Source organism: Scomber japonicus, chromosome 7 (assembly GCF_027409825.1).
Source record: "Scomber japonicus isolate fScoJap1 chromosome 7, fScoJap1.pri, whole genome shotgun sequence".
Classification (NCBI taxonomy): domain Eukaryota; kingdom Metazoa; phylum Chordata; class Actinopteri; order Scombriformes; family Scombridae; genus Scomber; species Scomber japonicus.
Genome location: NC_070584.1, coordinates 30,048,106 through 30,118,634, shown reverse-complemented (window position 1 = coordinate 30,118,634; position 70,529 = coordinate 30,048,106). Strand labels below are relative to the sequence as shown.

Below are 70,529 nucleotides of genomic sequence, written 5' to 3'. Positions count from 1 at the left end.
ACTAATGTGAAAGTCCACATTCAAAGCTCTCACAGAGACGCAAATCATGGCGCACTTTTCTTCATCATCCAGTCTCGGATCACCGCCTCTCCTCGAGCAAAGTCACGAGAGAGATGAGTTTGATAAATGTGGCTCTCAAAATAAAAGTATGCTCCGAAATAACCGTACCTCCACCTCCTCCTCGTCCTCCTCCATCTCTTCTTCCTCCTGCAGTAAACTGGCACAACTGGAGCAGCTAGAGGAGCTGGACCTGAGCGGCAACAGACTGAGAGCCGTGCCCACCACCATCCTGAACTGTCAGCGCATGCACACGCTCTCTGCCCACTCCAACTGCATCAACGCCTTCCCCGAGGTCCTGCAGCTGCCCGAAATCAAGGTTAGCCTCGTACACGCTGATGTTTCAAGGCTTTTATTTAGCCGCTGTGTCCTTCCTGAGCTTACAAATATAAATACTTCACTTGCTTTGATCATAGAAGAGCTGTGGAAAGAGACTGCATTACCGGGGGGGGTAACGGAATGAAAAGCAGTGGCCCTGAACTCAACCCTTGAGGAATCCCGCAAGTTATTTTAGAAGTGTTTTGAGGAAATGCTTATATATGGAAATAAAGAACCGAAAAAATAAAAGAGAGGTTTCAGATAGTCCAACGTGTTCCCCTAGGTTTTTTAAAATTATTTTATAAAGACCTAACTGTATCAGATAGCACAAAAACCAAAAGTTTATTAGCATTTAGGTTTAGGACTACTTATTTAGGGATTTGTGTTTTATAATAAACCAGAAAACCAGGATAAAAAACTTTTCTTTTGTTACCGTTACCGCCCTCTTCCGCTTATCCGGTCGGATTGTCAGGGCAGCAGCCTGAGCAGGGAAGCCCAGACTTCCCTCTCCCCAGCCACTTCGTCCAGCTCTTCCTGGGGGATCCCGAGGCGTTCCCAGGCCAGCCGAGAGACATAGTCTCTCCAGTGTCCTGGGTCTTCCCCGGGGTCGCCTACCGGTGGGATGTGTCCTGAACACCTCACCAGGGAGGCGTCTGGGAGGCATCCTAATTAGATGCCTGAGCCACCTCATCTGGCTCCTCTCAATGCGGAGGGGATTGCTCTGGTAGTTCATGGGTGTATGCGACTCTTGGTTTAAGTAGGCTTAACTAGCATTAACTAGACAAAGCACCCAGAGAGTGATTAATAAATGTTATGACCTTCTCAGACACCGGATTAAAAAAAGAAGTAGAGAGGAACTGGGAGCGAAGAGGAGAAGACTTTTTTGAGCACGTCCCTTGAGGAAAATAAAATTAAAAGTAGAAATTGGCATCATTGTAGCACGATGACAACAAAAAAAAAAAACCCAGAGCTCCCTCCCTCCGTCTGACCCTCTTTTATCTCTCTGTCTGTCTCTACCTCTGTGTTCGTTTTATTGGGTTGGGCCACATCAGGAAATCCTTTGTAATCTCCTGGTAACTCCTTAAACTCTGCCTTTCTCTGGGTCTAAATGACGGTTTCATACATATGCGTGTGTGTCTGTCTCTGTGTGTGTGTAGAGTGGAGTCAGTGGGGGGGGTAAGAAACAAGATTTTTCTAATTATACTTTATGAATAAAACATTTGAACAAGTAAACACATTACAAGTCAGTCGCTACAATGTGAAATTTAGGAGAAATTAAACTCACATGAATAATTCACCGAGTAGAAACAGGAAAAGCGAGTGGATCAGAATCGAAGGCGTAATTAAAAGATTGGCAATGCAACTAAGGTGTGAATTAATGTTTCCGCCCTAGAGTTGGAGGACAAACAGCCGGCTGTTACTGAGGAAAGCCTCCAGAAAGAAGAGAAAGCACCAACACTTCTGCTTACTTAGAAAAAAGGGCAAAGTAGTTTTTCTCTGAGTCTGATGCAACATTTATGAGATGTGAGTCTGTGTCTCTGCTGAAACTGCAACATCTGGACTGACATTATGAAAGGAAGTAAAGGAGTAAGGAGGGAGGGAGGAAGGAAGGAAGGCAGGATGGAAGGAGGAGGGAGCAAAGAAAGAAGGGTGGAGGGGAAGAAGGAAGGAAAAATTAAAGAAAGAGGGAAGAAGGAAGGAAAGAAGGAACAGTCAAAAGAGAGATGGGGTTAACCCTCCTGTTGTCCTCAGGTCAAGGAAGGAAGGGAGGGAGGGAGGGAGGGAGGGAGGGAGGAAGGAAGTAAGTAAGGAGAGAAGGAAGGAGGGAAGGAAAGGAGTAAGGAGGGAGGGAAGGAAGGGAGGGAGGAAAGGAGGAAGGAAGGTAGGGAGTAAGGAAAGAAGGAAGGGAGGAAGGAAGGAGGGAGGGAAGGGAGGGAGGGAGGAAGGGAAGAAAGGAGGGAAAGGAGTAAAGAGGGAGGGAGGAAGGAAGGAAAAGAGTAAGGAGGGAGGAAAGGAGGAAGGAAGGAAAGGTGGGTGGAAGGAAGCAAGGAAAGATGGAAGGAAGTGAGGAAGGAAAGGAAGGAAAATGCATCAGAGTTTTTACAAATGTATTGAAATTTCAGTCAAAAACATCTTGTAATCAAATGTCTCTGTGTTTCTCCCTCAGTGTGTCGACCTGAGCTGCAACGAGCTGACCGACATCAATCTGCCGGAGTCGCTCCCTCAGAAGCTTCAGGAGCTGGACCTGACAGGAAATCCCCGTCTCAACCTCGACCACAAGAGCCTGGAGCTTCTCAAGTACTGAAATATTACTGTTGTAGTAATCCCAAAAAAATTATTATTATTATTAAATTTGACCGGCTGACTCATGAAATCTACTCTGTGTCTTGTCTCCTCTCCTCTCTGCAGTAATATCCGATGTTTCAGGGTAGATCCATCGCCGTCTGCTCCGTGTGTGAGCGAGAGTCACGGGGCCCCCGCAGTCTGGAGTCACGGCTACACCGAGGCCTCCGGAGTCAAAAACAAGTTAGTCTCCCCCCCCCCCCCCCAATTAGTCCTCAGAGATTATGGAGTTTTTAAGATCAGAAATACACTATAGCGACTACTTTTCTGAAAGGCCGCTGAGAGACTTAGTAGGCTCTTATCTGTGACACGTCCACAAAATCATAATGAAGTCCAGATTATGTTTTTTTTTTTTAGGGCTGTCAGTGTTAACGCGTTAATCGCGATTAGATTAATGCAATCCATAACGCGTTAATTTTTTTTATTTGCATTTTAATGTTGCAAGGCTTTTTGTCCCTTCCACTCACCCGTAGACGGCTCCTCTAGCTGTAGCGCTATGCTTTGAAGTGGCCTCCTGCAGTAAACCTACCGCGCTGATGGAAAGTAAGAGAGCTACTGGACTTTTGAACGGCTTGTTTAACTTTAAAACACTTCCAGACGGTTCAGTTGACAAGTCAAAAGTAAAATGCAACCTGTGTCAAACGGAGTTTAACTACCACCGGAGTACGTGGAGTTTGAGTTAGCACCTCCACGCTAAACACCCAGGTACAGCCAAGCGAGCCTCAGCTCCACCAAAGGACCATTTTGGAGTGTGGGAGTCGCAGCAGAGCCGTGATTGATTCCCAGTTAAGACATTCATGCTTTACATTATGGGCTTTCCTTATTTATTTCCTTATTTCCTTCCTTCCTTCTTTCCCTCCACCTTTTTAATAATCCGGCCCACATGAGATCAAATTGGTCTGTATGTGGCCCTTGAATGAAAATGAGTTTGACTCCTCTGATCTATATATATTTAAAAAATGCAGTAGTAGAGTAGAGGATGATACTGTTACTATCATGACCTCAGTAATCTGTTTTTACGATCTGGAGTTCATCAGTAGTCTTAAAGGGAGTAAAAACACTCCTTGATAAAGTGTTAGGAGTCAAACAGCCGCAGCGGATTAGAGGGAGGGGAGCAATATTTACACCCACGTCATGCAGGGATTGAGAAAGAACCGGAGTTTGAGCTCCTTGAACGTGGCCTTTCGAAACAGTTATAAACATGTTTTGATTTACACACACACACACACACACACACACAGTTGATCGCAGTTACACACACACACACAGTTGATCACAGTTACACACACACACAGTTGATCGCAGTTACACACACACACACAGTTGATCGCAGTTATACACACAGTTGATCGCAGTTACACACACACACAGTTGATCAGTTACACACACACACAGTTGATCGCAGTTATACACACACACACAGAGCTGATCACAGTTACACACACACACAGTCGATCGCAGTTATACACACACACACACACACACAGAGTTGATCACAGTTACACACACACACACAGAGCTGATCACAGAGACACACACAAACACACAATTGATCGCAGTTACACACACACACACACACAGTTGATCACAGAGACACACACAAACACACAATTGATCGCAGTTACACACACACACAGTTGATCACAGACACACACACACACACACACACACACACGTAGAGCTGATCACAGACACACACACACACAGTTGATTGCAGTTACACACACACACACAGAGCTAATCACAGACACACACACACACAGTTGATCACAGACACACACACACACACACACACACATTTGATTCCTGATGTGTTCATAGAACCGGTCCTGAGTGAGAACATCTGGAGCTCTTACAGATGTGCAGTCACTGAACTATCCAGACTATGTAAATGATGGATCTTGTTGTGTGTTGGTCTCAGGCTGTGTGTGGCGGCTCTGGCTCTGGACAGCTTCTGTGGAATTCGGGAGGCGCTGTACGGCGTGTTCGACGGAGACAGGAACGTAGAGGTGCCTTACCTGCTGCAGTGCACCATGGGAGACGTGCTAGCGGAGGAGCTGCACAGGGGCCAAAGGGAGGAAGACTACATGACCAACACCTTCCTCACTATGCAGAGGTACACACACACACAGCTGATCACAGTTACACACACACACACACACACACAGCTGATCACAGTTATACACACACACACAGCTGATCACAGTTACACACACACACACAGAGCTGATCACAGTTACACACACACACACAGCTGATCACAGTTACACACACACACACATACAGCTGATCACAGTTATACACACACACACAGCTGATCACAGTTACACACACACACACACACACACACACACACACACACACACAGAGCTGATCACAGTTACACACACGCAAACACATAGAGCTGATCACAGACGCACACATACAGACACACACACACACACACAGCTAATCACAGTCACACAAACACACACTCCTCTGAACACATCTGTGTGTGTCTCTTACAGGAAGTTGGGTACAGCAGGTCAGAGGATGGGCGGCTCGGCGGCGTTGTGTCACATCAGACACGACCCAGTGGCTCCCGGCGAGCACGGCGGCTGTTTCACCCTGAAGGCGGCCAACGTGGGCCGCTGCCAGGCCGTGCTGTGCCGAGACGGGAAAGCTATGCAACTCTCCACCGTCCACACCGTCAAAGAGGAGCCGGAGTACCAGAGGGTCCGACAGCACAACGCCATCATCACCGAGGTAACGACGAACCCCAGTCTGTCATGTGACAATCGATAGTACTTACAGTAATTTATGAAGCCAAAAATACAAAACATTTGCTAGTTCAAGCTTCTTAAATGTTTTCATTTCTTTTATATGAGTGTTAATTAATTATGTTTGGTGTTTTTTTGGTCAAGATGTCACAACTTTGTTCTTCTCTAGTTAGACAATACCAAATAATTTAAAGATGTCTCTTTTTTTTTTAAAGGCATTTTTTTGACATTTTATCCACTAAAACATTAAAAACATTTTTTGGCTTCTGAACCCTAAAATAAAGATGTCTACTTATAAGCCTTGATTACAGGTTTAAGATATTTCAATGTAAAATTTAAAAAAATACAAATTCTTCCCTCTCAGACTGTTTTATTTGAGTAATTTTTGTGGCCTGAAAAAGGTAAAATCATCCAGTAATTAACAAAAAAATGGCCACAAGTCTGAAAACATTGACCCTAAACCAAATAATAAGATTAATATAAAATCAGATTAATTAATTATAATCAATTAATTAAAAAACAACTCAATAGATGAATTGATAACAAAAATAATTACTTGCATCTCTTTTTTAATAAAGACACACCTTTCTTCTTCTTCTCTGCAGGATAACAAAGTCAGCGGTGTAACTGACTCCACCAGAATTATGGGATACTCCTTCCTGTGCCCCTCGGTGACCCCGCGACCCCACGTCTCCACGGTGACGCTCACCCCGCAGGACGAGTTCTTCCTCCTGGGCAGCCGGGGCTTGTGGGACATGTTGTCTCCCAGCGAGGCGGTGGAGGCGGTCAGGAACGTCCCGGACGCTCTCGCCGCCGCCAAGAAGCTGGTGACTCTGGCTCAGAGCTACGGCTGCTCCGACAGCCTCAGCGCCGTCGTCGTGCAGCTCAGCATCACCGAGGACTGCTGCTGTTTCTGCGAGCCGCCGCCCCCCCCTCCGAGCCCCGGCCCGGGCGTGCACACCGGCACCCACCCTTACTCGGGGAGCGGCGACGGCATCCCGCTGCCGCCCGCCTCCTCGGGAACCGTGAGCGAGCTGAGCAGTGAGTTCAGCACGTCAGAGATGAGTAGTGAGGTCGGCTCCACGGCGTCCTCGGAGGAGCCGCCGCCCCAAACCGAGCCGATGACATCACACCTGAACCTGCCGGGGCGGGTCGGTGTGCGGAGGGCCGCCTGTGCCGGGGGCAGCTTCCAGAGGCAGTTCTCCGGAGCACTGTCTGACAACGGGCTGGACAGCGAGGACGAGGAGCCCATCGCCGGCGTCTTCTCTAACGGCAGCCGCGTGGAGGTGGAGGCTGACGTCCACTGTCTGCACGGCCGGGACTGCACCGCACCTCAAACACACACCCACACCCCCACACACTCAAACGCAAGCATTCCTCCACCCGTCGCCTCCAATCACGAGCCTCCGCCGCCTCCTCCTCCCGTCTCCTCCCTGTCTCCCGCCGCCCCTCCGTCCTCCCCCTGCCTCGGCGGGGAGTCTCGGTCGGGGACTCTGGGTCGCAGGGCTCGAGCTAACGGCTCCGTAGCCTGCCAAGGACGGAGCCAGGACCTCATAGAGGAGGCGGGCGACGTTCCCGTGAGGAAGCAGGGCGGTTACTTCAACGCTCCCGCTCAGCCGGACCCCGACGATCAGCTCATCATCCCCCCGGAGCTGGAGGAGGAGGTGCGGCAGATCATCCAGCAGCAGCAGCAGCAGCAGGAGCAGCAGATGCAAACACACAACCAGCAAACACACACCTACCAGAAACCTGCAGACTATTTTGTCACACCTCTTTAACTCCTGCCCCCCCCCCTCCTCCTCCCCCTCCTCCTCCTCCTCTTCCTTCATCACATCAGCTGGTGTCAGTTTCTCCTCCTGTGTTTCAGAGTTCGTAGAGCTTCAGGAACGGAGATCTGTGGAATCAGGACCGTCAGTCTCTGCTTTCATTCGTACTGCTTCCTCCAAAACCGAAGAAGAGTGTTGTGAACATGGACCAGAGAGACTGTGTTTTGTTATTCACTTTATTTTGTACTGTTCACTCTATGCGCCCCAAGAAACGCAATGCAATTTTTATAACACTTTATGTTGATTAAATCATCAATTGTTTAATGTAATTGATTTGAAATGATATCATATCTTTAATTTGAAAACAAAAAAAGCATTTTGAATGCTTTTTATTAGACTTTGAGTTAATTCTGTTAAGTGGTACTTTGAGATCTTCTGTTCTTCTTCTGTCGTAGCAGCATTTCCCCCCGTCTGTCATGGTTGTCGGCCTTCGGAGTTAGTGAGCTGTTAAACTAACTCCCAGGAGTTTAATACTTTAAAAGTGACCTAGTCACTGAAGCGTACTAATATTCTCTGAGAGAAAAGATGATTATTCCAGGTTTGTGTTCTTGGGGGGAGGGGGGGGGGGTGCAGAGTTCAGAGTGGTGCTGCAGTGGTGAGTAAAAGCTGAACAGGAGGGATCCTCACAGTTACTACCAGCTCGACCGACGTTCTCAGAACAGTGTTACACTTCTTGACGATGGCAAACCGCACAACAGAGCTACTTTTGCTATATAATAAATTAAAGTTTTCAGATAACCACAACGTCTTGACTCTAATTTCTTTTGATGAGTGATGGAGGGATTGTGATTTTCTTCTTGCTTCAGTTGAATGTTTGAGCTTCACTGTGCAGAATGATGATGATAATGTCTGCTGTCTGTTTTCACATTCATACTGAAGCAGGAGCAGGATTTGTGAAATTACAACTAATTACATTTTTTACCATAAACCAACAAATTATGTTCAAAGCAATTTAAATAGTGTTTTTTAAATCTTAAATGGCCTTAAAACATGTCTGGAGAGCATCTTTAAAGGATCAGTTTGTAAAAACTACAGTAAAAACAATTTATTAAAGGAACAGTTCACCCAAATTATAAAAATGATGGCAAGGCTACAGCCATAACCAAGTACATTTACTCAATACAGTACAAATCTGAAGTGCATGTACTTTACTGACATATTTTCACTTTCTGTTACTTTATACTTACATTCCACTCTACTTCAAAGAGAAATATTGTACTTTATCCACACTACATTTATTTAGTTAAAGTATTACAGTAAAAGTACTGCAGTATTATGAGTGATGTAGTATGCAGTATTACAGTAAAAGTAGTGATATATTATTATATATGACATCATTAAATTATTAATAGTGAAGCATCACAGTGTTAGAGCAGCATGTTACTGTTGTAGCTGCTGGAGGTGGAGTTAGTTTATACTACTTTATATAGTTAGCTAGTTTACACTACTTTATATACAGTTAGCTAGTTTACATTACTTTATATACAGTTAGCTAGTTTACACTACTTTATATACGGTTAGCTAGCTTACTCTACTTTATATACAGTTAGCTAGTTTACACTACTTTATGTACAGTTAGCTAGTTTATACTACTTTATATACAGTTAGCTAGTTTACACTACCTTATGTACAGTTAGCTAGTTTACACTACTTAATACAGTTAGCTAGTTTACATTACTTTATATACAGTTAGCTAGTTTACACTACTTTATGTACAGTTAGCTAGTTTATACTACTTTATATACAGTTAGCTAGTTTACATTACTTTATATACAGTTAGCTAGTTTATATTACTTTATATACAGTTAGCTAGTTTATACTACTTTATATTACTTTATATACAGTTAGCCAGTTTATACTACTTTATATACAGTTAGCTAGTTTATACTACTTTATATACAGTTAGCTAGTTTAGTCCAGTGGTTCCCAACCTAGGGGTGGGGCCCCTCCAAAGGGTCAGCAGATAAATATGAGGGCTGGTGAGATGATTAATGGGAGAGGAAAGAAGAAAACACATAGTTCTGATACACAAATGTGTTTTCAGTTTTTGGACTTTTTCTCTAATGTTTGATTTTTGCTGAAATATTGGATCATTTGAACAGTTATTGAAATGAAACCATGTAAGAAGTTTAGAGGGAAAAATCACTGTTAACAACTCTAACCCTAACTCATAGACATCTGATATATGAGCCTGACTACACACTGCTTTTTAAGACGTCAAAAAGCAGTGTGTCATTTCATTTTTTTATCAATCTATTTCAAAAGCTTGTTATATTATCCATTGTGTCAAATCTTCATCTGAAAAGTAAAGCTGTCAAATAAATGCAGTGGCGTAGAAAGCACAATATTTCCCTCTGAAATGTAGAGTTGAAGCATCAGTATTCGAGTTACTTTGGTGATTTGGGTGAACTGTCCCTTTATAAAATCTTACAAAGCATGAAGAAGGTTAAAACTAATTAGCAGCTCCACAGTCACGCTGTCTTGTTTTTTTTCCTGTGATACAATCACCGCCCTGTGTTCTCTCTGAAAATGGTAAATTTAGAAGTTGGGTAATTACCTCACTCTGGAGAATTTCTTTTGTTGGTAATTATGATATGATTGAATGGCCCAAGAGTTACATCACTGGTGTCCTCTGGTTGTGTGTGTGTGTGTGTGTGTGTGGTCCATTGTGTGACAGCAGAGAGAGGGGGTCACACAGCTGTGATGTCATGCCTGGCAGGAAGCCTCCGAGGGGGGACAAAGAGTCACCAAAACACCAGGGCAGGAGCAGTGAGGAGGTCTGCTGCCCCCTGTAGGACGTAATATATTAAAAATAACAACAATAGAGAAGTCTGAAATAGTATCACATTGATGGAGGTTTATTTAGAGGAGTTGTACAGTTTAGCTGCAATATCAAAAACATTTCATTATAAAGTCAAACTCTGATATATAAAAACATTAATTCCAGTGTACAAGTTTTAAACAATGATAAAAAAATCCCTGTCACAGTGCACAAAGCCACACAATCACATAGTCCAATATAGAAACACTTTAAGATTAATTTTAAAAAAGACTCAAAAAGAGTGCAGGCGACAAGACTTTAAACATCTCAGACTTGCTGAGTTGCTTAAATCAGACTTTCATTACAAGAATATTCCACTTAGAGGTTCAAGACTCTAATAACTGATCGAGTAAGAAGCTGTTGTGGGGCTGCGAGTACCAGATTTTGATGCTTTCAGTTTCAGACACATGCAGCAAAAATGAGATTTACACAAGCCACAAATCAGGTTGTAGTAGAGAAATAGAGTAATATGAATTATAATATAATATGAACATTTATTCTACAGAATGCTGTAAAAAGCAACCCACAGTGTTTGGTAGTAGTTTGTGTTGTGATAAACTTAATTATTGTAGTGAGATTTCCACCCTCCCTGCACAGACCTGCTGCCTCCTGTTTTGGCTACAATGAAAATAAAAAATTAAGAACATGTTTAAAATATTTAAGTAGCTTTAAACTACTCAACTACTGTCTTAAAACAACAGTCAGGAGCCTAAATGATCTCCAACACATTGTTCCTGCTTTAGTAAAAATTCCTCTTGTTCATGCAGCTTTCAATGTAAGTGATGAAAGTTTATTTAAAGATAAAATGAAGCTTCAGCCGTCTGAGGTAATCAGTTGGTATCTTCCAATTGGGCTTCTCCTTTTGTTACCATCCCAACATCATAGAGGGAATTTTGTACAAGATGATACCCACATTATCTGACATGACGCACACTTATGAATCTTCATATTATCTTCAGATAAAGTTTTGGACAATTTTTTGCACAAACCAATGACTGTGGATCTTGTCTCAGTGTTTGTGTCACTTCTAATGTCCAGTGTGAGGAGGAGGGATGATTACAGCAAGAAGAACATGTTTCATAAAGGCAGCTTATTATTTTAAGGCAGACTTTAGAAACTGTAAACTTTTTAGTCTCAGATCTGTTAAAAGGTAAATCATGGTGACAGTCTTGTAGTCCGCACTGTCTCTCAGTCCATCCACCTCAGTCCTGCTCACACAGACGTGGTATCGGCCCTCAGAGGGGCTCTCTGTGGTTGGGATCGGGGCTGGTGTCTCTCCGCCTCTCTCTGTTTCCGCTCCTGCAGGTAGCGCTTCACCCTGCGGATGGTGTTGATGGTGAGGACCGTCCCCACGGCGTACAGGATGGCAGTGATGAGGCCGAACAGAGCCACGGCTGCGTCCGCCCCGCTGACGTCGCAGTTCATCCAGGTGTATCCGTTACGTGCGTACAGACGCTCGCGCCGCTTACACACATCTGTGGCGTTCACCCTGATGACGAAGTGCAGGTAGAGGCCGACGGCAACCACGTACCCCACCGCGCCCACCGCCTGGAACACCAGGGCTCCCACCAGAAGTTTCCGGGACATCCGGTGAGGGGGTTTGTTCCCAGCGACCACGAACAGCAGTGAGATGACCCCAAAGGCCAGGCTAAAGGGAAGACCACCGTACAGGCCCGGTGCTCTCATCTGGCTGTACTGCATGTCCAGGTCTCGTACCTGCTGCAGCTCGGTGCCCTGCAGGTTAAAGTTGGAGTTGATGTTGAAGCCGCCCACCCCGGCCATGGACGACATGCCCGACGTCACCATCTGAGCTGCGACCAAGCAGATGAGGACCAAGCAGTTGGTCAGGACGGAGCAGATCAGAACGATGCCTAACGAGCATATGACACAGAGCAAGAAGAAAACGTCAATTAATCTGAAAAATCAACTAATTATCAATATAAAAATGTATAAAAGAACGAATAATAAGATATATTAATGGTCTGCGCTGTTTAGAGATGCAGCACAGACTTGAGAGGTGCAGTGAGACTTTACTTCAGCTGAGAGGATCAATCGATCAACTGATTGACAGAAAATTGATCAGAAGCCAATTTAAATACATCTGAATAGAGAGACTGTGACTGTAGCAGCAGGATCAGGACTGTACAGAGTTCTGGTGCCTCCTGCTGGTGGTTAATATCTTAACACTACAATATAAAAGAAAATGTATTCAAACCTGAACACGACAAGTGTCAAACAATTATATAAATCCCTAAAATCTTAAAGACTGTGTGCCGACAAAAGTTTAAAAAACCTCCTTCTCACATTGAAGACCTGTTCCTGCTCTAGACTTGGAAGACTAAAGATGTGACAAGTCTTGTGATTTGTATTCCTATATAAAGCTTTATTACAGTTACTGCCACCTTATATTTCATCTCTTTTAACCCTGAAGTCACATGATATTGGTACTCGATCACAGAATAGTTTGCTGCTCTATACTCCATTAGTCAGATGTGAAATAAGAAAAATGTCCCTCTTATAATAAACAATCTGAAAAAAATTAGACACTTTACCCCCACTGCAGCTGTTCAAAGGCCTCATTTCAGACCTTGTTTTCATGTTTTCAACTTTTAAAGGCTAATACTACTACTACTAAAAAAAAATAATAATATTAATAATTATAATTATAATAATTTGACTTGGACCTGCCCTAAAAGGACGTGAGACTTGGACTTGTATCAGCTAACTTGGACATGTTCCACAAGATTTCATAACAGCTCTGGAATTTTTTAGTATCGAGTTAAAGATGAATCATTAACCTCTTAGAAATGTCTTACACATATTCTAAGAACCAAAACTGATATCTTAAAATCACTTGTTTTGTGCAGCCAACACTCCAAAACCCAACATTTTACTCAATATACAAGGATATAAAACACAGAAACTTAAAACCAAAGAAAGTAGTTTGTTATTTTTTTGCTTGATAAATGTTGAACTGATTATCAGTATTAACTACTCTCTTCAGCTCTGTATAAAATTACATGTTATTAACATTTCTAGAGCAATCTAATCATGTGAGATGTCATTCATTTACTAAATACAGGTATCAGGTGATCAGCTTTCCTGTCTAAAAAGAGAGGTCTGTAAACACAAGAAAACCAGTCTGTCCAGTATTTCATAGAAGCAGGAGGAAGCTCTGAGCTGCACTTTAGAGTGAAACTAAAGTCTGCCCTGTGTGATGCAGCAGATTCAGCCTCCTCTAAAAGAGCTTTCAGTTCTTTTTGACACAGATACCTCCACTCTGATCCTGCCTTACCTCTCCTGGAGCATATGTTTGTGCATTTGGAGTCATGGTGCTCCACTCGTGGGACCTCCCGCTCATGTTGGGGAGGGTAGTCGGACTCTCTGGGGTAGTACGGAGGTCGAGAGGAAGACCTGGAAGACAGAAACACAAGAAGATGTGACTGAAATCGCATTTATTCCTGGATATTAGGCACTGATTTAGATTTACTTTTAAACAGGAACACACAAAACCAAATAGGTACAAGCAATATTTTGGTTTAATTGAACATAGCCAATGATATCTCTGACATAAACTATTAGTTCATTATAAAATTGTAATTGTTACCTGTCATATTTATCTAAGAATTAGCACAAGAGCTGTGAATGTTTGCTTATAAACATAACTTTTTAATGATTAATCAGTTATCAAAATTGTTACTGATAAATTTTATGCCAGTTGTTTCAGGTCTACTTGATACAGGTTTATTTGATAATAAGACCGCTGGCAGTGTAAATATTTAACAGCTGGCATCATCTGGCACACTCATGTAGAGGAGAAATGATTAGTTGATTAAAAGGTCGACATTTCGATAATAAATCGGCAACTAAGTTTTCAAAACTGCCAAACATCTACTGGTTTAAACCTCTATAATGTGCTGCTTTTCTTGGTCGTACATTACTGTAAATGTACTATTTGGGGATTTTGGTGGCTGATTCATCAATTCTAAAACAATAACTATGAGTTGTAACCCTACACCCATGCACATGTTATGGCTTTGCCTTGAGGTCTTCAATGTTAAAATGTGCACATTCATTATTGTCTAGCTGTATGTTTATTTGGGAACTACCTCAAAGAGTGTAAAACAAAAGCAGATCAGACAATTACAATGAACCAGAAAATAAGAGAACAATGACAGGTTGAATAACTGAGAAAGCAGCTCTAACAGTGGACAGAGTAATATGCTGATACATAAAGAAATACATTTAGTAGGGAAAAAGCTACAGAAAGGGACATAACGACTACATGGTTTCATTCAGGAAGAGAAATATGGTTATACTTAATACCAGTATTGTTTAGAGCTGCAATGATAAGTCAATTAATCAACTATTAGGTATTTTTTGTTTTTATTTTAATCACATTCACCACCACACCTGTCTGGTGTTGTTCGTCTGTCATCGTCTCGGTGCTGCCGGTGGTCTCCATTTCTCTCCCGGTGTCCCCGGTTTGAACGGGGAGCGTGGCTCATAACTTCACCTGCAGACCGAAAGCAATACGTTTGAGACAAAAATGACCTTTGAACAGCATTAAAAAAACTGTTCAGCTTTACATAACAAGAAATAATACATAATAACACTGACCTAACAATGCATTTTAAGGGTATTTTCTTCCTCCTTTTTTAACGTTAACGACATAAAAACAGGTTTCCCTGGAGATGGTGTCGAGCTGCTGTCAACATTGTCTTACGTTTCAGTTGACGTTAACGTACGCTAATAACTAACGTACCACCAATAAAGACTAATGAAGAATTTTTTTTTTAAACAAACCCAACAGTAACGTTGCTTCAAATTTAACCTTAATAAACGTAAAGTTAAGCAACCCTAGTGCTTGTCTGTAGCTTTAAAAGCGGTGAAAGGAAGAAAAACAACAACCGTCATTAATTTAACTGCTTTAGTTGTTTATTTTTAAATATTATGAAGCGCGCTGTCGCAGACTCAGCTCGACCGTTAATTAACCGTCAAATGTAAACTTACTTTTAAGTCGATATCGATGAAAAGCGCAGTAATATCCAACTATAACGCCATTTTTTTGGTGTTAAATCCCGTCTCCTGTGTGTTTAGAGAGTCCAGGTAGACACAGCTCCACCCTACCTGGAAGAGGAGGAGCAGGAAGAAGAGGAAGAGGCGGAAGAGACACTGGCAAGTTGTTTTATTTTTTTATTTAATTAAAACAAGCTAGGGTGGATTAGGGTAATATGGGACATTGGCTAATGTGGGACCACTAATCTCGAGTACATGTATCTCTTTTTCTATTAAATTATTTTAAAGCTAACTAGTATATGCAAACTGTGTAAATTATATTGTTTAAAATGACACGTGAACATACAGACTGCAAGTTATTTTAAACTTAAAAACTATGGCTACGCACAGTTGAGAAAGTTTTGGCAGATAAGGCTGCTTTCTATAAATCAAAGTATTTCTAAGCCTTAAAACTAGTGTCCCACATTACTAAATCTACAGTAGGGAATATTAATATAAATGCTATGTTCCTTTTGAGTACAATATCCAAAAAGTGTCTTATGATTTAACAAGCAAACATCTCAGGGATTTCATGATATTACATGTTGATATAATGTATAAGATTCATATGTAAATATGGTAAACAAGTTAGAATTGCAAAAAATGTTCCACATACTGCAATCTACCCCAAACACATCTATTTCTGTCACATGAAGTATTTTTCAAAAAATACAATTTGTTTTCATTTCGTTTCACTGTTTTTAATGTCCTTAATTGTGGTGCCATATTGATTTAGTTCTTGAGCAAAGTATCCAAAGTTTGGCTTGGAGTCAGTCCATTTCTTCTTATGTATATTGGAATTTTCCCAGCAACAAAATCAACTGTACAAGATTAACTAAATGTCTTACCAGTTTTTCTTGTTATAAAATGTTGTAGATTTACCCAAAATAAATAAAATAAATGACATATTGTTTCTTCTTCTACACCACAGAAGTCACAAACTTACAAAGTAATGTTGAGGAGCTGCTGTCTGTTCACATGGCTGGAGAGACGATCTTATTTTTTCTGGATGATGTTCAAGCCATTACAAGTGCCGCTTTGTGTGAGGTCAGTCCCATCTGTGGATGATGGATCCCAAAGAAAGCCTCTGTCTGTCTGTTGTAGTGTCTGTTTTAGGGGGGGGGCGGGTTGTTCCCTTAAACAAGCAGTAGTGGAAAATGGGATGTAAAAACTAAAACCCTAGTTATCCCATGTGCAGCTAAGTAAAACATTTCCACAAATCTACTTTTTAAATATTTTGTGTATTTTGGATTTTTTTTGTGTCTCCTCGAAGATACGTTGCCCCTATTAAGGTATAGAAATGGCCATAATGGTCATTAATATCACACATACTAGTTTCTAAACTGAGTTTTATCATTTATATCAAAGTATAAACCAACCAACAAGCTTCAATTCTACCAACCTAGTCCTCCCAATTCAAGGCACAATTGGATAACGACCTGAACTAATCGTGCTCCGAAAAAGGTGTTAAAGAGTCTGTATCTCCTGGTGCACATTGTCTGTTTAAGGGTTAATGTGAGCAGCATGTCAGTCAGTCTGTGTTTGTTGCTGTGCTGCTGTGGAGGAATGTGCTTTTTTTTAATGGCTCCAGTGATTTACATGAAACTCCCTGCTGCCACTGAGGAGCCTGTTGTGTTCACTCAACAATAATAATCTCCATTGGAATTTACTCTCACACAGGCCAACTCATACTGTATGGAGGCTGCTTACACTGATAATGGCTCATGAACTCATATTTTATTTTATTTCACTGGCTAACTGAATGAACCTGTGACGTTCAGCTCAGTCAACCAACTAACTGCAAGGACTAGTGAAATCTCAAACACACATAGCTGTTTATCAGGAATGGGATTTCATTTTCACTCATGTGAACTACTACATGATTAATATTAACCACTTAATACACGCCCCTGTTTTTTATGTTGTTAGCCTAAACGACATGCTCAAGTTGTGAGCAGCACAGATCCCACATAGTTTGAGACTCAGAGATGTGTCTGGTATCATTGGAAAGGAAACACTCTCAGGATTCTTGTAAAAGTGTCTGTGTGATTCTGTGACTTACTGACAAAGAGTGGCAGAGGTTACAATGATGGGGTTGTTTACTCGCCCATAGGTTTGCCTTTACAATGACATGTGTACAGACATTCAGGGACCTCTCAGCAGGATATAGACACAATGAGGCCACAGCCACAGGTCTTGGCTTCATGCAGTCCAAATTTGGAGTCAAAAGACCAAAAGATGAATTTTTCAGAGTTATTTTTCAACAGGTATGTCCATGCGTTTTCCTTAGGTCCTTTTTGGAGACTCCAAATGGACACTTGGTAACCAAAGCTGTATAACCGCAATCAAACACCTATAACTTCACATCCCCTTTGCCTACAATCAAAATCTTGGTCTCTAATGAAAGCTGACGCCATATTATTATTATTATTATTATTATTATTATTATTATTATTATATATAACCATTGTTTTTGTTTGGCCATATCTATCTATTTATCTATTCATCTATCTATCTATCTATCTGACTGACTGACTGACTGACTGACTGACTGACTAACTAACTAACTAACTAACTGTCCATCTGTCTATCTATCTATCTATGTATCTGTTTATTTTGCTATAAGTCATATGTCAGGTCGAAGAAGAACCAACCGTGTACCAAAATGCCGAGTGCGTTTGTTTATGGACAGCCAAACCTAATAGCTTAGTGTCATCAGAGACATTATAATAAGAGCCTTAGAAGGACTTTGGTGTCATACACCGTTGGAAACCTCAGACTATTGGCTAAAAGGTTATCAACTTCATTTCACCGAATATTTCCATAGGCTGGAACAGCTGTCAATCAAAGCCATGTCGTCATTGTCGTCGGTCACATGTCCTCATTGGTTTTGGAGACATGTACTGCCTAATCCTAAACACCGATTGGCTGGTGTGTGGTGTCGTCAGAAGCAGAAGAGGCTCACGGTTGTAAACATCTAGTCACGTGTACTCTGAGATGGACGTGCAGGTCAGGAAATGACGTAAACGGACCGTATGTGTTTTGCTATTTGTGTTATTACGTTACGTGTTGGACTAAAACCATGGACATATTGAGGAAAGTATTTCGGTTAGAAGGAAACGGATTTCATATTTCAGCAGAATGGATATTTGGCGAGCTGTACAGAAAGTGCTGAGTGATAAGATGATCGTTGTGGATAAAGGGAAGACTTTGAAGGTATGTAGCATTATAGCTTTTCTCACTTAGCTGAGGGGCTAGCCGAGGTAATCGCTAATACTATTACGGCTGTGAGCAACCATATAAGTCGTGAGTGGTCTTGAATGAATCAGGAGAATCTAAGCTTTCCAACAATGTACGGCATGAATATATATGTTTAAGGGTTGGTGTTTAAAACATTCAGAAGAACTTGTGGCTACCTCCTAACATCCGTCCCGTCCCGTAGACGGAACAGCGTGCGTTAAGAGGTTAATATATATAATATATATAATATATTATACCAATGATTCCGGACCCAAAGTACTTTGTTAAGATAAGATGATGGTCTCAGTTAAATAATAAAAACATCAACACAGACTTCAAAAACGTACTTTCTTTTTTAATATTAAAACAAAACTCCAATCTTTCCCCATATACAAATTTGTCTTTATTAGCCACAGAAAAGTAATGTAATATAATTTTACATAGATTACAGAAAAGATGCAGGTATCACCATGACAGACAGCAGATGGCGCCATTTTAAGTGTGTCAAGTGCCTACAAACAGTGAACCACTTTCATAACTGCTTCACACTGATTCAGGGCTTCACAGAGCTTTGTTTTCCTCTACAAATACAGACTGAAGCTTTTGTCTAGCCAGGACAACCATCCTAAACATACGGCCGACTACATTAAAATAATTATACATAAAAGTATCTGGACCATGAAAAACAATTTTGAGACTGACTTCATAGACCTCAGTTGTCTCGTTAACAGAGCACAGATATCAAAGTTAGACACTTACTACTCAAGTAGTCTTCACAAATTAAATAGTCTTTTCATTTGCATTGCGAGTACTTATTCTGTTGTGTACATTTACCTCTAAGTAAGTAGCTACTTGTTACTTTCAGAGCAACAACATTGTTTTTGGTTATTTTAAATAACTCTAGTCAGGAAGTTATAATTTGTAAATACACGTATTTGTTACTGTTCATGAATCAGACAGGATTATCATTAGGTAACTTTTTTTTACTAGTATGCTGCAGTTGTGGTTAAAATAATTATTTACCAAGCTAAAACATTCAAACTGTTTAAGACATGCCACTGTAGAAATGAGTGAGATGATGATAGATGTATTTGGCTTATTCACACATACTACACAGCTATTTAGTTAGTTTCTCTTTGTTCTAATAGAAGATAAGGGCAATGAGTCCAAACAGCAAAGTGATCACGTTCAGTTTGACAGACCAGGCTGAGTTACAGAAGCTGCCTTCACAACATTTTGGTGAATGAGAGAATTTAAGATTCAGATCAGGCACAAGCTCCAAGTGAGAAAGCTTTCCACAGGTGTTGGCAGAGACACATCCAAATGTGCGAAATGTTTCACTCCCATGATAATTCACTGTGGATAAAAAAAAAAAAATCGTTATTACACTAAAATAAAAATAAAGATGTGGCAGAGTGGATCATCTACAGGTGACTGGGTGACGAAGGACGATTTTTTTTCCTTTTCTTTTCTTCCCCTCTCTGCCCTGTCCACTGACACCGACTGGACGCGATTAATGATGATATTAGAGCAACTGTCCCCTCTCCTGGAATCATATCTCAATCTGCACTGAAGCCATTGCATCTGCGTTGTGGTTTGGCATGGCCGTATATTTATTTAGTGTTGCCTTTTGTTTGATCTTAATTAATATAATATAATATAATATAATTTAGTATAACTGTTATATTGTGTTTATTTGATAGGGTTTGGTTTAGGATTTGTTTTTCTTTTTGGTGTAATCTCTTAATCATTTTTTGTGTTCCTGTAATTCTTTTTTTTTTAGTTTGATTATTAAGTAGTGTTCACATTAAGATTTGTGTTTGTTTTTTCCCTCATTGTTTTCTTTTTCTTTTTCTTCTGGTTTGCTCAGATTATTGCACTTGCCTGCAATTAATTGTTTGCCTTTTGTGTGAACAGGAGTTGTGGGCCTAAGCAGAGGTGATGAATACCTCCCCCTGGTGGTGGATCTCACTACTTATTTTGGCTGCCTCCCTCGACTGGTTCCCTGCCCCAGCTCAGCTACTGGTGAGTGTTTGACAACTTAACTTTAACAAGGCCTTTGGGATTGTGTAATACTTTTAAATATATTTATAATGTAATTTGAGCTTTTATTATATATATTTTGTTTTTGTTTTTGTTTGTATACATATTTTTGGAATCACGTCTTCGCTCCCTGTGTTTGATTCGTACTTGTGTGACCTTTCTGTTTAACTTCAGGGGTTGTACCTCCTACTGAATATCCTGGGGATGAAATTCCCCTAGGTGACATAGTTGGACATGGGTTAAAAAATAAATGAATATGTAAATAAAAGTCTATCAGCTAAATTTAACCCTCGCCACCTTGCCACAAAATAAATAAAAAATGTAATAGCAGGAATTGGCCACTTTCAAGGCAGCAATAATGTGTTTTGGGGAACAAAAGTGATCATGAGGGCTCACCGGTCCCACTAAGGCAGCGGTCCTGCACTCCCACACACTCTACTGTCTGGTTACACACATCAGAACCAGCACAACCATAACACATCAAGTTGTTTTTCTCCTGAACACCAGGGTCTGAAACAGAACAGGTGACATGACAGAAACTGTATAAGACACAAAGTGACTTATTGTTCTTCACTGTGACCAACATTAGACTGATACTACATATGAGTGTGATTTTGTGTCTTTAAAAAGGGAAACCTTTCTCTTTACTTACAAGGTATGGTTTGATTGTTGCAGTCGTCTGTGTTACACACATGAAGAGATGCAGATATATTCACAAGGCCAAAACTGTATGAGAATGTGTGCTTTCCTTCACTAAAGTGGGAGGATTGCAAACACCAACTCATGGTGTATGGAATGTCACCCCCATTCATACTTACTGTAAAGTGAAACACAAACCAAAAACTGTAACACAGAAATCCCATTTAAAACTGAATAAGTAAGTAACATTAAGGAACAATCAGATTTATTTCTATATTTTTACAGATACCTCGTGCGGCAACAGTTGCACACAGCTCAGTAGAGTTACATGGATGTAACTTTGTTGCATTTCCTGAAATCTGCCAACACTGAAGAGCTTCAGCTACAAGTTATGAAATAAATCAGGGTGATGAAAACAAAAATTAAATGATGATGATGATGATGATGATGATGATGATCTTGAACTTGAACAAAAGTCAGTAGCTGGCAGACAAACAGCAGAGGTAAAAAGTGAGGAGAATGATGAACTAGCTGACATGACAGGTACCTGCAGAAATACTGTTTTAAGAGTGAGTGAGGTTACCTGTGCTGTAGAGAGTCCAGATGAGAGTGAGAGACAGAATCAGCTTCATCATGATGAGGAGATCTGCAGATTACAGGAAACACTTTATACAGTGAACCTGTGTTTTAAAAAGAGGATGTTATGGGACACTCTTGAATATTGAGTATTTTTTTCACTTTCAAAGCATCGAAAATATCAACCTTCTTGTGGTACAGCTGTAATGAACAATACAAACACACTGCACCAAAAAAACTCCACAAGACAACTGGTTAGATTTTGTAATCCAGAGCTACTGAATGGTAAAATATTTCCAAATTGCTTCACAATTTTAAGCTACTTTAATTTAGCACAGTTTGGAAAAAATATGCAAACAAAGCTTCTATAAAAAGTTTAAATAAATGGATCATAAAACGTGGTGGACATTCAGAAGTGAGCATCTACACCTCAGAACTGAGACTACATTATTGACATCAGCAGTTAAGTTGAATAAAATCAAATGTAACTAACATATAAATAAATAAATAATTATCATAAATAATTAAATCATAATAAATAATGAAATAATCAAAATTAAAAATCTGTCTTGAGCGTCTTATCAATAAAATGGCACAATTATTTTAATAAAACTCACCCAGTCAAATTTCAAAACTCCCAGTTCGTCAACAGAAAAAAGAACTTGAGATAAAAGATAAAAATGTGTTGAATTTCTTGTTAAATGTCTCAAAGATAATCTTTACTCTACACCGAAAATGTTCCCAGAAGAAATGTCTCTTCTTTGTCGCTTTCACATACACTGATACCTCCAACAGTCATGTGTCAACCTCTTCACTGTTTTTCCATAGCCCAAAAGCACTGCTTCACTTGGCTACATGATACCAGCAACATATTATGGGTATTGCTGGGCACACCCACTAGTTCACGAGCACAACATGTAAAGTATTGTAAGGTCATTTTAGGTAGAGTGTTAAAAACAGGATGGTTCATGTGAAGTCATTTTGGGTGAGGCGCTAGGAAACAGGAAGGCAGCTCTTGGCAAGCTGGATATCAGCCTCTTTGGAGTGAGGCGAGGAAGATGGTTGTTTGAAAGATAGACCATTGGATACAAAAGCTTTACAATGTCATAAGAATAGGAAATGTTTGTGTTCTGGCGGCTCACGTCTGATTTGTGTATACATATGAGATGTATGATGGATTCCTTGGGTGTCTTGCAGTAAACCACTTCAGTGCTACAAGTTCATGCATTAGTCTGATATTTAATCCCCTTGGGACACAATATAATGGCACGAACAGGATGGAAATAATTAGAGGACGAAGCTGACTGCACCCGGCGACATTCACAACATTGCAGCCACAAAAAAAAGGTAAAGAGAAAGATGTAATTGATCAAGTTAAATTGGATTAATTTGCATGTATTAATTGTTTTTAGAAAAAATATGTACAGTTGTACAATAAGCACAATAAAGAATTACAGAGCTAAGTAGAAGAGACTACATAAAAAGAGTTAAGCTTAAGGAGAAGTGAGCTGTTGCACTGGAGAGGGCACAACCTGAACCACTCCTAGTTAAGTTTGATGTAAAGGAGGGATGAACAGTCGCACTTGGCAGGAAACTTTTCGAACCACTCCTAATTAAGTAGAACTCAACTTATGTGTAACTCAGCAACCAAGCTCAGCAAACACATCTGACCTATTTATTAAGTTGGAAGAGTAGTGAGGAGACAATTAGAGCTGACTAAATTAATTTAACAATCTCAACTGTATCAATTGAACCGATTCCTGTGTCCTCTGCATATGTAAATTAATGCACTTAGATGCATTACAGTTGATGCATTCAAAATCTTAGAGGTGCATCTCAGAATAATCAAAACATTTAAATGTCAATGATTCAGTCTGTGTAAAACTCTCAAAATGCAGGAGTGTGGCGTAGATTATCTCAGTAGTATTTTACTGTTTAAAGTGTTGCTCACTTGTTTGATATGTGTTTTGGTCAATATGGTGGTTAAAGTGTTGATAATCTATCTAAGGTGTGGTTGATATTCTCATAAAACCTATTCTGTGGATGTTAGAAGTTGTTGGCTATGTGCCTTATTGTTGGTTCACTGTCTAAATTCCTGAAGAGCAGAACGGATGCGAGTGTGGCTGTGTCCCAAGCACTAGTGCACCAGACAATAGTTGCAGAGAGGGTGCCTTAACCCTCAAGCCTGTATTACTCTCCAGACTGTACCTGTGTTCTGTTTCTGACTAAGATTTCTGGCTTTATTTTAAATTAGCTGTACATTAGAGACCATTGATCAGGAGTTTTATTAGAGTTTGATTGATCAGTATTGTTGTTAGTCTGCTCTGCGTCACTTAGGTAACCAATTATGCTGTTCAGATCCTTTGCTCTTAATTAAAGATGATAGAAGTTAAAAGTCTAATTAAACCAAGAATTTATAGAAGAAGAAGAACAGAAGGGCTATCACTTATTTAACCTGATACTAAATGTGCACATCTTAGAAGCATTTGGAATTTGACATTTTAATATTGCCATATCTCTGAAGTTATATAGCTATACACACTGCACAGATGAAAGTGACTATTGTGAAATATCCAACACTGAAGAATATACAAGAATATATAAAGTTAATCTGAAAATGGGAAGAATGCATAAAGACTACAAACCAAACAATAACGAGGAAAGGAGAACTAGAAATACTAAAATTATTCCAAAACAAAGACACCAAAGAAAATGCAAAACAGATCTTTGAGAATCTCAAAAAAAAAAAGAAGATAATTACAGATTCACAGTTATTGGATAGCTATGTGGAAAGAAATCAAACTCTCATAGGAAAGGAAGGTCTAAAACGTGAGTTAGAGCGAACTAGGATTCAGGAGATAGAGGAAGAGATTGATCAGGAATTTGGTAAATGTTTTACAGATGGTGCAGTAGGTGAAACACAGTCAGAGGGAAGCAATGGACAGAGACTAGGACAGAGCTTAGAGGCAGAAGGAGGTGTTGAGGGACAGACAGCTTTGGCTGCAGCACAATAGCCAAAGGACTCAAGTCTGTAGGCTACCTGATGTGCATGAGGAGGGTAGCAGGTGGATAAAAGCATTTGAAGAGGAGACTGTGGGTATTGTTTTGGCTCTTGGAGACATTAAGACCTTGTGGGCTGAAATAATGGGCATCCCAGCAACGGAAACTCTTTGTATGAAAGTGGAAGCATCTGGATGATTAACCTTTTAGCAGATGGAAGTGAGTGCAATCCATTTCAAGCCAGCTTGTGGATGGCCTTGTGAAAGGAGTATCCTATCAAAATTGACCCAAAGCTTTAAAAGGGAGCCTCTTTCTGACATTAACCTTATATTTGTGCAAGTTTGAAATATTTTGACTGTATCTCTGCAAGAGAAGTATTTAAAGAGTAGGTTGATACCAGGCTGCAAAGCAGTGTTTCTGCATGGCTAGATAAAAGTTTCTGTGTGTATTTGTGGAGGAAACAAAGCTCTCTGACGCCCTGAATCTGTGTGAAGAAATTATGTTGAAAATGTTAATATGGTGACATCTGCTGGCCAGTTGTTACCATTACATTTAAATTGATGAAGTGGTGAGGAAATCTGAATTCAAGTGTAACTGCTTTCATTATATTAGTATTTTGTTCAATTTTCAGTCATTTTATTTTATGTATTGATTCATTTAAAACCTGTGCAGTAAATGCACAATAAATATGTTGAACCAGATAAAGCACACATTTCCATCTGTTGTCTCTGGTTGCACATACATGCGAATATAACCATATCCACATGATAAATACACCTATCGGACACATCAATATGTATACATTCAAATAGTCATTATCAGACATTATGACTATATAACTGTCTGTCTTTTAAAACTAATGTACTCTAACAACAGTGTTTGCTGCTGCTGCAATTGAAAAAGCAGTTTGAGGAAATGTTGTCAAACAATTCTGATTACTGAACAATACTGAATTGTCTCCACTCATTGATGATTCTGTTTGTCTTATTTCACCATTAACTGTTAGAATACATTGTTTAAGGGGTGGTGGAGCTAAACCATGTGGCATGCAGTATATTGAACAATGGTTATAATCAAAAATAAAATGCAAAGCTCAATAAGTTATATGTTTAAATAATATTGTAATAGTAGGACAACTTTTTCGTCCAATGCTTTAAGAGGTCCTTTAAACATTTTACAAAGTGGTTAGGTTATTGTAGTAGAAGCCTGTGACCAGGTAAAATTAATACAGATGTGATAATATCATAAAGTGCATGTATATCACAGTTGCACCTACATTCAGTGGTGGCAAAGTGCACACATTCTGTACTTAAGTAGAAGTACAGATACTTGTGTAAGAAAATACTGGTAAAAGTAGAAGTACTGATTCAACTCCTTTACTCAAGGAAAAGCTCAGGCTCTGAAATGTACTTAAGTACAAAAGTAAGAAGTGTAAATTTATTTTTACAGGCAATGATACATAATACATCTCCTGATAACTTATAACCTAACCTAACCCTAACTCTGCAAAACAAAAAAAGTTCTCGGCACACAAAACAGGATAGTTTTCCTCTTTTGTTAAAAAACCTGCAGAGAAAAAAAAAGGAAACACAGTCTAGTTTTTCTGCAAGCCAAATTTCAGACAGAATGTATATAAACATATAATATATAATGTAAATATTAGGACTTTCAGCGTTAACCAGGTAATCGCGATGTGATTAACACTATCGCTCTTCAATGACTCAAAACACTGTTAAAATAAGATGATGGTCTTAGTTAAATCATAAAATCAACACAGCCTTGAAAAACGTTACATAGTTTTTCAATATTGAAGTAAAACTCCAGTCTTTCCCCCAAATATAAGTTTGTCTTTATTAGCCACAGAAAAGTCTCCTGTAACATCATTTTACATAGACTACAGAACTAATACAGGTATCACCATGACAGACAGCAGATGGCGCCATTTAACTGTATCAAATACTTCCAAACAGTGAACCATTTTCAGCATAAAGTTTCACATTGACTCAGAACTTCAGAGACTTCACTTCAGAGACTTCACTTTGTTTCCGCCTCAAAAATACAGACCTGTTATTTGCTCAAACTGCTTTTTCAATTGTAGCAGCAAAACAGTGGAATGCTACAAATGTTACAGTGCATTAGTTTCAATCAGTTTAAAAATAGTTGAAAGACAGTCAGTTATATAGTCATTAAGGTCGTATAATGACTCTTTTAATGTATATGTACTGATGTGTCCTATAGGTGTATTCATCTTGTGGAATTATCACTTTTATATGGTTATATATGCATGTATGTGCAACCAGGAATAACAGATGTAAATGTGCATTGTGCTTTATCTGGTTCATTATATTTATTGTATATTGACTGATGTATTTGGCTTATTAAAACTACGCATGTGCTATTATGTTAGTTTCTCTTTGTTCTAATAGAAGATAAGGGTAATGAGTCCAAACAGCAAAGTGTTCACATTCAGTTTGACAGACCAGGCTGAGTTACAGAAGCTGCCATCACAACATTTTGGTGCACGAAAGAATATAAGAGTCAGACCAGGCAGGAGCTCAAAGCCAGAAAAATCTTCACAGAGGTTGGCAGAGACACATCCAAGGATCTGAAATGGATTCCAATAATAATTCGCTGTGGATGACAAAAATCTTTGTTAGACTACCATTTTTTGAAAGGTTTTAAAGAAATTAGAGCAGGAAATGACCACAGTGAAGAAAGCAAGTCTTTTGAGGCACAGAATGATCATGAGGGCTCACCAGTCATACTAAAGCAGCGGTCTTCCACTCCCACACACTGTATTGTCTGGTTACACACAGCAGAATATCGATCATCACAAACAAAACACGTCAGGTTGTTTTTCTCCTGAACATCAGGGTCTGAAACAGAACATCAGACATGACAAGACACAAAGTGACTTATTGTTCTTCACTGTGACCAACATTAGACTGATACTACATGTGAGTGTGATTTTGTGTCTTTAAAAAGGGAAACCTTTCTCTTTACTTACAAGGTATGGTTTGATTGTTGCAGCCGTCTGTGTTACACACATGAACAGATGCAGATATATTTCCAAAACCAACATTGAGTGAAAATATGTGCTCTCCTTCACTGAAATGGGAGGATGGCAAACACAAACTCCTGTTGTACTGAGTGAAATACCCATCCATATTTTCTGTAAAATGAAACACAGACACTGTAACACAGAAATCTTATTTAAAACTGAATAAGTGAATGACACGAAAGAACAATCCGATTTATTTTTCTACTTTTTACGATACCTTGTGCGGCAACAGTTGCACACAGCTCATTAGAGTCATATGAAAGTAAGAAGTATGGAAATGATTCGTTTCCCCATGTGTCAACTTCTAGACCTCGCCAACACTCAAGAGCTTCAGCTGCAAGGTATGAAATAAATCAGGGTGATACAAACAAAAATTATATGATGATGATGAACTTGAACAAAAGTCAGTAGCTTGCAGACAAACAGCAGAGGTAAAAAGTGAGGAGAATGATGAACTAGCTGACATGACAGGTACCTGCAGAAATACTGTTTTAAGAGTGAGGGAGGTTACCTGTGCTGGAGAGAGTCCAGATGAGAGTGAGAGACAGAATCAGCTTCATCATGGTGAGGGAATCTGTAGAGTATAGGAAACACTTTATACAGTGAACCTGTGTTTGAAAGAAGGAAGTTTGAAAATTAACGGTACCTCTTCTCTGTCAAACATCAACCCTCTTGTTGTACAGTTGTAATATACAGTACAAACACACTGTACAAAATTAAATTTAAAAAAACTCAACTGGTTAGATTTTGTAATCCAGAGCTATTGAATGGTAAAATATGTCTATATTGCCTCACAATTATAAGCTACTTTAAGTTTGGAAAAATATGTAAACACATTTTCGATAAAAAGTTTAAATAAGTGGATCATAAAACGTGGTGAACATTCGGAAGTGAGCATCTCATACTGATAACATCTACACCTCAGAACAGAAATGAGACTACATGATTGACATCAGCAGTTAAGTTGAATAACTGAAATGTTTTTAAATAACTATCATAATTATTATGATAATGAAACCATCAATGCCATCAGTCCAACAAAATTAAAATCTGCCTTGAATGTCATATCAAAAAAAAATGTGTTGAATTTCTTGTTAACTACCTCAAAGATAATCGTTAGTCTACACCAAAAATTGTCGGAAAAGAAATGTCTGTTCGTTGCTCATTTATTTTTCTACTTTTCACAGATAACTTGTGCGGCAACAGTAGCACACAGCTCAGTAGAGTTACACGGATGTAAGTAATGTTCCCGTATGTCAACCCCTTCACCTCGCCAACACTCAAGAGCTTCAGCTGCAAGTTATGAAATAAATTAGGGTGATACAAACAAAAATAAATTAAGATGAAGCTGAAATTATGATGATGATGATGAACTTGAACAAAAGTCAGGAGCTGGCAGACAAACAGCAGAGGTAAAAAGTGAGGAGAATGATGAACTAGCTGACATGACAAGTACCTGCAGAAATGCTGTTTTTAAGAGTGAGTGAGGTTACCTGTAATGGAGAGAGTCCAGATGAGAGTGAGAGACAAGATCAGCTTCATCATGATGAGGAAATCTGCACTTTATGCAGTGAACCTGTGTTTAAAAAGAGGAAGTTACTGGACACACTTGAATATCAAATGTATTTTTTCACTTTCAAAGTAGCAAAAGCATCAACTTCCTTGTTGTACAGCTGTAATAAACAGTACAAACACACCGTACTAAAAAAAGACAGCTGGTTTTGTAATCCAGAGCTATTGAATGGTAAAATATGCCCATATTGCTTCACAATTTTAAGCTACTTTAAGTTTGGAAAAATATGTAAACAAACTTTTGGTAAAAAGTTTAGATAAGTGGATCATAAAACATGGTGAACATTCAGAAGTGAGCATCTCATGCTGATAACATCTACACCTCAGAACAGAAATGAGACTACATGATTGACATCAGCAGTTAAGTTGAATAAAATAAAATGCAACTAAAATGTTTTTAAATAACTATCATAATTATTATGATAATGAAACCATCAATGCCATCAGTCCAACAAAATTCTGCCTTGAATGTCATATCAATAGAATTGCACAATTATTTTAATAAAACTCACCCAGTCAATTTTTAACACTTCCAGTTTGTCAACAGAAAAAAATGTGTTGAATTTCTTGTTAACTACCTCAAAGATAATCGTTAGTCTACACCAAAAATTGTCGGAAAAGAAATGTCTGTTCGTTGCCTTCACTTTTATCTCAACCTCTTCACTACTTGTTCAAAGCCTCATGACAGTTTCACCGCAAGATATTATAAGTGTGTCTGATCACATAACTTCCTGAACACATGTTGCTCATGAAGCAATTTCCATCCAGCATGCTTTTGTTGCATGTGTAAGTTGGAGCTTGAATAGTTCATGTTGATGCTGGGAAAAGCTGCATTTAAGCAAGTTGGATCACTCACAACTAGTTTGCATCTTTGGCTCTCAAAAGTATATCTTGAAATGATCTGTCTGCAAGTAAAAATGAAGCTTTCAGAGAGGTTTGTTTTCCCCACAAATACAGACTGAAGCTTTATCCAGCCAGACAGAAACACTGCTTTTCAGCCTGGTATCAACCCAATACTTCTCTTGCAGAATTCCAGTCAAAATATTATATATTTGGACAGTTGAACATTTGTAGTTGTCTGTCAGTTGTCTGAGTAAAATGGGGAGAAAGGAAGGAACAGCTCATGAACCTAATCATACCACCTCATCTGTCAAACATGGTGGTACTTTTGTTACAGCTTGGGCATGTATGGCTGCCAGTGAAACTGTTACACTGGCATTTATTTATGATTTCACTGCTGGCAGAGCAAACAGAATGAATGCAGAAGTATACAGGAGCATGCTGTGTGCTCACATTCAGCCAATGCATCAAAACTCATTGGGCACAGGACACATATAGTTGATTTGTTTCATGATGAAGGATCAGCTTCATCATGGATGAGTACATCTGCAGATTACAGGAAACACTTTATATTGAACCTATATTTAAAAAGAGGAAGTTACTTGACACACTTGAAAACCAATCCTGTTTACTGCTATAAACAGCTTCAATACAGAGTTCAACAAATCATCAACTTCTCATTTTTTCCCACATGAATTTTCATTTATTATTTATTTCATATATTATCATTTATTTTATAATTGTTAAATATATCAATATATCATTATTCTTAATATAACTATAATTTTAAACAATGACAAAAACAATAAGCATAATAAAGAATTAGAGGGTTACATGTAGAAGAGACTACATTCAGCTTAAAGAGAAGATACTGCAGTAAAGGAGAAGTGAGCGTTGAGCAAGCGACACTTGTGAGGGGAAACCCCGAACCACTCCTAGTTAACTTGTGTGTAACGCAGCAACCAATCTCAGTAAACGCATCCAACCTATTTATTAACATGGAGGAGTAATGAGGAGACAATTACAGCAGCTGTTCGAAATTTGACTAAAACCATTTAAACAATCTCAACTGTATCAACTGAACAGACTTCTGTGTCTTCTGCGTATTTAAATTAATGCACTTAGAGGCATTAAAGTTGATGCATTCAAAATCCTAGAGGAGCATCTCAGATTAATCAAAACATTTAAATGTCAATGATTCAGTCTGTGTAAAACGTCTAAATCAACATTAATGAAATATTTTAAGTGTGCTGTTCTGTTAGTTTGTCTTTGTTCTAATAGAAGATACTGGTAATGAGCAGAGGTGGGTAGTAACCATAGACTGTAGGTAGTAACGAGTTGCAGTGTTTTGTCACACACACACACACACACACACACACACACACACACACACACACACACACACACACACACACACACACACACACACAGAGTTTATGAGCCTGCAGAGCCTGGTGAAAAAGTAGAAAGGTTTGGAAATTTGTGTTACTTGTGCTTAATTTTTAAGCTATTTTGTAATTAATTAATTAATTTTATTATTTTATTGATTGGATGAACTCTTTTTTGCCTGTATTTTTGGCTGTCTGATTGAATGCTTGTGTTAACAAATAAATCAGACATTACTCAACAGAGTAGTTTTTTCACCGAGCACTTTTTTACTTTTACTCAAGTAATTATTTGGATGACTACTTGTTACTTTTACTTGAGTCATATTATTCTGAAGTAACAGTACTTTTACTTGAGTACAATTTTTGGTTAGGCCTACTCAACCCACCTCTGGTAATGAGTTCAGACAGCAAAGTGATCACATTCAGTTTGACAGACCAGGCTGAGTTACAGAAGCTGCTTCCACAACATTTTGGTGGATGAAGCAGTTTAGGATGATTAGGAACAAACACTGAGAGATCCTTAGGGTTGTGAAAACCTTCAGGCCAACTCCAAATGTTCAACTGTCCCAAATAGTATCTGGACTACATTTATGTTGTATTTTGGTTATATATTTGTGCAATTTTTTAAGTATTTTGACTGTAATTCTGCAAGAGAAGTACTTAACACGTTTAAAAGTAATGTTTCTGCCTGACTAGATAAAAGTTTCAGTCTATATGTGTAGAGGAAACAAAGCTGCCTGAGGCTCTGAATCAATGTGAAGCAACTGTGTTAAAAATCATTCACTGGAAGTATTTGATAGGTAATATGGCGCCATCTGCTGGGCAGTTGTTGCCATTACATTTGTATGGATGGATTAAATCTGATACCATGATTAGGAAATCTAATTTCAAATCCAGCTGCTTTCATTATTCTTATAATTATTTGTGTTGAATTTTCATTAATTCCATTTCATTAATTGATTATATTATTATTAAAACAGGAGCAGTCGATGCACAATACATTTAATGAACCAGATAAAACACAAAGAAAATGTCCATCTGTTTTCTCTGGTTGCACATACATGCAAATATAACCATATCAAATAATAATTCATAATTCCACATGATAAATACACCTATAGAACCTATAAGAACATATACATTAAAGGAGTCATTATCAGAGCTTAATGACTGTATAACATATATATGTCTGTCTTTCAAACATTTTTAACTCATAGACTAGTCTTACTTTATGTAAGATGTTAAAAAGCAGTGTGTAGTTTTATTTTTTATCAATGTGTTGTATCTTAGCTTGTTATATTATCCATTGTGTCAAATCTTCGTCTGAAAAGTAACTAAAGTTGTTAAATAAATGTAGTGGAGAAAAAAGTACAATATTTCCCTCTGAGATGTGGAGTGAAAGCATAAAGTAGCATCAATATTTGAGTTACTTTCCACCACTTCAAAGTTTTCTAAAATCTTACAAAACATGAAGAAGGTTAAAATTAATGAGCAGCTCCACAGTCACGCTGTCTTGTTTTTGTTCTTGTGATACAATCACCGCTCTGTGTTCTCTCTGAAAATGGTAAATTTAGAAGTTGGGTAATTACCTCACTCTGGAGAATTTCTTTTGTTGGTAATTATGATTTGATTGAATGGCCCAAGAGTTACATCACTGGTGTGATGTCATGCCTGGCAGGAAGCCACCGAGGAGGTCTGCTGCCCCCTGTAGGACGTAATATATATATTTTTAAAAAACAATAGAGAAGTCTGAAATAGTATCACATTGATGGAGGTTTATTTAGAGGAGTTGTACAGTTTAGCTGCAATATCAAAATATTTCATTATAAAGTCAAACTCTGATATATAAAAACATTAATTCCAGTGTACAAGTTTTAAACAATGATAAAAATCCCTGTCACAGTGCACAAAGTCACACAATCACATAGTCCAACATAGAAACACTTTAAAATTGACAACAGAAAAAAGACTCAAAAATAGTGCAGACGACAAGATTGTTTGTACCGAACAAAAGAGCAGATGTAAAAATGGCAAAGATGAGATTTACATGAGCCGCAAATAAGGTTGTGGCAGAGAAACAGAAGAGAAGAATAATATGAATTAAACATTTATTCTACAGAATGATAGAACAGCGGGTGCACACCACATAAATATCTATAGAGCAGCATAGTTGGCTGACTGTAAAAAGCAACCCAGGGTGTTTGGTAGTAGTCTATGTTGTGATGAACTTAATTATGACTGAATTATTTATTATTGAAGTGAGATAAAACAAAACAAAAAGCAAAATTGAGATTTACATGAGCCACAAATCAGATTACGGTGGAGAAAAGACTAGAATGACATTGGACGGAGAGAGTGAGAGAGAGAGAGAGACTGTCATTATGAGGTATGTGCTTGTCTATCAATACCCTGTGTGTCCTTAAGAACTGACATTTTTCTTGCTTTAGTAATAATTCCTCTTGTTCATGCAGCACGTCTGAGGTAATCAGTTGGTGTCTTCCAATTGGGCTTCTCCTTTTGTTACCATCCCAACATCACAGAGGGAATTTTGTACCAGAAAAGACAATTTTTGGATTATACCCACTTTATCTGACTGACGCACACTTCATCTTCATATTATCTTCAGATAAAGTTTTGGACATTTTTTTTTGCACAAACCAATGACTGTGGATCTTGTCTCAGTGTTTGTGTCACTTCAAATGTCCAGTGTGAGGAGGAGGGATGATTACAGCAAGAAGAACATGTTTCATAAAGGCAGCTTATTATTTTAAGGCAGACTTTAGAAACTGTAAACTTTTTAGTCTCAGACCTCTACATTTATCTGTTAAAAGGTAAATCATGGTGACATGGCATGTAGTCCGCACTGTCTCTCAGTCCATCCACCTCAGTCCTGCTGACGTGCTGTCGGCCCTCAAAGGGGCTCTCTGTGGTTGGGATCGGAGCTGCTGTCTCTCCGCCTCTCTGTGTTTCCGCTCCTGCAGGTAGCGCTTCACCCTGCGGATGGTGTTGATGGTGAGGACCGTCCCCACAGCGTACAGGATGGCCGTAATGAGGCCAAACAGAGCCACGGCTGCGTCCGCCCCGCTGACGTTGCAGTTTATCCAGGTGTAGCCGTTACGTGCGTACAGACACTCGCGCCGCTTACACACATCTGTGGCGTTCACCCTGATGACGAAGTGCAGGTAGAGGCCGACGGCAACCACGTACCCCACCGCGCCCACCGCCTGGAACACCAGCGCTCCCACCAGAAGTTTCCGGGACATCCGGTGAGGGGGTTTGTTCCCGGCGACCACGAACAGCAGTGAGATGACCCCGAAGATAAGGCATAAGGAAATGCCGCCGTACAGGCTCGGTGCTCTCATCTGGCTGTACTGCATGTCCAGGTCTCGTACCTGCTGCAGCTCGGTGCCCTGCAGGTTAAAGTTGGAGTTGATGGTGAAGGCGCCCATCCCGGTCGTGGCAGACATGCCAGACGTCACCATCTGAGCTGCGACCAAGCAGATGAGGACCAAGCAGTTGGTCAGGACGGAGCAAATCAGAACGATGCCTAACGAGCATATGACACAGAGCAAGAAGAAAACGTCAATTAATCTGACAAATCAATTATCAATTATCAATATAAAAATGTATAAAAGAACGAATAATAAGATAAAATGTTAACGTTCTGCACTGTTTAGAGATGCAGCACAGACTTGAGAGGTGCAGTGAGACTTTACTTCAGCTGAGAGGATCAATCGATCAACTGTTGAAAAGCTACTTTAAATACATCTGAATAGAGACAGACTGGGACTGTAGCAGCAGGATCAGGACTGTACAGAGTTCTGGTGCCTCCTGCTGGTGGTTTTATGTCATTGCACGAATTAGTTGAAATATCTTAACACTACATTATAAAAGAATATTTATTCAAACCTGAACACAAGTGTCAAACAATGATATAAATCCTTAAAATCTTAAAGACCATGTGCCGACTACAAAAGTTTAAAAACGTTGGAATTGTGCTCCTGCTCACATTGAAGACCTTGTTTTAATGTTTTCAACTTTACCTTAATCTTATCTGTTTACTTCTATTTATTCATTGTTTTATTTTATTTTACTTAATATTTTCTCTTCTTTTTTTCTTCTTCTTCTATTTGACCTAATATTCCATTTAATTTATTTACTATTTTACCTGATATTTAATTGAATTTCTTTTCTTTTCTTCTATGTCTTTTATTTAATTTTATTTATTATTTTTTTTAAAGATTTTGTTGGCATAGATGCCTTTATTTATCAGTAGATAGACAGGAAACATGGGAGAGAGAGAGGGGGGTGTGACATGCAGCAAAGGACCTCCGATCGGGATTCGAACCAGAGTCGGCTGCGTATATGGTATGCGCTCTAACCACTCGACCACCTGCGCGCCCTATTTATTTATTTTTTATCTATTTGAGCTTATTGTTTATGCGTGTTGTTGTTCCTTGACACCGTTGTAAGTTAGGATTCCCTCTCAATGGTCTTTCGAGTTAAAACAAAGGCTAATACTACAAATAATAATAATAATAATAGTAATTTTACCTGGACCTGCCCTAAAAGGATGTGAGACTTGGACTTGTATCAGCTAACTTGGACGTGCTCCACAAGATTTCATAACAGCTCTGGAATTTTTTAGTATCGAGTTAAAGATGAATCTCTTAAAAATGTCTTACACATGTTCTAAGAACCCAAACTGAGATCTTAAAATCACTTGTTTTGTGCAACCAACACTCCAAAACCCCAAATTACTCAATATACAAGGATATAAAACACAGAAACTTAAAACCAAAGAAAGTAGTTTGTTATTTTTTTGCTTGATAAATGTTGAACTGATTATCAGTATTAACTACTCTCTTCAGCTCTGTATAAAATGACATGTTATTAACATTTCTAGAGCAATCTAATCATGTGAGATATCATTCATTTACTAAACTCAGGTATCAGGTGATCAGCTGTCCAGTTTAAAAAGAGAGGTCTGTAAACACAAGAAAACCAGTCTGTCCAGTATTTCATAGAAGCAGGAGGAAGCTCTGAGCTGCACTTTAGAGTGAAACTAAAGTCTGCCCTGTGTGATGCAGCAGATTCAGCCTCCTCTAAAAGAGCTTTCAGTTCTTTTTGACACAGATACCTCCACTCTGATCCTGCCTTACCTCTCCTGGAGCATATGTTTGTGCATTTGGAGTCATGGTGCTCCACTCGTGGGACCTCCCGCTCTTGTTGGGGAGGGTGGTCAGACTCTATGGGGTAGTACTGAGGTCGAGAGGAAGACCTGGAAGACAGAAACACAAGAAGATGTGACTGAAATTGCATTTATTCCTGGATATTAGGCACTGATTTAGATTTTTTTTAGCTGGCATGGCTGTGGTGAGGCTGTCATCCGCAAACTCCATGCCCTCTCTGTTGCCCCCCCCCCTTCTGTCACTACAGTACACCAGCATCATTCAACCCATCCTCCTATACTGCTCACCATGTTTCTACAACATGCTGTCCACCACTAACAGAAACAAACTGACAAAAATAACACACACCGCATCCAAGATCATTAACCATCTCACACCCAACCTCACTGAGCTTAACCACAGAGCAGTCACACGCCTCACACAAGCAATAACTAACAACCCGTCCCAGACCACCCTCTCTACCCTCACTTCACACTGCTGCCGTCTGGTCGCAGATACAGGACTCTGAGATGGAGACGGGCACGTTTCAGCAAGAGCTTGGTCTCGTCTGCCATCTCAGCACTCATTAATCTCCCCCAATAACCCCATATGTACCCAGCCCTCCTGAGTGAGATATGTGTCGGTTGTTCAATGTCTGGTGGTGTTGTGCAATCTGTGTGTATTTATATGTTGCTCATGTTTAGTGGTGTTTGTACAGTGTGTGAGTATTCACATATTTCGCAATGTTTGGTGGTGTTTGTACAGTGTGTGTGTGTGTGTGTGTGTATATTGTTCAATGTTTGGTGTTTCTGACAGATTGTGAAAATGAATTTCTTCTTGGGACAATAAAGGCCATCTATCTAAAAGGTCGACATTTCAATAATGAATCGGCAACTAAGTCTTCAAAACTGCCAAACATCTACTGGTTTAAACCTTTATAATGTGTTACTTTTCTTGGCTGTACATTACTGTAAATGTACTATTTGGGGATTTTGGCATTGTGATGGGTGTTTTTTCTCATATTTTATTGACCAAATGATTAATGGAATAATTGTGAAAGTAACCAGCTGATTCATCAATTCTAAAACAATAACTATAAGTTGTAACCCTACACCCATGCACATGTTATGGCTTTGCCTTGAGGTCTTCAATGTTAAAATGTGCACATTCATTATTGTCTAGCTGTATGTTTATTTGGGAACTACCTCAAAGAGTGTAAAACAAAAGCAGATCAGACAATTACAATGAACCAGAAAATAAGAGAACAATGACAGGTTGAATAACTGAGAAAGCAGCTCTAACAGTGGACAGAGTAATATGCTGATACATAAAGAAATATATTTAGTAGGGAAAAGCTGCAGAAAGGGACATAACGACTACATGGTTTCATTCAGGAAGAGAAATGTGGTTATACTTAATACCAATTGTATGTATTGTGTAAAGCTGCAATGATAAGTCAATTCATCAATTAGTGGAACGACAAAATTAATTGGCTACTATTTTGATAATCAAATAATCTTTGTTTTAGTGATTCTTTCCAAACAAAAACAGCAAATGAATCGATAATTAAAATAGTTTCAGCCATGTTGATGGTCAGGGTTTGTCTGTGGAAACACTGCAACCTACCATAAATCTATCTAAAAAAAGAAAACTATTAGGTGTTTTTTGTTTTTCTTTCATCACATTCACCACCACACACCTGTCTGATGTTGTCCGTCTGTCATCGTCTCGGTACTGTCGGTGGTCTCCATTTCTCTCTCGGTGTCCCCGGTTTGAACCGGGAGCGTGGCTCATAACTTCACCTGCAGACCGAAAGCAATACGTTTGAGACAAAAATGACCTGACCAAAAATGATGAAAAAGACATAATAACACTGACCTAACAATGCATTTTAAGGATATTTTCTTCCTCCTTTTTTAACGTTAATGACATAAAAACAGGTTTCCCTGGAGATGGTGTCGAGCTGCTGTCAACATTCTCTTACGTTTAAATTGACGTTAACGTACGCTAATAACTAACGTACCACCTGATGACGCGCAAAATTCAGCTGGAGGGCAGGAAATAAACAGCACTTATGACAGAGATTGCGAAAGTTTTGGTCCTATTTCCAAGGAAAGGTATCGGGAGAAGACCATTAAATATGTTGGACGCGACCAGTATATGATGCGACCAGTATATGATGAAGAAGAGCGATTTTTCATCACTAATGACCTCTTCAGACTTCATTTTATTCAGAAGAACAAATGAAAGCCTACAAAAGTATGAAGGGGTATAGCTTTCTTGTCAGCGGGTGGGTCCACGACCTCGGCTCCAAAGTGCTCCACGATGATAATGGTTTGGTTCACCAATGCTCAGCAAATATGAAAATTGTGATATTAAAAAAAAATAAACATCAATATTTTGCCCTTTTCTTGTGTTTGTCATTAGACAAACTTAGTGTGAGCTGAAACATTTTGGATATCACCTGTAGATGTTTGCCTTCTCCCCAGCAAATACCTTAGGGCGCACTCACACTAGGGCCAGTTGTTCCACAGTCCTGAAGCACGAATGACCCCCCCCCCCCGCACCCCCTCCCCCGCTGGCCCGCACTCACATTACTTCAAACACAAGTGTTCCCAAGCACGAATGCTTGCGGGTTTAATCCCGGGAAAGGGAATTCCCAAGAAATTCAATGACGGGAAAAGTATTATTATTTATGAATAAAAAAACACAGTGAAATATATTCACTAAAACAGGCAGACAGTTTACTCTCATAAAACATGCACAGGTCAATTAACACATCGCACTATTAAAACGTGCAAACATGTTGTTCTGAGTCATGCCTGTGTAGTATGCAGAGGTGGCAAAAGAACTGCGGGTACTTGTGTAAAAAAGACTAGTAAAAGCAGACACACTGATTCAACTCTTTACTCCAGTAAAAGTAAGAAAGGTTGATCACTTCGAGTGATCATTCACGCTGGCAGGAATAGACGTAGTTTAACTGAATGACTTAGAAGTCGCCAAATGACTTACTTTAACGAATTTCGTTAGTTTATATAATGCAGATTTGTAAAATATCACTTCCATGAGGGTCACAGTCACAGACAATAAACTTAGTATTTCATCATTGTGGTAGCAGCCGTGCAGCAGATGTAATGAAGTCCACGCTGCAGGCTGGATGCAAACTAATAAGCCTAAAAGACACAAGTCACATGTTGCTCCCAGTGCTAAAAAAATACACTTTTCAAAATGTTTTGATACATTTTGATAAAAAAAATAAATGATTAGTGCCATTTAGTCCTGTTAGACAGACATATGCCACTCACAACAAAACAGTATGGATAATCAGTACAAATAAGTGATTGCATAAATATTTACTGCCTTCGAGTCATTATCCGGTGGTTCTCAACCTTTTTCTCGAGGGACCCATATTTTTAGCATTGTAAACTTTGGGAATTTCACGTTTTCTACATGTGAAATTTGCGTGGATTTTCTGTAAGGGTAGGAAATCTTGTTGAGAAATAGTTTTGTTATCTGTTTAAATTGTCTTACATTACCATAAAAACTGAGAGGTGCCCTGAAAGAAAAAGAGACAAAATTCCAGTATCTCCGGCTTTAGATATGAGTATAATAAGATAACCAATCATTTGATTCAGTCCACATTGAATGATTGGTTGATGACTGACATTGGACCTGTTAATCAAAGGAGGGGGTTGGATTTTTTTCTCACATTCAAAATGTAGCTTTCTGTTTCTAGTTTTCCAAAACTGCCTGTCATAGCTTTGAAGACATCCTTTGTCATGTGAACAAATATCTTCTCTCTAACTTCTCTCTAATGTGTTGTATTTTGGAGAAAGGTAGGGAGTCAGATTTACAGTATCTGCAAAAAGCCCTAGGGAAACCAAGACAAACCACTGTAAGCTAGATAGATAGCTAACATTAGTGTGAGGCAGTTAGCTAGCACTGAAGAAACTTAAATAAACAAGTGGCAGTGAGCTAACTAACCAGAGGCCAGGGCCCTGTTTCAGAAAGCAGGTTTAGTGAAAACTCTGAGGAAGTTGACCCAGAGTTCAAGGAAACTCCGGTTTTTCGGTTTCACAAAGGACAACCCTCGGTCAGGCTGTCAGAAATGCAATATTTGAAGGGTATTGATAGACAAGCGCATACCTCATAATGACAGTCTCTCTATCTCTCTCTCTCTCTCTCTCTCTCTCTCTCTCTCTCTCTCTCTCTCTCTCTCTCTCTCTAATGAGGTAGGGCAGGCTAAACAACATCACAGCTGCTTGTAATGAAATTATACCTTACTTGTTTGAGTTATATTTTTAAATTTCATATTCAGTTGCTGCCTGTTGGGGTCTGCATGAATATTAAATGTGCTGCACACACACATACACAGAATATAAATGTTGAATAAGTGGAACACTCGAGACAAAACGTTTCTTTTTTTTCATTAATACTCACACATTGACTGTCAGTAATTTTCTGCCATGTCAGCTCATGTTCTTTTGCTGCTGCTACTGTATTGCTTGTTTTGTCATCTGCATGCAGATGATGAGGCCCCTGTACTACGAAGCTGAATTAACATACCCGGGATATCTCTCCGTTACCTGAGTTGATTTACCCAGACATTCGCCATGATGGCGAATGCCTGCGCTTATATAATGCTACAAAGCTGGTTATCAATTTGGTAATTTAACCCAGGGTTTTCCAATCTTGATCACTGCGCGCTCACATAAAGGGGTGGTGTTTGCAGCGAACATGGAGAAACCCTGCAGAGCAACCATGGAGGAGCAGATTTTCTTCAAAAATATGAAGAATTCAATCACATCATCCAGGCCAAAAGCAACACTGTTGCCGCAGCAAAAGCCAGGAAGGAATACTGGCAGAAAATTACCGACATTAAGTTTAATATTAAACATTCATTTGAAAATACAAACCTATTATGCGCTTAAACTATTTGAGTGAATGATGTCAAACCAACTGTAGGCCTATATCATACAGACTAATATCCCTCATGTGCCACAAGGATTCTTTTTTTAAATATATATTTTGGTAAATTTTTACAATTAAAATATATGAATACAATTCTGCTTTTCTGCACTTTTGCAGCGATTATTCTCAAGATGTTCTTATTGAGACTTTTTGTCAGGTTTCCTGACACAAGCTCTGAAACTGAAGTGGTGGTAAGGTTATTTATCCTATATGTAAAAAATTGACATCTCTCACGATCCGCGCACCAATGTCGACAGCATCTTCTAATGGGCAGGCCATTTTCCAACTGATTTGTCAGGAGGTGGTGCTTTCATGCTCCTTGATCTCTTTTCCAGAACATAACCTGCTCCGGAGCAGGTTAGCCGTTCAGCGTAAGTTACCATGGTGATTTACCCCGGCAAGAAGTGAACCAGCGTCGTAGGACGGAAAACCCAGAGTTAACCCTGAAGTTACCTCGATAAGAGAAAATCCAGCTTCGTAGTACAGGCCTTTCAAGTCGATATCGATGAAAAGCGCAGCAATATCCAACTATAACGCCATTTTGTTGGTGTTAAATCCCGTCTCCTGTGTGTTTAGACAGTCCAGGTAGAAACAGCTCCACCCTACCTAGAAGAGGAGGAGCAGGAAGAAGAGGAAGACTTTCTTAACAGAAATATGGTAAACAAGTTAGAATTGCAAAAAATGTCCCACATTACTGTAATCTACCCCAAACACATCTGTTTCTGTCAGGGAAACAATCACATGAAGTATTTTTCAAAAAATACAATTTGTTTTCATTGCCTTACTGTTTTTAATGTCCTTAATTGTGGTGCCATATTGATTTAGTTCTTGAGCACTTTGTTAAGATAAGATGATGGTCTAAAATTAAACAATAAAAACATCAACACAGACTTCAAAAACGTGCTTTCTTTTTTAATATTAAAACAAAACTCCAATCTATCCCCAAACATAAATTTGTTTTTATTAGCCACAGAAAAGTCTCATATAATATGATTTTACATAGATTACAGAAATGATGCAGGTATCACCATGACAGACAGCAGATGGCGCCATTTTAACTGTATCAAATGCTTCCAAACAACCACTTTCAACATAACTGCTTCACACTGATTCAGGGCTTCACAGAGCTTTGTTTTCCTCTACAAATACAGACTGAAGCTGTTATCTAGCCAGGACAACCATCCTAAACATACGGCCGGCTACATTAAAACAATTATACATTAAATTATCTGGACCATGAAAAATAATTTTGAGAAATATCTGAGACATAAATTGTTTTATTGCACTAAAGCAGTTTTGGATTGTGTCTGACTTAATAGCTGTTGTCTCATTAGCAGAGCACCGATATCAAAGTTAGACACTCATTACTCAAGTAGTCTTCACAAATTAAATAGTCTTTTCATCTGCATTGCGAGTACTTATTCTGATGTGTACATTTACCTCTAAGTAAGTAGCTACTTGTTACTTACAGAGCAACAACATTGTTTTTGGTTATTTTAAATAACTCCAGTCAGGAAGTTATAATTTGTAAATACACGTATTTGTTACTGTTCATGAATCAGACAGGATTATCATTAGGTAACTTTTTTTACTAAGCAGAAATAATGTGATTTGGGGCACAAAATGATCATGAGGGCTCACCAGTCCCACTAATGCAGCGGTCCTCCACTCCCACACACTGTACTGTCTGGTTACATTCAGCAGAATGTCGATCATCACAGGTGCAACACTGCAGGCCGTTTTTCTTCTCAACATCAGGGTCTGAAACAGAACAGGAGACATGACAGAAACTGTACAAGACACAAAGTGACTTATTGTTCTTCACTGTGACCAACATTAGACTGATACTACATGTGAGTGTGATTTTGTGTCTTTAAAAAGGAAACCTTTCACTTTACTTACAAGGTATGGTTTGATTGTTGCAGCCGTCTGTGTTACACACATGAACAGATGCAGCCATGTTTACAGTACCAATACTGTATGAAAATGTGTGCTTCCCTTCACTGACAAGGAGGGATGGCAAACACACAAATTCCTATTGAACTGAGTGACATTCCCATTTACTGTAAAATGAAACACAGACCAAAGTTAAGACTGTAACATATAAATCATATTTAAAACTGAATAAGTGAATGACATTAAAGAACAATCAGATTAATTTTTATACTTTTTACAGATACCTTGTGCGGCAACAGTAGCACACAGCTCAGTAGAGTCACATGAAAGTAAGACATTTTCCCTTATGTCAAACCCTTCACCATGCCAACACTGAAGCTGCAATTCATGAAATAAATCAGGGTGATGAAAACAAAAATTAAATGATGATGATGAACCTGAACTTGAACAAAAGTCAGCAGCTGGCAGACAAACAGTAGAGGTAAAAAGTGAGGGGAATGATGAACTAGCTGATGTGACACGTACCTGCAGAAATGCTGTTTTAAGAGTGAGTGAGGTTACCTGTGCTGGAGAGAGTCCAGATGAGAGTGAGAGACAGGATCAGCTTCATCATGGTGAGGGAATCTGCAGATTACAGGAAACACTTTATACAGTGAACCTGTGTTTTAAAAAAGGAAGTGACTGAACGCACTTGAATATTAAGGGTATTTCTTCAATTTCAAAGTCTCAAAAACATCACCCTTCTTGTTGTACAGCTGTAATAAATCCTAACCCTGTACAAAAAAAAACAAGACAGCTGGTACACAAGTTTAAGCTACTTTAAGTTAGCATTTACCATTTAGCATTTTATATAATGTTAGGAAAGATATGTCAAAAAACTTTCTAAAAAGAGTTTAAATAAATATTGGATCATAAAACGTGGTGGACATTCAGAAGTGAGCTTCTGATACTGATGACACCCACACCGCAGTTAAGTTGAATAACATCAAATGCAACTAAAATATTATTAAATAGCTATCATAAATGATTATAATGAAAACATCAATGCCATCAGTGCAACAAAATTGAAATCTGCCTTAAATGTCATATCAATAGAATTGCACAATTATTTTAATAAAACTCACCCAGTCAAATTTTAACACTCCCAGTTTGTCAACAGAAAAAGGAACACTTATAAAAACCTGTTGAATTTCTTGTTAAATGTCTCAAAGATAATAAATCTACACCGACAATTGTCCCAGAAGAAATGAAACACAATTGTCACAGCATAACCACACTTTGCATGTTTCCATGTTAGTTTGTTCAGTTTGTCAGAAAGCCATGCTGATAAAATCTCTCATTAAGCTCAAAAATCTTACATCTACCAATGTTCAGATACAACCACTCTCTTTTCCTGTCACAGAGTCCCACAAACTAAGCAAATGATCACTCGTTGCTTAAAATCAGAGTTTCATCCACAGTTCTTTATTTCTCTTTTCCCGGTGTATTAACTTTTTACAAGTATTTGCACTTTGTTTCCAGAAAAGAGATAATGAAATAAACATGTACAGCATAGATTGTGTTTGAGGGTAATGTCTGCAGTTATGATTAAAATGATAATTTACCAAACTGAAACATTCAAAATGTTTAAGGAATGTCACTGTGTAAATCAATGAAAAGATGATCAATGTATTTGGCCGACTTACACACATTACACAGCTGCTTTTGCTATTATAGTCGTTTCTATTAGTTCTAATATAAGGTAAGGGTAAAGAGTCCCAACAGCAAAGACACCACACTGAGTTTGACAGACCAAGCAGAGTTACAGAAGTTTCTTTCACAGTATTTTGGTTTATGGCGGAATTTAATTTTCATGAAGAACTCCAAGCGTCGAGTATCTTCACAGATGTTTGCAGAGACACATCCAAAGATATGTAGTGTTGCATTCTTGTTACGTCCATCTTCCGCTGTGGATGACAAAATCATCATCAAAAATCATTGTGAGACAACTGTTTAAAAAGTTGTTTTTTTTGGGTTTTTTTCAAATCTGCAGGAAATGGACACTTTGAAACTGCAGTAATGTGTTTGGAGGCACTACATGATTATCAAGGCTCACCAGTCCCATTAATGCAGCGGTCCTGCACTCCCACACACTCTACTGTCTTGTTACACACAGGAGAATGTGGATCATTACAGGTGAAACACTTCAGGCCGTTTTTCTCCTGAACACCAGGGTCTGAAACAGAACAGGAGACATGACACAAAGTGACTTCTTGTTCTTCACTGTGACCAACATTAGACTGATACTACATGTGAATGTGATTTTGTGTCTTTAAAAAGGGAAACCTTTCTCTTTACTTACAAGGTATGGTTTGACTGTTGCAGCCATCTGTGTCGCACACATGAACGGATGTTGTGATATTTATAACACCAACATTGAGTGAAACTGTGTGGTTTCCTTCACTGAGATGGGAAGATGGCAAACACAACCAACTGGGGAACTGAATGGAACGCCAATCCTTATTTGGTGTTAAGTCAAACACTGTAACATAGAAATCCCATTTAAAACTGAATAAGTAAATGACATTAAGTAACAATCAGATTTATTTTTATACTTTTTACAGATACCTTGTTGGGCAGTAGTCGCACACAGCTCAGTAGATTTACATGGAAGTAACTCTGTTGCATTTCCTGAAATCTGCCAACACTGAAGAGCTTCAGCTGCAAGTTATGAAATAAATCAGGGTGATGAAAACAAAAATTAAATGATGATGATGAATCTGAACTTGAGCAAAAGTCAGCAGCTGGCAGACAAACAGTAGAGGTAAAAAGTGAGCGGAATGATGAACTAGCTGATATGACAGGTACCTGCAGAAATGCTGTTTTAAGAGTGAGTGAGGTTACCTGTGCTGGAGAGAGTCCAGATGAGAGTGAGAGACAAGATCAGCTTCATCATGATGAGTAAATCTGCAGATTATAGGAAACATTTTATACAGTGAACAAATGTTTAAAAAACTGGACACATTTGAATATTAAGGGTATTTCTTCACTTTCAAAGTAGCATCAACCTTCTGTAAAAGAATATATGAATAAGACAACTGGTTAGAATTTGTAATCCAGAGCTATTGAATGGTAAGATATGTCCAAATTGCTTCACAATTTTAAGCTACTTTAAGTTGGCACAGCAAATTGTATAATTGTTACGAAAAATATGTCAACAGAGCTTTTATATTAAAAAGAAAGGATCATAAAACATGGTGGACATTCAGAAGTGAGCGTCTGATACTGATAACATCTACACTTCAGAACAGAAATGAGACAACATGATCATCAGTAGTTAAGTTGAATAAAACTAAAATATTATTAAATAACTATCATAAATGATTACAATGAAATCATCAAAATTAAAATATGCCTTGAGCGTCTTATCAATAAACTTGCACAATAATTTTAATAAAACTCACCCAGCCAAATTTCAACCCTCCCAGCTCGTCAACAGAAACAGGAACACTGATAAAGATGTGTTGAATTTGTTGTTAAATGTTTCGGAGATAATCTTTGCTCTACACTGAAAATTGTCGCAGAAGGACTCTCTCTTCTTTGTCTTCGCTTTTACAAACTTATACATCAACCAGTCATGCGTCAACCTCTTCACTGTTTATTCAAAGCCCAAAAGCACTGCTTTCCTCGGCTACATGATACCAGGAACATATTATCTGTGTTCCTTGTAACACCCACTACTTCGCCAAAACAGGATGGGTGAGGCGCAAGGAAACAGGAAGCCTGAATCAGACTGGATATCATCCTGTGAGGAGCCAGAGGAGAAAGATGATTATGTGATAGATAGACCATTGCATGCAAAATGTCTGTGTTGTGGCTGATGACATCTGATATGTGCATAAATATGGGATGTACAATAGATTTCTGGGGTTACCATTTCAATTCTACAAGTCGATGCATTAGTCTGATCTTTACACCCCACCCAGCACTTTGTTTCCAGTAAAGAAAGAATGAAATCGGTCTAATCAGCGGCAACACAGAGTCAGTCACACAAACACACAAACACACACACACACGCTGCCACTCTCTAGTGCGCACTCTTGCTCGTTCACTCCAGATTCCAGGAGACTATGTCTCATTTGCGGGTGTCATGGTGACACCATCAATATGCAGGAGACTCCTGGGGCCTGTTTCATGAAGCAGGTTCAACTAACTCTGAGTTAAAACCTTAACTCTAGGTTGACCAACTCTGAGCTGTCAAACTCATAGTTTTTGGTTTCGGTTTCATTGTGTACAGTAAGTTCAATCAACTCGGAGTCAGTCAAAAACAGGTTTTATGGACTCATGATGATGATAAAAAGAATAAAATGGGGAGACTGAAAGGAACAGCTCATGACCCTAAGCATACCACTTCATCTGTCAAACATGGTGGTGCAACACACACACACACACACACACACACACACACACACACACACACACACACACACACACACACACACACACACACACTACACGTATGCTATTATGTTAGTGTGTCTTTGTTCTAATAGAAGATAAGGGTAATGAGTCCAAACAGCAAAGTGATCACATTCGGTTTGACAGACCAGGCTGAGTTACAGAAGCTGCTTCCACACCATCAGTTTAGGATAAACAGATTTCCATCTGTTGTCTCTGGTTGCACAGCAGTTTGAGGACATTTTGTTGAGCAATTCTGATGTAATAGTCCCCACTCATTGATGATTTGGTTTATCTTATTTCACCATTAACTGTTAGAATATATTGTTTAAGGGGCGGTGGAGTTAAACGATGCGGCATGCAGTATCTTTTAAAGTAATCTAACAACGGTTCAGTCAACTTAATGAATCAACATCTTTCAAGGAGCTATGAAGTTGCGAAAGTTCAGTGTCAACATATTTCTTTTTTTTTTCTCAGCAGGACAACCATCCTAAATATATACAACCAACTACATTTACATAATTATATAATATCTGGACCAAAAAATAAATAAATTGATGTCGATAAGTGGTAGAAATATTTAAGACTTTAATTGTTTTAGTGCAATAAAGCAAAGCAACGATATCAAAGTTAGAAACTTACTCATTATTCATTAATCAAGTAGTTCACTAATTCAATATCTTTTTCATCTGCACTGTGAGTACTTATTCTGATGTGTACATTTACCTCTAAGTAAGTAGCTACTTGTAAACAGCTTTTAATCGGGATTGGATCCATTTAAACATAGTGGAAGCCAAGCTGCTCTCATCCAACATCCAACTCACTACAGACTCTTCCGTGGGAGCCAACCACCTTTATGCTCCTTATTCCCAACAACTATTATAATTTAAGTCCGAGCCTCCAAGCTAATCAGATCTTATAGTCTATGAGAACTTCCCTCCAGCCCAGTCTGGGTCAGTTGTTAATGTCATATTAGTCCATGTCCAACCCTACACAATATTGCTATTAATAGGCCATGGCACACTTAGCACAGAAAGAAACATCTTTTATGGAGCTTTCAAGTTACAGAAAGTTCAGTGTCAAAATGTATTTATATTTAAAAATAAATACATTGTAAAATCTATTTATTTAATATTGTTTTTCAGACAATACTCACTCATGCCAACTCAACATGATTCATATTTTTATAGTGCCATGATTATAGTTATGTTTTGGGACTCAAAGCACTTTGTTAAAATAAGATGATGGTCTTAGTTAAATAATAAAAACATCAACACAGACTTGAAAAACATTGTTTATTTTTTTAATATTAAAACAAAACTCCAATCTTTCCTCTAACATAAGTTTGTCTTTATTAGTCAATGAAAAGTCTTATGTAACATCATTTTACATGGATTACAGAGATAATGCAGGTATCACCATGACAGACAGCAGATGGCGCCAATTGTTAGAATATATTGTTGAAGGGTTGGTGGAGTTAACCCATGCAGTATGCAGTATCTCTTAAACAATGATTATTAACATAAACAAAAAAGCAAAGCTCAATAAGTTGTATTTTTGATAATATTGCAATAGCAGTACAACTTCTATTTTTTTAGGCCATTTCAACAGTGGTTAGGATATTGTAGTAGAAGCCTGTGACTTGCACCTTTTATTTATATACTTCTTTATTGACTTGATAAACATCCATCTAAGTTCACACAAGCACATAGATATTATTTAGGGGTTAAGAATCAAGAATCTATCTCATCTATTTGATTGACAGTGGCCTAGCAATGTAAGCTCAATGAAAAGGTGTTCGATATATACTTCTGCTATTATGATAGTTTCTATTCGTTCTAATAGAAGGTAAGGGTAAAGAGTCCCAACAGCAAAGAATTCACATTGAGTCTGACAGACCAAGCTGAGTTTCTTCTACATACCATATACCGGTAGACGTTTACATTGTGATTGGAATCACCACCTATTAAGAACAGCAAGCGACGAGTGTCTTCACAAATTTCGATGCTTCGCCATGAAATTTCAAACCCTCATAACTTGACTCCACATGCTCTGAGCTTTTCCAAATTTCATATGCTTGTTCAGCATCCTGGTCTGAACACATGTACAGTCTCATATTTAGTGACAGTCATAGTGCCACCTACTGGCGACAGGAAGTCACTTGCTTCATTCTTTGAATAATTACTCCCATAATCTTCATCCCATCCACTTCAAATTTACACAGAATCATCTTGAGACATTGGAGATGAAAAGTTATCAAAAGCTTTTTCGTCCGTCATTCCTGGTTGCCGTGGTGACGCGGCGAATTTCGATGCTTCGCCATGAAATTTCAAACCCTCATAACTTGACTCCACATGCTCTGAGCTTTTTTACACATGTAATATGCTGGTTCAGCGTCCTGGTCTGAACACATGTACAGTGTCATATTTAGTTGCCCCCTACTGGCAACAGGAAGTCACTTGCTTCATTCGTTCACTAATTACTCCCATATTGGTAAATATTTACACCTGAAATTGACTCAGCTGAGACATTCAGCTGACGTTCATCGCTGCTTGCAGCTTTAATTATTATTATTATTAGAAGTAGTAGTAATATTAATGTTAAGCACACGTGTGCAATCTAATGCAATACAACACAATACCACAGCTCTGCTATAAATTCTACATTTATGAAGCTTAAACAGTTTCAGTTTTTGTTATCATTGTCAGGAAGGTGATTATACTACTTTAGGTTTATTATTGAGGTTGCAGTGGGTGATCATGGTGTATGAGGTTGCATTATGTTGAATGGTGTTCCTAATATTTTGCCCACCCCATTAACATACATGAGAGGGGAGAAATATTAGGAACAATAAACATAAAGCAGAATTATCACCTTTTTGACAACTGGGAAAAAAAGTATAATTTTTGGCAGAGCTGTTGTATTGGATTGAATTAGATTGCACCGGTGTAGCTAATAAAGAGGTTGGTGACTGTAGAAGCACTATAAGTGGTGCAGTATAATATACACACTGTTTCCCTATTGGAGTAAAAGTAAGAAAAAAGTTGCCTTGTTCACTTGGATGAGGACATTTAATCAGCTTGTGACAACCTGCTCTAATGCTCTGTTGTGATTGTCAGGTAGCAACTCTTTCTTCAAAGCGTTAAATGAACTGTAAACACTATGCACGCGCAGCCGCGAGCCTCAAAAAACTGCCGTGACCCGGATTCGAACCGGGGTTGCTGCGGCCACAACGCAGAGTACTAACCACTATACGATCACGGCGAGCTGTCTTTGGGACTGGTGAAGGGGTATGTGGACTTCATTTAGTACTTGCCTCTGTGAAAGAGTGAAACTGAAAGAGGATGAATTTGCCACTGCGTCATATGATGGTCTATTCATCTAATAACATGTTAACTCAAAAATTAGCCAATTTAAATGATGATAGAGATGATTAATCGCCCGCTGTGAGGCATTATTAAACCATATGGAAAGAAAGACTTAATAGGCTTAATTACATCTTAGCTGAGCTTTCTGTCAGTTTTTTATTTTTTGGGGAGTTTTTTTTTTTTTTTTTACAACATTAGCAAGACTGAAAATGTGATTTCAGAGCGGGGAAGGGTTTTTTTTTTTTTTTTTTTAATCGCTCATTCTTTAATTGATGATAACATTATGATGGAAGCATAATATAAGAGTCAGACTCATTCATTAGTGTAGCTGTAGGCCTAATGTTCGACTTAAAATCTAATGTGAAAAACCTTAAATATAAAAACTGGTATAACTTTATTGTTCTATCAGCATTATCTAAGGTGCATTAGGTGGTTAATAAGGAGATGAAAATGAATTTAGTGTTAATGAGAAAATTATAATTAATATAATATGATTAAACTAGTTTCAAAGCAAATCTAGTATCAGAATATCACTGTGTGTGTATGTATGTGTGTGTGTGTGTGTGTCACTTGATCTGTATTAGCAACCTCAGCTGTGTGCTGGCACTAAAATAGAAACCAGTTCAGGTTACAGGATGAATATTATCAACACTTGGGGAAAATAGTCTTGCTGATATGTTTAATCAGTGTCATGTGACTCAGGTTGATGTTTACCCATCACACCTTCGGTCAAAATGATTGTGCATAAGAGTGGATATGGGACTGTCGGTCGTCTGTAGGGCGGAGCCATAACATTGTGAGTAAGAGGGAAACTTAAAAGGCCCTGCTTAACTTTAAGTCTTCATTTCAAATTAATGACACTAAAGCAAAATTATTGGACATTTTGCCATTTATATTGTGATGGACCTGCAAAACCTGCAGCTGACCAATAAAGAGTGAAAGTTTCATACAGTGTTTAAACTTAAATATCCCAAACTATTGCTAATATTACTACATTTGTTTCAGGTTAAAAGTTTTGACTGTGAAATTAAAACAAATGTAGAATATGATAAACATTTTCTGTGAACTCTTTACCAGTGAATGCCAAATTGGGTCCTTGAGGAGGTTCCAGGGGTCCCTAGCAGAAAGGTGAATAACTTATTTTCACTGTAAAAAATCTCATCAGATGGGGGAACCTGGGACAAAATCTCATCATATGAGGGTCTGGAGTTTAGGGGTCCTTGATATGAAAAGTTTGAGACCTGCTGCTCTACACATATTACTTCTGTCATAATTTGATACCTTAAACTATCTGTCTGACTTTGGTGGTAATTAAAAAAAATCATGCAAAAACACACTGTGTGCCAGCTTCATTTTACAATACTTTACCGATACTGTAAAGGCTCACAAAAATGGTTTTAAAATCTTTAAACAAACATGGACAATATGAAAATGATCAGCTTTAAATGAAACATAAACCAATGTTGTTTCTATTGATGTAATTCCCAAAATCTGTAGGGCTAATAAGCTTTTATTGTACTATTAACTTGTAGTTTAATGTGGAAAGGATTAGTCTTTTTTTAAATGACATGTCAGAACCTACTTCAGAATTAAAAACATAATAAAAGATTCAATCTGCAAAATAATTCTGGGAAGGAAAAAATACAACATCAAGATCATTAGTGTAAAAGTTTTCAAACAATAACTTTAATCTGATTATTTACAAGGATTATTATGGTTATCACACATTTTACTTCAAGATCACAATTTCTTTGCCTTTCATAACTTATTCAAACATGCTTTGGAGCAAAGATGTTTTGTAGCACCTAATGAATTAAAGATAAATGGTCTTGGTCTATCCGATCAAAGCCGGAGTCTGTCTACACCCAGATTGTGTCTGCGAGGTCCGGGACAGGAGCCGGCTGCTGGGGCAGATCTACGAGGTGCCGCCCGAAGCACCACAGTCCCTAAGGAGACTCTGGGCTTGGATCCGGCTTGGTCTGAGGTGGATGTGGTCGAGTGCGTGTGCTCATGTGGGTGCAGATGTGTGTGGTTGAGGTGTTGATGCTCAGTGTGCTTGCTGTCTGCCTTTGCATGGGCCTGCTCCTCCTCCTCCGCAGCCTGCAGAGGAAGAGTAAAGAGAAAATGAAACTGTGTGATTAACTGTTCCAGCTTCTGTTAATCTTCAGAAGCTTTAAAGGAACACATTGATGAGATCAGAGAGACTGAACCATTAAACTAAAACAATCAGCGCTGAGAGACAAAGAAGCTCTGTAAAGATGTGGAATTGGATGGTATTTCTCTCTGTGTTCAACACTAAAAGCACCATTTTCACATTATGCATCTCATTTGACTCAGTGTTAAAATAATATACATTCATTACTGGAGCTTTGAAGAAATGCTGTAAAAGGCTCAGCTTCTCAGAGATATATGTAATAGAATAATAGATAGAGTAGAAGAACTAATTTGATGCTTTTACCCATTTAAATGTCAGATTATATTAACTGGTGTAGTGTGGTGCAGCGCTGCAGCTTAAGCGGGTACCTGAGGCTCGTAGATCTCACACTTCACCTCCACAGGATTATGATACTGAAATAAACTGTCCTTCTTTCCGACAGGGAGTCTGATATCAAACTGGTCTTCGTGAGCCATGTGTGAGCCCACACAGAAGCCTCGATGCTGAGAGATGAGAAATTAAGAATGGTTGAATCTGCATTGAACACTTGGAGGCGTGCTGTTGTTTTGAGCCAGAGAAGAGCAACGTCTGGACAAGCAGGGACCACCACAACTGAAAAGGTAACACTAAACATACTTTTTTTAAGCTTTAAGATACTGTCTTTAAGATAGTGTTGCTGTCACTACTCGATACGTAGCTCTAGTGAGACACGAAGAAGAAATAACAATGGAGGAACTTTTTGAGGAAAGGTTGTGCGAGTTGGTTAGAAACTTTAAACATATCGTTTTTGTCTTTTATGCAAGAGGAACATTATCAATATCTCCTCCACAGTCGCCATGTTTGTTTTTGAGTTTGTTGTTGTCATAAACGTTTGACTCTGCGCTGCCCCCTGGTGGATGTATTGGTTAACATCCATGCCAACGTAAAGGACGCATGGAAGTATGTGAGCAGTGATGGTAAAACCGTTTGAAACGGACATATACATTTTCGTACATACGTTGAGCATAAATGGGCCTTTATACTGTTAAATACCCTGCTTGAAGTGCTTGTAGTTACTGCAAGTCTTATTGTATGTATCATGCAGTAAAACATATATTAAAACCCTCTCATACATTTACAGATTTAAGTGTGTTATACTTACAGCAAACTGACAGTCCATAGGTGGGCAGTTGCTCAGTTCACTGGCATCTGTTTTCTTTGAACAGACAGTCTCCACGATGGTGAACTCCACAATGTAGGATGGACCCACAACCCACTGACAAAGCACAAAGAGACACACACACATGCACATACCGAAATACAGGCACACAAATGTTATAATGACACAACACGGCTATAAACAATCTGCTAAAGTGAGTCATTATGGGGGAAAAAAGATCAAACCTGTTTACCCACATGTCCAGTATCTTCCAGACACATATTTTAAAGCAGTATACTTTCTTCTTTTTTTGCACAAATGCAGTTAGCCGCTTACATCTACTGGACACACTGATTGCAAATGACAAATGTAAAACGGGGCTACTCCGAGTAGAAGAGGCTGCATAAAGACCCAGCAGAGGATTAAAACGTTTTGAACTCTAGATCATGCAAAGATATTCGAGTTGAGCCCCAGAATGAAAATGCATGTTATGTCCTCTTGAACATTTCTACTCAGTCTTGCGATGTGGACTTAAAAAGAAAAGGCCACTGCAATGGGACACTGCTACAGGCTGCAACAGAAGCTTTCAAATGTGGATGATTTGGTTTTAACTTTGAAAAACAACGCCTCTTTCTTGAGGGAATGAAAAGCAAATGTAAAAAAAAAAGATTTTCAAGAAGGTTTCAAGAAGCAAAATCTTTTCTCAGTCACCACTGCTCAGTTCTTTACCCACACACTCATTTAACCCTTGTGTCGTCCTCCCGGGTCAAATTGACCTCATCTCTCTTTTGATTGTTCCTTCTTTCCTTCCTTCTTCCCTCTTTCTTTGCTCTCTCCTCCTTTCATCCTCCCTTCCTTCCTTCCTTACTCCTTTCCTCCCTCTCTCCTTACTCCTTTCTTCCCTCTCTCCTTCCTCATTCCTTCCGTCGTTCTTTCCTCCATTCCTTCCTTTCCTTCCTCCCTTTCTTCTCTCCTTACTTCCTTCCTCTTTCCTCCCTCCTTACTTCTTTCCTTCCTTCCTAACATAAAACTTGTCCAAATAACCTTCTTAATTCCTTCCTCATTCCTTCCTTCCTCTTTTCCTCTCTCCCTCCCTCCTTACTCCTTTCCTCCCTGTCTCCTTACTCCTTTTCTTCTTTCCTTCCTTCCTTCCTTTCTTCCTTCCTTCCTACCTACTCCTTTTCTTCTTTCCTTCCTTCCTACTTACTCCTTTCCTTCTTTCCTTCCTTCCTTCCTTCCTACCTACTCCTTTCCTTCCTTCCTTCCTTCCAACCTACCTACTCCTTTCCTTCCTTCCTTCTGTCCTTCCTTGACCTGAGGACAACAGGAGGGTTAATTGCTTTACTCACTCTATTCATCTATGTATCTACCTGTGAACTGGCTTTTGTAATGTTCTCCAGAGAGAAGTAGTTGACCAGGCGGCTCTCCTCATTGAACCTCTGCAGGGAGAGATTTGCTGTCTCCTTGATGACGGGTTCATTCAGGTTATCAGCTGTGGGACAGTCCGGACACACATCCACCACTGCAGTGGCAGGAACTAAACCCAAGGATCAGAGGGGTCAAAGGTAAATGGATCATAATCCAGCTAAAAAACACTTTTCTTGTACTGTGACACATAGTGCTTGCCTTCTTCTTCAAAATTTTGCAATATGGACCCTCATATCCCCTCCAGCACCCCAAACGTCTCTGTGATAATTTACTTTACCCAGATGTGTTTCCTTCACTAGGCCAAATTGAATGAAATAAAACATAATAGTCTATTTTGTCAGTAAGATCTTCTGTAAAACCACTCAGCGATGATATATTATTTGCTTCAGGGAGGCATTTAAGGACAGAGCACACACTATACTTTTTTAATTTCACACCTCACTAACATTTACAGAATCAAAAGGCTACCCAAATAGACTTGCAACACTTCATATCACAGGGACCTTTTATATGTTTTTTTGTGTTATCATATAAATGGAAAGCGCACAAATGATGTTTAAATTAGCCATTTTTCTACCTTCACGGAGTGCACAGGAGTAGCTCCGAAGTTTGATTTCAGTACCAACGTGGACAGATACCTCACACTCGCCATACACCTAAAAGATACAAACACAGAGACGTACTGTAGGTATAAACACATACACATATAACCATACTGAAGGTGTAGACATATACACATACACCAGCTCATAAATACTCTTAAAGCTGAAAAGTGAAGATACATCAACATGTAGTACTTACTGGAACATCACTGATGTCTCTGACTTCACACTGTTTCCATGGTTTCCTGCTGGTAATGTGGCATTTGGTCTCCATGACATCAATGGTCAGTTTGTAGAGCAACCCACCTTTCTCCTGCACACACACACACACACACACACACACACACAAACACACATGCACACTTCTTATTTCCTCACCTTTAAAAATGGCAAGAATTCGTGTTTTGTGCATGTGTGATGTGTGTGTCTGTATGTGTGTGCGTGTGTGTGTGTGTGTGTGTGTGTGTGTGTGTGTGTGTGTGTGTGTGTGTGGGAGTGTTTGCCCTCACCTCTTCAGGAGTGTGTGAGAGGTCATAAAGTCTATTGAGGCTCAGGATGTATCCATGTGTCCCGTCCCGGTTGATCTGCTCCAGAGCCTCTTCTGCCACCCTCACCGCCTCAGGGCTTGTGCAGCCTGGAGGTTCTGGCCTGGCTCTGCCCCCCTGCTGCAGCACAGCCAGACACAGGACCAGCAGATACACACTCATTATCAGACACAAACAACACAGACACACACACACACACAGAGGTCACAATAACCCAAATAAACAAATGACTAACACCTATTTTGACAGACGGCCTTGTCTATAAATTTGTCTGCTGCAAGACATGTAATCCTAGTTTTTCGAGACAGATACATGTGAGGCTGATGCTGAACTTTCCCCTCTCTCCAAAAGGATGAGCAAACAGATGCTATCTGCTGCTCTGCAGGCCAATGGCTGGCTCAGACTGATTGCAGGGTCATAGTGCACCGGGGTACAGGGGATATTAACCAACCAAAGGAAAGCTCATTCAGCAAAGTACATTTATTGAATGTGAGAATATCATAATTTGGATTTTCCAGAGTCCTGTTTGAATCAATATGTCATTGCAAACCTCTGTTTTGACAATCAAATACCTGAAAAGTTTGCAGCTTGCTTCTCAGCAGACGATGAGAGCTGCAGTCAATTCATAGCAGATACAAAAGAATTTCATTGAGTCACATTGAGGAAAAAAGATCAAAACATAGAAACTGCTCCACTTCTCTGCAGTTTGTCTATATGTTCAGTATCTTCCAGACACATATTTTAAAATAATACCTATAACCTGCTTTTTTTTTGTACTAATGGACTTAACTGCCTGCCTTTATTGGACACACTGATTACGAATGACAAATGCAGAAAGCTAACCTAACTATCCCTTAAATAGGCAAGTGAAATATGACATTTTTTTCAGTTTGTACTCTATATCTCCTGAGATACATTGCCCATTTAGGATTTAGAAAAAAATAACAGTAATTGCTCTTTTGCAAAACATTTGAGTTACGTTTTCATCAAAAAAGTGAAAAAAACAACAAAATCCTGTGTGTGTGCGCGTGTGTCCCTTGTCACAGTTTACTTTTGAGGATGCATTTCCAACTTAGTACCAGTTAATTGATGATGGCTGGTCCAACTGGGGACAAAAACTAGAGACAAAACTACAGACTTCATCTCTCTGTTGACAGAAAATTAAAAAAAGAAGAATAAATATTGAACACCTTTAAACTTTTGATTATTTGTGGAGTATAGGCCTAGAAACATCAGTATATTTGTGAATGATTGAACCCTGTTTTAAACAACTGTCTGGACTAATGCATTGGAACATTTATTTCCTAGGCTGTGCGCAACACACTCCTATAGGGCCTATAGGACACAGAAACCATTTAAGACTGACAAATGCAAACAGATAACTATGATATAGAGACAAATAAAAGCTGTGTATTCAGCTGCATCAAGGCAAAATCAATTTGGATGGATGGGATGTTTTTGTTGCTATTTTGATATTTACGTTTTTTTTAAAAAATTCAAATTGCCTCTGTTAAAATGTTCACATGTAACTCACATTTCAAACTGTTGACACAAGTGACAATTTCAGTCACACAGTAAGTAATGTTGCTAATATTTGCTAACATTAGCCACCATTAAGCTATTTGTCCTTACAGACCAGCAGACATCCTTAACTGATAAAGATGGTTCCTCCAAATGCCGATCTGTAGCACCAAACAGCCTTTAGTCCTTCCTTCCTTCCTTCCTTCCTTCCTTCCTCTTTTTCTCCATCCCTCCCTCCTCACTCATTTTCTTCCTTCCTTCCTTTCTTCCTCCCTCATTTCCTTCCTTCCTTCTTCCTTTCCTCCATCCCTCCCTCCCTCCTTCCTCCCTTCCTCCTTCCTTCCTTCCTTCGTTGACCCGAGGACAACAGGAGGGTTAACTGGAAATTACAAAACTTTTCTTCATTGGGATTTATTTTGTAGTCAGACACGAGTGGGTGAGTGTAGTTTAAACAGTGCTAGCATCGCTGTTGTTGTGTGTTGTGGTGTGTGAAAATTTAGACTTGAACGCTGCTTTCATTTGAAAATGAGTCATTTGATTAAAACAACCCATGCTTACATGTCAGCCATGCAAATGATTATTGTTGTCTCTCAGTAGCAAATTCTCCAAAACCTTTTGGGTTGGGGGTAGATGGTCCCAGTTCATTTCCTGTTGCCCACACTCATTCAATGTTGGTTTCTTTTAATCATGAAGGTTACCCAAACAGTTTGGTCGACTCTCATCCAGCTACTGGAGGGTACAAAGTCTTCAACAAGCAAATGCTAAAATGACATGTATTATTTGGATTGCAATGACTCTGGATTCCTCACCCAACACCCACACCCATTTTATCCATTTTCTGTGTAGTGCTTTTTGCAATCCCATTTCATAATTCAATGACCCCATTAGTCCACACTATTTTCCGTTATGCTTACTAAACCCTTGTAAGCTTGGCCTTATTGACATTATTCTCAGACATATTGTGCAACTGGAAAAAAAAAGCTGACACGTGACAAACCAATCAATTTAAATGGATATACTCAGTGGTCATGACTCTGATTCTCTTACATTTTTTGTCTCTCAGCTGTACTTTACACTGTTGAAAGGTAACCAAGTGTTACAAAGTGTTAAAGGATTATAGGCAGCAGTGATTGGAAAAACTGGGAGAGACTGAAGGAGATGACATGTGACAAATGCCTGAAAAGCCAAGACTAGTGATCCACTTAAATGCCCCCTAAACAAATTTCTTGAATCAATTGAAAATATGGGTTCTTTTCAGGGTTGAAAACACAAAAGCGATTGCCCTTTTCTTGGTCAATAGAAAATATTTGATTGTGAGGTGGACCATTACGAGTGTCCCATGTCGGATTCACCAAACACTTGTAAATGAACTGTGTAAACATGATGAATCCCATCTCTTCTAAATGAGTTCAAGAGAATAATACATTTGCACAATTGACACCCCCAAGCGAGTTGTAGACGAGCACAATTCATAAAAATGGCACCTAAAAGCCAAAAAGAAGAACTGCATGAGCGCCGAGATTAACGTCCCGTTGTCAGAAATAGAAGAACGGAGGAAAAGTTACTCTTGCAGTAATCTCTGTCTCATCTGTTCAACGTGTCATTGCAGAAATGTTAAAAAAAGTGGTTTGACATGAAATTGGACCCCAAAAGACGTCTCTTAAATAATTATTGTTGTCTCTCAGTAGCAGTTTGTCATCAGTAGATGACCAGTTCATTCAGTGTGGGTTTCCTTTGATCATGAACGTGACCCAAGTATTACCAAACAGTTTGGTTGGCTCTATGGACACTATTTCATGTCATGCTTGATAAAACCTTGTAGATTTAGCCTTATTGACATTATTCTTTCATTCATTTTCCATTCCTGTCATTGGGCTACATGTCATTAGTTAAACCCTGGACAGGTCGCTAGTCCATGTCAGCTTATTGATATTATTCTCAAACATGTTGTGCAACTGGAAAACAAAGAAAAATACACAGACACATGTCAAACCAAACGATTTAAATTGCTATACTCAATGGTCAGGACTTATTTGCCCAGTTCATCCTCGTACAAAGAGTTAATATTTTCCAGGATTCAAATATTCTCAAAAAGCCTAGTGTCTCGTTTTGTGTACCTTGATGCAGATTTGGTTCCATTTGGGATCCAGAAACTTTTCTATCATCCCATTACAAATCTAAGTGCGTTTTTTGTTTGTTGTTGTTTTACACCAGCTTTGTATCCTATGGTTACAGGAGCATTTATCACAACACAAAGAAAGAATGCAGCTTAGAGTGTAACCACAGAGCAGACCCCAGGAAGAGTAGCTGTTGCCTGGGTAACAGCTAATGGGGATCCAAATAAACTAAACTAAACTAAACCTGACTTATGTACCATGCCAGTACATTGTGTACTGTAGGTACACGTGTAGATGCATCTTGTTGGGAAAAGTCTGTCAAAACAGAAATAATACTGTATCTGTATCTATATGTGTGTGTGTATATGTGTGAAGAATAGAAACTGTTATCATCAAGAAGGTATTTTGGTGTTATTTTGGTATACTGCAGACACTGTCGCCATATTATTGGAATAGCCACTCGTCTGAGGATTATGTTTTGTTTAGACAATCCATCTGCTGCATGTCATTGTTCAGATAGTAGTGATGGGAAACACTGGGAGAAACATAGATGGAATCGGTGCTGGGACATGGCCAAGACTGGTGATCCACTAAAATGCCCCAAAACAAATTTCTTTGATTAAGTCTTTGTCAAAAAAAGAAAAACAAGCACAGAATGAGTGTTTGCGGTATCATTTATTGTTTAGTGCAACCAAGCACAGATGACACATAAACAGATAACTTAAAGAAACAACCTTTCATGTGTACCAGGCTTGATTGTGTGATTGAGTAAAATAATGTTAAGATCTGTTTAGGAAGGTTCCTCCAAGTGAATATGACTGTATTATATCACCAGGGTTCTTGCTGATTTTTTTGCACTCTGCTTTTATAAGATAACAAAAGTGAAGAGAGAAAGGAAAGGTGAAATGTTTTATGTTTTCAACAAACCGCTATTTGTTGAAAGGAAAGTGGTTGAGGTGCATTGTTTTATCTGCTAATGTGTTTGGAGCAAATGATTTCCAGTCTTCACTACACTACAGTTCAGATCAGTTTAGTTCCATGTTCTATGAGCCATTTTACGCAGCTATTTTGAACTCGGGGTCCTCAGCGAAGAGTTTCTCCAGCAGGCGGCTTTCCTCTCCCGCGGTCGGGGCGGCGCAGTCGGCTGAGAGTGTGGTGGGGTAGGGCAGAATGGTGGGTTCTGTCATTCCAGGGATTTGGGGGTCGGGTTTGAGGGGCAGGGTGACTCCAACCTCAGGGCCAGCTGCAGGCACGTCAGGGAAGGAAGGCATGGTCACAGGCTGGCCGAGGGCGGGCAGCACCCTCACTGTACCCTCTGGGTGGTCGTGGGCTGTGGTTTCATGCTCGTGATCATGGTGATGGTGGTGGTGCTCATGCTCGTGCAAGTGAGCATGCTTGTGGTCGTGGTCCAGAGCAAGCTCGTGGTCGTGATCGTGGGTGTGTGTGCCATCTGCGTGCTTGTAGTCATGGTGATGGTTGGGTGTGTCAGCGCTGTGGTCGTGTGCCTTGGCATGGTGAGCGTGCACGTGGTCATGGCCGTGGCCGTGATCGTGGGAGTGGTCGTGAGCGTGCTTGTGGGAGCTGCCCACTCCATGGTCGTGTGAGTGGTGGTGGTCGCTGCCGTCAGCGTGTGTGTGGGTTTGATCATGCTGAGCGTGGCTCTTGGTGTGGTCGTGGACATGGTCGTGTGTGTGTGTGGCGTCGACAGCGTGTGCTTGGTCGTGTTCAGCTCCATGTGCTGTTGAGGCGGTGTGGCTGTGGTCAGTCTCACCACCCAGAAGGTGATGTTTCTTCTCTCTCTCAGCAGCCTGGAGAACATACATTGATAAAATCAGTGACTGCTGAACATCCATGGTTATTATTACAACATACACATTATGATATATCATGAACTGTATAAGACAAATATGGAGCTGTTTTTAAAACTTTGGGTCCATGTTAATTCTTATAGGACACATCTGGTTCATTTACAACTGGGCACGAGCAGTCAGATTACGATACAAGTCTCAACACACCACCAGCTTCTTCAAACTGTTGTCATAAGTTACTTGCTCCATTTTAGCAATGCCATAATTTGTTGTCATAACTGATATAAATGATGTCCAAATCTAGAAAAAGTTCCAAGTTATATTAAATGAGAATTATTCTTTAGATCAAGTGTAAAATCCTTTTAAGAAATTTGAGTCAAATCAAATTTGCATAAGCAAGGAGGAAGTTAAAATTATTGATCATGGTAATTTAAAGAAAAGAAATGCAGTTTAAATACTGTTAAAATCAGTCTTCATATTGGAAACTGTGGTTTTGAAGAAATCAAAAATCTGTCAGTTGCTATCTCACTTTTTTTCTTCTTCCCAGTTTCAGTATGTTACCAGATCAAGACTTTTGATTTAGAAGGACATTCAGAAATGTGAAGTGAAATAAATGAAGGTTTTAAGTGTTTTTTCGTGGCCCGCAGAGCTTTACCTCAGGCTCATAGATCTCACAGTCGACAGAGATCACGTCTTCACCCGTTGGAGTTCCATATTTGGAGCCCTTACAGAAGCCTCTGTGCTGCAGAGGGGGGACAAAGTGGAGAAATGATTGTGGCCTGTTGGAGAGTTTAATAGTTAAACTGAATTTACAGTAATATTTTGCTATTATAAACTTTCACATTGATATCAACCTAAAACATACTGGATCAGAACTGTGAGCTGAATAGTAAGTAATAGTATATTTTTTTCTTAAAATCTTCTTTAGGAGTAAAAGCCAAACATAATACATGTGATGGATCACATTATTGAGATATTTGAAGCATTACTATGTCTTAACATTTAAAAAATAAACACTGGACCGGACACTGGATCAATATAAAATGGTGAATAGAAACATTTTTCAGTTTGTCCGGACTTACAGCAAACTCGCAGGCCATGGGGGGGCAGTTATCAGGCTTTGCAGCATCTGCGCTCTTGGTGCAGGTTGTCTCCTGGATGGTGTACTCTACATGGTAATACATACCGACAGCGTACTGGATACACACAAAGAGAAACCAAACTGTTAACAAAGGACTAGGCACAACAATATGTTTTTTTTCCTAAAAAATAGCTAATAATTGAGCTAGACAGCTTACTAGATAAACGGGGGGGGGGACTCAAATGATTGAAAGCATCGGGCAGATGTGAGTGAGGACTGAGAGGAAGGAGCAGTACATGTAAACATATTGGATGGACAACTGAGAAGTTTCAGTTTCAGAAGTGAGGAAGTGGTTTTAAGGGTTTCTCTGGATGGTTTGATGTGTTTATCATGTGACTGACATGAATCTATGTTGACTATTTTCGGGAAAAATGTGGTGGAATTCTGTATATATACACACATATACATATATATATATATATATATATATATATGGGTGTGTGTGTGAATCAATATATAAGATGTAAGAGAGATACAGAATGTCACAAGGTATCTTTGAGTAGGTGTAGAACTTACCCCTGAGGTAGCACGGGTAACTTTCAGCACAGAAAAGTAATTGCTCAGCCCGCCTTCCTTGTTGAACTTCTCCAGAGTGCTAGCCACAGTCTTCTGAACATCCTCGGTGTCGAAGCTTGTATGAGTCGGACAGTCAGGACAGTCACGTGTCAGTCTTTCTGCAGGAACTGAACAGAGATAAAAGAATTATTGTATGTGCACAAGTTTTGCAACTATTTAATTTGTTTCCCAAACAAGATTCAAACAAGTCACAATGATATGAAAAGATGTGGAATTGAGATCTTTTTACCTGGTCTGACAACACAGTCGTACTTGTAGAGGCGAACCACTCTGTGCACTCTGTTCATGTAGATAGCAGCTTTGCACTGTCCATATGTCTGCAAAGACAAATATCATGAATAAGCTAATTCAATATTTTACTATGCAAAGAAAAACAGAGTTATATTTAGATTTTAACTGTGGTACTGCACAACAAATTGCTGTAATATGACACTTAAGACCATAAGTTTCTTATTCAGCTTCCCTACAATCTACAGAATGCTTTATTATGTCCAGTAAAAGTTTTAACTATAAGAAATTTTGAAATAGAAATCTTAGATAAGCTATCAACAATGAAATTACAATTCTAAGGAATATACAACGCTTGCATTTACTGGCATTTTTTATAGAAAAAAGGCAGCCACAATGTACCAGCATGTCTGCAAGTGTGTGTGTGTGTGTGTGTGTGTGTGTGTGTGTGTGTGTGTGTGTGTGTGTGTGTGTGTGTGTGTGTGTGTGTGTGTGTGTGTGTGTGTGTGTGTGTGTGTGTGTGTGTGTGTGTGTGTGTGTGTGTGTGTGTAGGTGTAGGTGTAGGTGTGTGTGCGTGTGTGCGTGCTGTTTCTTACTGGCTGTTCATGTTCGCCACGAGTCTCACACTCCTTCCAGCTCTTCCTGCTGAGAACACTGCAGTTTGTCTCCACAACATCCATGGTTAGGTAGAAAACGAAGCCGGTCTCTTCCTGTAACACACAGCATGTACACACATTAAGCATTTATTAAACAACTAATGTTTTGAATAGTTTGTTGATAAAAGACAATAATTGTATAAGGAAATCGTGTTTGAGTCAAATATCAAATTTACTGTAAATATCATCCACCGTTTGACTGCAACAATCATTGATCATAATTGTTTTAAATAGCAAGTACTTCTATAGATACAAAGCATCACAATGCATCACATTTTTCAGAAAGACTGTATTCAACCCAGTTATTGAACTACCCCATCTGTAAATGACCCCCAAAAAACAAAAAACAACTATACTTTTCTGTCAATTAGCAGCACTACTTCATGTTTGAACTTTGACCTACTTTTCTTATTGCTTTGCATTAATATGCAGTTTTACAGTACAGTACCTTTGATATTACTGAGTTCAAATAACTGAGTTGAGGTATGCCTGTGTAACTTTTACCAAAAGTGGCCACCGCTGGCAATAAAGGCTAAAAAACAGTTTAACAGTAGCACAAATATGAAAGTCATTAGTTCGTAACTCACGCAACAATGTCATACACAGATACCTCAGTCATATTAAGTTCTTGGTCACACCTCACCAACTAAGTTAGCTATGTTATGAACTGATCAAGGGTGTGTTTAATTGAATGAATGTGATGTTTTTTTGTCTCTAAAAAGTCACACAGGTCTATAACAGTGGATTTATTGAATAAACTCAGTGTTGTAGCCATGTAAATGATAGCCCAACACTATGACAATAAATATCCAGCTCTATCCTGCCCTGGTGTGTGTTCAGCATCTTAACGGTGACTCACATGTTTTGTCATGTGGACGTTGGCCAGGCGGCGCAGGCTGAAGATGTAGCCCTCCTGACGCTCCCGGTTGATTTTGGAGAGAGCCTGCTCTGCTGCACCCAACGCTACGGCATCTGTACACGACCCCTGCTCCATGCCATCCTGCTCCACCGGTGCACCGTGGATGTGCACACACCCCAGCGCCAACAGCATCGACAACAGAACAAGGTGCTTCATGGTAAAGGCTTTGGATGAGTCTATGTCTGTCTCAAACACACAAAATCAGAAAGGAAAGTTCACCTTTTATATCCTGCTGCTGTTTACTCTAAGCACCCACCCAACCACCCACACACTCAAATCACTGCCCCTTCCTGTCAACTTAAGTAAATATAACCATTGACCCCCACCCCTTCCTAAAAGTCACGGTCCTGTCTAGGAATCTATCTCCTGACCCATCAGTTACTGTATAGCCTTGCACAATGGAGCTAAACAAGAGATAATAAGCCCTGCAGTCATACTTTTCTCTGAGATCAATAGTAACTGGGCTAGAGGTAACCAGGTCCACTCCTGGTTCTGAATTTAAATTAATCCAAGACAAAGGTTTAATCCTATTTCAGGGAACTAGTATTTAAAGAGCTGGAACACCTCCTCCTCCCTTTCCCGCTCCCCCAGTGTAAAAGTTGTTTTTTTGTGTTCTTATGTTGTAAAATGTGCTCATATGTTTTTGTGTTGCTGTGGTTCCCGTTCCCACACTGTACTCCCACACAAAGCACAGTCTGGGAGCTGCTTTTTTTTATCCCCCTCTCTCCTCGTTTTTCTTTCCCCTTTTCTCCCCTCTTTATTGTGCTTAGTCATCCGGTTCTGTCTTATTATGTATTGTATGTTGTATATGTAGGGACGGGGTGATAGCTGTAATTTCGCTGTACTTGTTATAGTGACAAATAAAGCCTATTCTATTCTAAAGGATACGATAATATAGGAATCATCATCTAAATGATAAAGAGTAACACAAAATAATCAAACTCAGTATTTGAACAGACTGCTTATTCTGCATTCAGCTACCATGTGACAGAAGTAACATTCGGTCGCCATTGTTACCAGTAAAATGCTTTAACACCTTCAGGGAAAATATGCCTTGATTATATCAAAGGGCATCATGAAGTAATGTTGTGCTGTGGTGACCTCAGACTACTGACTGTTGCTGTTGTGAGAGCATGAAGCAGAGGGCATGAACTGAGACTGATAACACTTCTTGAACTTTGTCTCCAAATCGTTTGGCCTCCTTAAATCTCGGTTCCTCACAGAGCAACAGTTGTTTAAGGGATGTTGCTATTTTTTTTTGTTGCTATAAGTGCATCAGCAGACTGACCTTTGTCAAAATAAACAATCCATGGAACCATCAAGGTAAAATCAATACTTCTTGTACAGCTGCTGTGTTGCAACTTCAATGGGGCACACTTACATAAGACAGGGAATTGGTAGGACATGACTGCTCATTCTGCACAATTTGATTTTAGCACTTTAAATTGATCCTTCTGCAGGATAAAAAAGGGCTCATAAAAGTATGCGTGTCTGTCTCTCAGAATGAATGCGTGTAGTGCAAATTATATGTTGTGAACATCATATTTCGGCAGCATGAGCTTGATTATAGAAGAATTTCATAAACTTAATCAAAGCCTGAGTTATCTTAGTCACTGGTTACATTTAGATGAATAAAACTAAATTGGTAAAGGTTAAATGAGATTTCCAGTGATTCTGTGTTGCACGGAGCTACATAACAGAATGATCCAACTAAAGCACCATATGCTAAAATGTCCTAAATGTTTGTCGCTAGTATGAATCAAGCTCTTAAATGCAACTTCAGAGTCTTTTGATTCGTAAACTCCACATCCACAGTTTGTAATACAGGCTCTCTCTCATAAACATGTGTCCAAGCTCAAGCTAAGGGCAACACTGATGACAACACTATGACATTATCTAAGATATTTTCTCTGCTGATGAAAGATCATCCAGCCACAGAGGACATTATCAACCTGTTTGCTCAGACTGACTGATGTAGGCAATAAAACAGGAGGTGAATCAGCTTGAGCATTTAAAAAAAATGACTTAACATGTAGATGCAGACATTTGTCACTGAAATGCACCTCAAAGCTCAATGGGTTTGTTTTGTTATTATCATGTTGTTTTTTATTTTATTTTGAAAGTCTGATGAAAGGGTTACATTAAGGAATGAAAAAGAGACAAGAGTTGAGGTAATTGTCAGGACATTGGTCCAAAATCCAACTGAAATTATAATTAGTCCTTTTAGCATAATGTTTTTTTTTAATAATTGTTACATTGTAATACTATTCATAATTGTCTACATAGATTGATAAATTAATACAATACAATAAAATATAGATTTCTCTTTTGGTGTCTATTTTCTCAAAGGAGAACAGGTCAAGTGATTTATAGATAACATAATGCTGTAGCAGAGAAAAAAAATAAGTCAGTTGGACTTTTGTTCCTTTTGCTTGTTTTTAGAAAATGTTTCCATATGACTCACTATTTTAAATATGGCATGTTAGTTCCCCCTGATAATGCAAACACAACCCACAGAGCTGTGGGCAGTGTTTGCACTCTATTGCACAGAGACTCTTTATGGGGTAAGGGTGAAAATGTAAAAGGGGCACCTCTGCACCCAGCACAGAGTTATATATAGGGTTAGTTATCACTGTAAGTCCATGCTACTGTACCTGATACTACACTGCATTTATTTGGCAGATTAAGATTCTGACAGTTATTATATAAGGGACTACAGATGAAATGTAGCTAGTAGCTAATTCTGGTACGGCTGAGAGCCATGCACTGTCCCTGTTAAATAAACAAATACTATAAAATAAATAAATGGATAATAATACACTTTATTTATATAGCACCTTTCAAAACCAAGTTCACAAAGTGCTTTGACAGACAAGGCAAGCAAAAGCATTACAATCAAAAACAAGACATAACATAGAGAGAGGTAACAAGAGTGGCACTGACAGGATGAGAGTAGAGGACAATGGAGTACAGTGGGAGATAATGAGAATGTAGAAATATATAAAATAAATAAGACAAAGTAAAATAAGTTTGAATAAAAGACAGTAGCAATAAGCAAAATGAACAGACAAGCAGATGACATCACAGAAAAAGCTAGTCTGTAGAAATGAGTTTTGAGTAGTGATTTAAAAGAAGATAGTGAACGTGCGAGCCTTATTTCCTCGGGCAGGTTGAGGGGCCCTGATGGCAAAAGCACAGTCCCCTCTAGATTTCAGCCTTGACTTTGGAACAACCAGAAAGGCCCCACCCGAGGATCTAAGGCAGCGGGCTGGCTCATAGGAAGTCAACATGTCAGTTATGTAGCTTGGAGTTAGACCCAGTTGTGCTTTAAAAGTGATCAGTAAAATCTTAAAATCAATTCTAAAATGAAGAGGGAGCCAATGACGAGAAGCAAGGATTGGGCTGATGTGATGTCGTTTGTTAAAACCAGTAAGAAGCCTAGCTGCTGCGTTCTGAACCAGTTGGAGGCGAGAGAGACATTTCATATATATCGTAATGAGCATCACATTTAGGTGACACTCATAATGAAGGTGACATAACTTAAATAGGTTTTAACCTTTGTGTCGTCCTCCCGGGTCACACTGACCCCATCTCTGTTGACTGTTCCTTCTTTCCTCCCTTCCTTCCTTCCGTCTGTCCTTCCTCCCTCCCTCCTCCTCTCTTTCTTTCCTTCCTTTCCTTCCTCCCTCCCCTCTTTCCTTCTTTCCTTCCTTGCTCCCTTCCTCTTTTCCTGTCTCCCTCCTTTCCTCCGTCCTTTCCTCCCTTTCTTCCTCACCCCCTCCTTTCCTTCCTTCTTCCTCCCTTCCTTGACTCGTGGACAACAGGAGGGTTAAAGGGCTCTGAAAGTAAAACAGTCAGGAAGGAAGGAAAAGACATCCTATGTACAAACGTTGTACATAGGATTTGTGCCAATGAACAGAGTAAACAAATGAATGACGGTTCGTACAGTAGGCTATATGTCAAGTACATACTGTACACATGAGGTTGAAAATTAGCCAAGTGTCCCTTTCAGTTCCTAGAAATACTGTATCAGTTCTCATGGATTGTCTTTGATAATTATATATATATTATATATCAGGCACAAGGTGGTGCTGTTGTATTATTACAAAGCCAGACCAACGACAGACGCCTGGTTTCACACATACAAATGTAATAGGTATGTTACGTGTGGAGTATAAGTTGGATGTTGAGGAGTTGCTTTTGGTTTAAAATGAATCCATGCTGAATTGATAAATAGATACTTATCATGCTCAGAGAAAAGGATTATAGGACAACATAATGGACATATCATTTAATACTGCAGTTATGTAC

At 39.1% G+C, this 70,529-nt stretch overlaps 6 protein-coding genes, 1 long non-coding RNA gene and 1 other non-coding gene across 9 annotated transcripts in view; 1 reads left to right on the top strand and 7 right to left on the bottom strand.

The window, feature by feature from the left end:
* Positions 1 to 8,038, top strand: part of LOC128361500 (PH domain leucine-rich repeat-containing protein phosphatase 1-like) — a 35,701-nt gene extending 27,663 nt beyond the window's left edge. Inside the window, exons 12-17 of the mRNA XM_053321988.1 lie at positions 214 to 376; positions 2,543 to 2,673; positions 2,785 to 2,901; positions 4,640 to 4,834; positions 5,226 to 5,463; positions 6,083 to 8,038. Of these exons, the coding sequence (XP_053177963.1) occupies positions 214 to 376; positions 2,543 to 2,673; positions 2,785 to 2,901; positions 4,640 to 4,834; positions 5,226 to 5,463; positions 6,083 to 7,255 (2,017 nt within the window). The 3' untranslated portion in view covers positions 7,256 to 8,038. The remainder of the gene's footprint in view (positions 1 to 213; positions 377 to 2,542; positions 2,674 to 2,784; positions 2,902 to 4,639; positions 4,835 to 5,225; positions 5,464 to 6,082) is intronic.
* A 2,117-nt stretch (positions 8,039 to 10,155) lies between these two features.
* LOC128361758 (MARVEL domain-containing protein 3-like) lies at positions 10,156 to 15,244 on the bottom strand. Its single transcript, XM_053322311.1, has 4 exons — positions 15,138 to 15,244; positions 14,538 to 14,640; positions 13,420 to 13,538; positions 10,156 to 11,995 (listed from the first exon to the last, which is right to left on the bottom strand). Exons 2-4 carry the CDS (start codon positions 14,630 to 14,632, stop codon positions 11,337 to 11,339), a joined length of 873 nt encoding a protein of 290 aa, XP_053178286.1. The 5' UTR covers positions 14,633 to 14,640; positions 15,138 to 15,244; the 3' UTR covers positions 10,156 to 11,336.
* Positions 15,245 to 27,301: 12,057 nt separating this feature from the next.
* Positions 27,302 to 27,750, bottom strand: LOC128361984 (uncharacterized). Its single transcript, XR_008321606.1, has 3 exons — positions 27,688 to 27,750; positions 27,437 to 27,556; positions 27,302 to 27,311 (listed from the first exon to the last, which is right to left on the bottom strand). It is a non-coding gene; the product is annotated as an uncharacterized LOC128361984 (long non-coding RNA).
* A 6,661-nt stretch (positions 27,751 to 34,411) lies between these two features.
* On the bottom strand, positions 34,412 to 38,506 carry LOC128362301 (MARVEL domain-containing protein 3-like). Its single transcript, XM_053323041.1, has 3 exons — positions 38,412 to 38,506; positions 36,704 to 36,822; positions 34,412 to 35,088 (listed from the first exon to the last, which is right to left on the bottom strand). The coding sequence occupies exons 1-3, from the start codon at positions 38,504 to 38,506 to the stop codon at positions 34,412 to 34,414; spliced, it is 891 nt and encodes a 296-aa protein (XP_053179016.1).
* Positions 38,507 to 45,027: 6,521 nt separating this feature from the next.
* On the bottom strand, positions 45,028 to 50,110 carry LOC128361983 (uncharacterized). 2 transcript variants are annotated; one of them, XM_053322596.1, is made up of 6 exons: positions 49,939 to 50,110; positions 46,463 to 46,525; positions 46,187 to 46,279; positions 45,921 to 46,100; positions 45,675 to 45,794; positions 45,028 to 45,525 (listed from the first exon to the last, which is right to left on the bottom strand). In XM_053322596.1, the coding sequence occupies exons 2-6, from the start codon at positions 46,512 to 46,514 to the stop codon at positions 45,311 to 45,313; spliced, it is 660 nt and encodes a 219-aa protein (XP_053178571.1). In that variant the 5' UTR covers positions 46,515 to 46,525; positions 49,939 to 50,110; the 3' UTR covers positions 45,028 to 45,310. The 2 variants fall into 2 exon arrangements, with proteins under 2 accessions (XP_053178571.1, XP_053178570.1); XM_053322595.1 differs by lacking the exon at positions 49,939 to 50,110 and adding an exon at positions 47,023 to 47,707.
* A 1,098-nt stretch (positions 50,111 to 51,208) lies between these two features.
* On the bottom strand, positions 51,209 to 51,280 carry trnah-gug (transfer RNA histidin (anticodon GUG)). The gene has a single exon. It is a non-coding gene; the product is annotated as a tRNA-His (tRNA).
* Positions 51,281 to 53,048: 1,768 nt separating this feature from the next.
* On the bottom strand, positions 53,049 to 57,607 carry si:ch211-284e20.8 (uncharacterized protein LOC563738 homolog). The gene is made up of 7 exons (XM_053322591.1): positions 57,217 to 57,607; positions 56,907 to 57,020; positions 56,683 to 56,761; positions 56,048 to 56,214; positions 54,681 to 54,794; positions 53,908 to 54,042; positions 53,049 to 53,484 (listed from the first exon to the last, which is right to left on the bottom strand). Exons 1-7 carry the CDS (start codon positions 57,412 to 57,414, stop codon positions 53,227 to 53,229), a joined length of 1,065 nt encoding a protein of 354 aa, XP_053178566.1. The 5' UTR covers positions 57,415 to 57,607; the 3' UTR covers positions 53,049 to 53,226.
* Positions 57,608 to 61,906: 4,299 nt separating this feature from the next.
* On the bottom strand, positions 61,907 to 66,426 carry fetub (fetuin B). The gene is made up of 7 exons (XM_053323151.1): positions 66,159 to 66,426; positions 65,240 to 65,353; positions 64,645 to 64,732; positions 64,356 to 64,522; positions 63,781 to 63,894; positions 63,354 to 63,440; positions 61,907 to 62,698 (listed from the first exon to the last, which is right to left on the bottom strand). Exons 1-7 carry the CDS (start codon positions 66,372 to 66,374, stop codon positions 61,946 to 61,948), a joined length of 1,539 nt encoding a protein of 512 aa, XP_053179126.1. The 5' UTR covers positions 66,375 to 66,426; the 3' UTR covers positions 61,907 to 61,945.
* Positions 66,427 to 70,529: the final 4,103 nt, after the last annotated feature.

What these genes read in the sequence shown, in the direction of transcription:
- LOC128361758 (XM_053322311.1), bottom strand. Translation starts at nt 14,632, where the DNA reads ATGAGCCACGCTCCCCGTTCAAACCGGGGACACCGGGAGAGAAATGGA. An exon ending in AGACGAACAACACCAGACAG is followed by an intron (nt 13,539 to 14,537) that starts GTGTGGTGGTGA and finishes TCTGTCTTCCAG; the next exon opens with GTCTTCCTCTCGACCTCCGT. An exon ending in AAACATATGCTCCAGGAGAG is followed by an intron (nt 11,996 to 13,419) that starts GTAAGGCAGGAT and finishes TATGCTCGTTAG; the next exon opens with GCATCGTTCTGATCTGCTCC.
- LOC128362301 (XM_053323041.1), bottom strand. Translation starts at nt 38,506, where the DNA reads ATGAGCCACGCTCCCGGTTCAAACCGGGGACACCGAGAGAGAAATGGA. An exon ending in AGACGGACAACATCAGACAG is followed by an intron (nt 36,823 to 38,411) that starts GTGTGTGGTGGT and finishes TCTGTCTTCCAG; the next exon opens with GTCTTCCTCTCGACCTCAGT. An exon ending in AAACATATGCTCCAGGAGAG is followed by an intron (nt 35,089 to 36,703) that starts GTAAGGCAGGAT and finishes TATGCTCGTTAG; the next exon opens with GCATCGTTCTGATTTGCTCC.
- LOC128361983 (XM_053322596.1), bottom strand. Translation starts at nt 46,514, where the DNA reads ATGATGAAGCTGATCTTGTCTCTCACTCTCATCTGGACTCTCTCCAGC. An exon ending in CAACAGTCAAACCATACCTT is followed by an intron (nt 45,795 to 45,920) that starts GTAAGTAAAGAG and finishes GTTCTGTTTCAG; the next exon opens with ACCCTGGTGTTCAGGAGAAA. An exon ending in CCGCTGCATTAATGGGACTG is followed by an intron (nt 45,526 to 45,674) that starts GTGAGCCTTGAT and finishes TGTCATCCACAG; the next exon opens with CGGAAGATGGACGTAACAAG.
- si:ch211-284e20.8 (XM_053322591.1), bottom strand. Translation starts at nt 57,414, where the DNA reads ATGAGTGTGTATCTGCTGGTCCTGTGTCTGGCTGTGCTGCAGCAGGGG. An exon ending in CTATGGACTGTCAGTTTGCT is followed by an intron (nt 54,043 to 54,680) that starts GTAAGTATAACA and finishes CTCATCTCTCAG; the next exon opens with CATCGAGGCTTCTGTGTGGG. An exon ending in GTGAGATCTACGAGCCTCAG is followed by an intron (nt 53,485 to 53,907) that starts GTACCCGCTTAA and finishes CTTCCTCTGCAG; the next exon opens with GCTGCGGAGGAGGAGGAGCA.
- fetub (XM_053323151.1), bottom strand. Translation starts at nt 66,374, where the DNA reads ATGAAGCACCTTGTTCTGTTGTCGATGCTGTTGGCGCTGGGGTGTGTG. An exon ending in CCATGGCCTGCGAGTTTGCT is followed by an intron (nt 63,441 to 63,780) that starts GTAAGTCCGGAC and finishes CCCCCTCTGCAG; the next exon opens with CACAGAGGCTTCTGTAAGGG. An exon ending in GTGAGATCTATGAGCCTGAG is followed by an intron (nt 62,699 to 63,353) that starts GTAAAGCTCTGC and finishes TATGTTCTCCAG; the next exon opens with GCTGCTGAGAGAGAGAAGAA.